This window comes from Herpailurus yagouaroundi, unplaced genomic scaffold, assembly GCF_014898765.1.
Source record: "Herpailurus yagouaroundi ecotype Mexico unplaced genomic scaffold, PumYag 213, whole genome shotgun sequence".
NCBI classification, from domain to species: Eukaryota; Metazoa; Chordata; class Mammalia; order Carnivora; family Felidae; genus Herpailurus; species Herpailurus yagouaroundi.
In genome coordinates this window covers 9,643,041-9,715,129 of record NW_024412444.1, presented here as the reverse complement: position 1 = coordinate 9,715,129, position 72,089 = coordinate 9,643,041, and the positions used below count along the sequence as shown (strand labels likewise).

Below are 72,089 nucleotides of genomic sequence, written 5' to 3'. Positions count from 1 at the left end.
CATTAGTTATTCATAATAAACATTTGACAAAGAGAAGACCTGTTCCCTTTATGCAGAAGACTCAAAGGAGACAGTCAAATAAAAAAGATACACATGAAAGAAATGTGTGTATAAATAAATAGATCATGAAATAAGAGAAGTTGTTTATGCAGCATTCTGGAACATGGAAGTGTTGGGTACCACGGAAAAGACTGAAAGATATAAAATCATCACTGTTATGGAGTTGACATGTTAGTGGTGATGGTAGTGGCATAACAAACAAGAAATAAGTGAAACGCATAGTATATTTAAAGTGAAAATTTGTATGGAGTAAAGTCAAATAAGGAAGGGGGAGAAGGAGGAATAGTGGTTGCTATATTGCAAGGGATGGTCAATGAAGTTGAAAATGACATTTGGGCAAATACTTGAAGGAATTGAAAGACCTGTATAGATATGTGGGGGAATAGTGTTCTAGTTAGAGGGAACAAGAAGAGCAAAAGCCCTGAAACAGCAGTGTATTTATCCTATTGGGGGAAAAGCAAGGTGGTCAGAGTTGGAACAGAGTGAGAGAGGAGGGGAAAGATAAAGATAACAAAGCCACAGAAACAAGGAGACTTTGGTTTCTACTGTGAGTGAGATGGGGTGCCATTGGACGATTTTGAGCAGAGGACTTAAATTTAGAAGTAGTTCTTATTTTCAATTTTAATATAGAAAATCTGAACTATATTTTGAATTTGGAAATAGTCCTGTGATTTTTGTTGTTGTTGTTGTTAATGTACAGGTTCAATGAATGTCCTTTATATATGCAGTGAGATGGAAATAATTGTTATTTAAAACCAAATGTAACTATAGTTGATTCTCTTCTTTCTTTAAAATTTTTTAATAAAAAAAGTTTATTTATTTATTTTGAGAGAGGGAGGGAGCATGCACATGGGAGAGTGGGGGAGGGGCAGATAGCGAGGGAGAGAGAGAGAGTCTCAAGCAGGCTCCACACTCAGCGTGGAACCCTATGTAGAACTTGCTGTCACAACTGTGAGATTGTGACCTACACCTGACCTGAAATCAAGAGTTGGTCGCTTAACCAACTGAGCCACCCAGGCACCTGGATTCTGTCTGGGTGGCATAGTTCATCTGTTGGGAAATAATTGCTCTTCCATTTTCAGAGGGCATATAGGAAGATAATTGTACTCATGGAATATTGAATTGGAGCTTGTCAGACATTTTATTCAAAAACATGTTATTTTTAAAAAATTGCAGAGAAATACTCTTTCACTCTTTGTGTAATATTTCAGCCATTATTTGTTAAATGGACTTTAATAGGCTATCCTGGAAGCAATTGTTGTAGTATTTCTATGAAAAAAAATGTAATCTGATTTCTAAATCACTGGCTTACATATAAACTTTAAGAACACAGTTCACTAACAACGTGAAAATTGCCTATATAAATATGTAGGTACAAACAGGTAGATAATGGGTTATGACTTTTGGAATTAAAATTGTAGCAGTAAACAGAAGTGATGAGCAGCTAAGGGCAGATGCTCTGGAGTCAGTAAAGCTCGAATCCCACCTCTGCAACAGATTAGCTGTGGGACTTTGGTCACGTTACTCAACATCTTCTCTGGGACTCAGTTTCTTCATCTTCAAAATTAGGATTCTACTTACTTGATTTGAATTCTAAGAAGGATCAAAGGAGGTAATATTTGTAATGCCTAGTCTCTAGCAATGCCAGCTACTTACTAAGGGTGGTAGATTAGTTGCAAACTGACTCTGATTCTACATGCTTTCCTTTTTCCACACCCTTTGAAATACATCATGTTGATGTTCCTCCCATCAAGACATAGAGTCTATTTTTCACCTCTTATATCTATGATGGCCTTTTGACTTATCTTAGCCAATGTAATAGAGTGATTGCAAGCCTAGACTTTAAGAGTCATTGTGTTCTTTTCCTCTTGGACACTTATGACTGCCGTGGAAATAAGCTTGGCCCAGACTGCTAGCGGATTAAGGAGCACATGAAAATGATCTGAGTTGTCTCATTGCAGTTCATCCTAGATCAACGAGACCACTGTCACTTATCAATACAAATACTTGTCAAAAAAATAATGCTGGTTGTTGTTATTGTTTGGAGCATGACTGACATATAGTAATCTTCACATATTTAAAATATACAATTTGAAGGGCGCCTGGGTGGCTCAGTCGGTTAAGCGTCCGACTTCAGCTCAGGTCATGATCTTATGGTTTGTGAATTTGAGCTCTGTATCGGGCTCTGTGCTGACAGCTCAGAGCCTGGAGACTGCTTCGGATTCTGTGTCTCCCTCTCTCTCTTCATCTCCCACTCATGCTCTCTCTCTCTCAAAAATAAAAATTAAAAAAAAAAATTAAAAACCAATATATCTCCGTTAAAAAATAAGATATACAATTTGATAAGTTTATATATGTAGCTATATGAAAACAATATGTATACAGCAATGAAACCATGACGACCACAATCAAGATAATGAATATATCTATCACTCCCCAAAGTTTTCTTGTGCTCCTTTGTTGTCCCCATCCCCAGGCAATCACTGATCAATTTCTGTCACTTTAGATACATAAGAATTTTCTAGAATTATATATAAATGGAATCATAGAGTATATAGTCTTATTTTTTGTTTGGCCTCTTTTACTCAACATAATTATTTTGAGCTTCATTTGAATTGCCCTATGCATATTGCTGAGTAGTACTCCATTTTATGGACATACCATAATTGTTTATCTATTCACCTATTGATGAATATTTGGGTCGTTTTCAGCTTTTAGCTATTGAAATTAAAAATTTGATTGTCTTTTTATGGATGTATGCTTTCATTTCTTTTGGAAAATACCTATGACTAAAATGGCTAGATCATATGGAAGGTGTGAATGCTTAACTTTTTAAGAAACTGAGGAATTATTTTCCAATGTGTTTGTACCATTTACATTCCGCCAGCAATGGTGTTTGTTTCATGTTTTTGCCAACTCCTGATATAGTTAAGCCTTATATTTTTAGCCATTCCAAAAGGTATGTTATTTTAATTTATATTTCGCTAATGCCTAATGCTGTTATAAATTTCTTATGTGCTTATTTACCATTTAAATACTTTGCCTATTTAAAAATTTTGATTGCTTATTTTCTTATTTAGTTTTGAGAGTTCTTTATATATTCTGTGTATAAGTTTTTTCACCAGGCATATGACTTACAAAAATTTATTCCCAATCTGAGTCTTATCTTTCATCCTCTAAACAATGTCTTTTGAAGAGAAGAATTTAAAAATTTTCATGAGGTGCAGTTTATTAAATTTTATAGGTCATACTTTTTGGTGTCATATCTAAGAATTCTTTGTTTAATCCAGAGTCATGAAGATTTGCTCCTATGTTTTCTTTTAGAATTTGTCTAGTTTTATTTTACGTTTTGAGTTAATTTTTATATATGCTTCAAGATGTGGGACAGCTTCAAAAGGATAGGTATTAAGTCTTCTTAAAATGTTTGGTTGAATTCCCTTGGGAAGCCATCTGGCCCTGGACTCTTCTTTGTTGGGATATTTTTGATTACTTATTCAATTTCTTTACTGGTTAGGAGTCAGTTCAAATTCTTTATTTCTTCCTGATTCAGTTTTGGTAGTTTATATGTTTCTAGGCATTTATGCATTTCTTCCAGTTAACCCAATTTGTTGGCGTATAATTGCTTATGATAGTCTCTTATTATTGTTTGTATTTCTGAGGTGTTGGTTGTGATCTCTCCTTTTTCATTAGTGATTGTATTTATTTGGATCATTTCCTTTTTATTTTTAATAAATCTGGCTAGGGGGGTTATTGATTTTGTTAATTGTTTCAAAGAATCTGCTCCTGGTTTCATTGATCTGTTCTTTTTTTTTTTTTTTTTTAATTCTATATCATTGATTTCTGCTCTAATCTTTATTATTTCCATTCTTCCACTGGTTTTGGGCTTTATGTGCTCCTCTTTTTCCAGCTCCTTTAGGTGTAAGGTTAGGTTGTGTATTTGAGATCTTTCTTCCTTCTTTAGGAAGGCCTGGATCGCTATATACTCTTATGGCCACCTTTGTTACATCCCAGAGATTTTGGACTGCCGTGCTTTCATTTTCATTGGCTTCCATGTACTTTTAAAATTTCCTCTTTAATTTCTTGGTTAATCCATTCATTCTTTAGTAGGATGTTCTTTAATCTCCAAGTATTTGTAGTCTTTCCAGATTTTTTCTTGTGGCTGATTTTAAGTTTCATACTGTTGTGGCCTGAAAATATGCGTGGTATGATCTCAATCTTTTTGTAGTTGTTGAGGACTCGGTTATGAGCCAGTATGTGATCTATTCTGGAGAATGTTCCATGTGCATTCAAGAAAAATGTATATTCTGCTTCTTTAGGATGAAAAGTTCTGAATATATCTGTTAAGTCCATCTGATCCAGTGTGTTATTCAAAGCCATTATTTCCTTGTTGATTTTCTGTTTAGATGACCTGTCCATTGCTGTAAGTGGGATGTTGAAGTCCCCTAATATTATGGTATTATTATCAGTGAATTTATTTATGTTTGTGATTGATTAAAATATATATACACACACACACGCACACACACACACATATATATGTATATATATATATATATATATATATATATATATATACACACACACACATATATACACACACACATATATACACACACATAGTGTACCAAGTTGGGGGCATAGATTATTACAATTGTTAGATCTTCTTGGTGGATAAACCCCTTAACTATGATATAATATCCTTTTTCATCTTTTGTTACAGTCTTTGTTTTAAAATCTAGTTTTTCTGATATAAGTATGGCCACTCCAGCCCTCTTTTGATGTCCATTAGCATGACAGATTGTTCTCCATCCTCTTACTTTCAATCTGCAGGTGTCTTTAGATTTAAAATGAGTCTCTTGTAGGCATACAGATGGGTCTTGTTTTTTTTATCCATTCTGATACCCTATGTCTTTTGATTGGAGCATTTAGTCCATTTACATTTCAGAGTGATTACTGAAAGATATGAATTTGGTGCCATTGTGTTGCCTACAGATTGGTGTTTCTGGTGATGTTCTCTGGTCTTTTCTAGTCTTTGCTGCTTTTGATCTTTTTTGTTATGTTTTGGTTTTTTCTCCCAAGAGCCCCCCTTAAAATCTCTTGCAGGGCTGGTTTAGTGGTCACAAACTCCTTTAGATTTTGTTTGTCTGGGAAACTCTTTATCTCTCCTATTATGAATGAAGATGTGAGACAAAGTTCTTCTTCTTCTCCTCCGTCTTTATTCCCATGGATATCCAATTCTAGTGCCATGTGTTGAAAAAACTATCCTTTATATATTGAATTGTCAACGTTTATTTATTTTTGGGACAGAGAGAGACAGAGCATGAACGGGCGAGGGGCAGAGAGAGAGGGAGACACAGAATCGGAAACAGGCTCCAGGCTCTGAGCCATCAGCCCAGAGCCCGACGCGGGGCTCGAACTCACGGACCGTGAGATCGTGACCTGGTTGAAGTCGGACGCTTAACCGACTGCGCCACCCAGGCGCCCCTATATATTGAATTGTCAATGCATCTTCATTGAAAATCAGGTTTTATATATTTGTGAATCTATTTCTGGACTTTGTATTCTGTCCCATTGACTGTCTTTATACCAACACTATACTGTTTTGATCACAGTAGCTTTAGAATAAATCTTAAGATCAGGCAATACTAATTCTCCCACTTTTTTCTTTTTAAAAGTTGTTTAGGTTATTCAAGAACCTTTGAATTCTACATAAATTTTAGACTAAATTTGTCAAATTCTACTGAAAAAGCCTGCTGGGGTTTTTATTGGAATTGCATTGAACCTATAGACTAATTTGGGGAGATTGATGTCTTATCAGTATTGACTCTTCTGGCTTATAGACATGGAATGTATTTCCGTCTATTTAGGCATTCTTTAGTTTCCCTCACAAGTGTTTTGTAGTTTTCAGTGTATAGGTCTTACATAACTTTTCTCAGATTTATTTCTAATATTTTGCCTTTTAAATAACATAAATTGTATTTTTAATGTTTCAATTTCTGACTGTGTATTCCTACTATATAGGAATAGAATTAAGTTTTGTATATTGATCTTGTATCCTGTAAGCTTGCTAATGTCAGTTATTTGTTCCTGTAGCATTTTGTGTATTTCATCACATTTTATGCATAGATGACCAGGTCATCTGTGAATAAAGACTTTTTGTACTTTTTTCTTTCCAATATTACATGCCTTATTTCTTTTTATGGTTTTGTTTTATAACTGGTATCTTCAGTGTATTGTTGAATATAAGTGTTAAAGTGTACATCCTTGCCATGTTCCTGATTTTACAGGGAATGCATTCAGTCTCTTACCATTAAGTATTTGGATGTTATAGGTTCTTCACAGGCATCTTTTATTAGGTTGAGAAAGTTACATTCTATGTTTAGTTTGCTGAGAGTGTTTAACAAATGATGCTGTAAATATAAAGACAAATTAAAAGAAAAAGGATGAACAAAGACATAGCATTCTGTCACTAATGGAAAGAAAGCTGGGGTGGATATATTAATATTGAAGTAGATTTCAAAGCAAAGAATATTAATAAAGATAAAGAAAATCATGGCATAATAATAAAAGAGTCAAGTCATCAAAAGGACATAACAATTGTAAACATTTATAAACATGATGACAGCACTTTAAAATATAGGAAACAAAATTGATTGAGCTGCAAGGAGAAATAGACAAATCCACAATTAATAGAGTTTGTGTACACCTTTGTGAATAGTTGAGAGAGTAACTGTACAGAAAGTCCACAAGAAATAAGAGACTTAAAAATACTATGAGCAACAAACAGTTAAAAAATTTAGTAAGCAATAAGATACTGTTCACAAGAAAGTAGAATGGTGGTTTCCAGAAGCTGGGGCAGGGGCAAGTCGGGAGTTATTTAATGGGTATAGAATTTCAGTTTGCAAGATGAAAAAGCTATGGAGATTACACAACAATGTAAATGTACTTATACTACTGAGCTATATACTCCAAAATGGTTAAGATGGTAAATTTTATGTTATATGACTAAAAAAATTGGCATCTGCTAATTAGGATAATAAACAATTTCCTGTAAAACAGGTAATACATACTATATGATAAAAACCAAAAGAGGTAATGTTTATAATAATACCTAGAAATAGGCATATTTCTGCAAATATATGCAGATCCTTTATGAGGAGCAGTATAAAAGTTTATTGTGAGATGTTAAAAAAGACTTAAATTAAGGATGGCATATGTCATGTTTATGAACTAGGGATTTAAATATTTTTAAAAGATCAGTTATCTCCAAATAGATGTATCAATTCAATGCAATTCAAATCAAAATTACAAAAATTGGTTTCTGAGGAATTTGATAAGTTGATTCTAATATTTATTTGCTAAGAGTCATGAGGGGTGCCTAGTTGTCTCAGTTGGTTACATGTCCGATTATTGATTTTGGCTCAGGGCATGATCTCATGGTTTCATGAGTTTCATCCCCACGTTGGGTTCTGCACTGGAAGTGTGGAGCCTGCTTGGGATTTTCTCCCCACCTGTCTCTGGCCCTCCCCTACTCATGCTGTCTCTGTCTCTTTCAAAAGAAATAAATAAACTAAAAATAAAGAAAAAGAAAAGAGCCATGAATAACCAAAACACTCTTTTAAAAAAGGTGATAGACTTGCTCTAGGAGAGCTTAAGAATTATTAAAAAACTAGAGTAATTAAGCCAGTGTGGCATTAGTGTAGAAAAGACAAATCAACCAATGGAAAATGGTCATTTGATATATGACAAAATGTTCATTGTAAAAAAGTTGGTAAAGAATGATCTTTTCAATAAAGGTTGCTATGACAATTAAGTATCCATACAAAAAAACCCCACCAAAGTTATATTCTTAAAAAAAATTATTTTAGGTGGAATAAGATCTATCATGACAGGCAAAACAAGAAAATCTTCTAGTGGACAAACAGATGAATATCTTCATGATCATAGAGTACATAAAAGTTCCATTTAAGAGGACACAAAGCTTGTTAAATATAAAGGAACATGTTTTTAAAATTACCTACATTAAAATTATGAACTTGTATTCATCAAAAGATACTACATAGTGACTGAAGAGATAAGCCACAGAACAGGAGATATTTCTAGCACATATGATCAACAAAATATTCATATGCAGAATATATAAAGAACTTCTACTAATTAGCAAGAAAAAGAAAAGAAAAGAAAATTGGAAGTGAAAACTTAAAAAAATGGGAATTTCAAAAAAGAAGAAATCCAAATGGCTAATGAACATGTGGAAAGGTGCCCATTCTTATTAGTAGTAGGGGAATACAATCAATGCCAGTATGAAATATAATTACCACTTAATGGTTTGGCTTAAATTAAAAAGTTTGACAATAAATAGTGTTGGCAATTATGTGGTCCAGTTGGCACTATCATACATTATTTCATGGGGGTGTAAATTAATATAACCATTGTAAAGCCATTTGGCGTATGAAGCACAGTTGCAAATATGTACATACATATGTATAAGATACTTCATAGACACAGTAATGTTTTCTATAATCCAAAGCTAGAAAGCATCCAAATGTTCATCAATAATAGAATGGGTATATAAATTATGGTACATTTATAGAGTGAAATATTATACATCAGTGAAAACAAAAATCATCCACAACTACATGCAGTAACATACATCAATCTTACTAAGATAAAGATTAGACAAAACATAATACATATTATGATTCCACTCATCTAAAGTTGAGAAAACTTGGGGCACCTGGCTAGCTCAGTTGATTGACCTAGGTGGCTCATTTCATGATCCTCATGGTTTGTGGGTTTGAGCCCTGTGTTGGTCTTTGTGCTGATAGCTCAGATCCTGCTTCGAATTCTGTCTCCCTCTCTCTGCCCCTCCCCCACTCATGCTCAATCTCTCTCTACCTCAAATAAACATTAAAAAATAAAATTGAGAAAACATTACTAAATTTATAAAGAAATTATTGTCAGAAAAATCAGGAATGTGGTTACTTCCAAAGGGAAAGGAGAGAGTTTGTTACTGGGAAGGGAAACATGGAGGCTTCTGTAATACTAGCAAATGTTTTGACTCTTGACCTGCATAGTGGTTAATGGTTATTGCCTGTTGAAGTACACATAGATGCCTTCACTTTTCTGTATGTATGCTATGTTTCACACATACAAAAAAAAAATACAAGAATATATCCTGATGAAATCATTCCCTTTTCTTGCAGAAATGCCAGGATGGCTCATTATTAGGAGATCTGTGAATATAAACAATCATTAGACCTGAGAAAAGTCCTCTCATCACTTTATAGCTACTGAAAAATAATTCATGAAAATTCAGCAGTTGTTTGCAATAACAAAATGTGTGCAAATAAAACCAAGTGAATCTCTTTCTTAACATGTAGTAATTATCCATTTCAACCTAAATGGCAGCATTTTGCTTTGAGGAAAAGTTCTAGAGATATTCCTACAGAGATTAGAGAGAGTAATTATGCCCATTACCATCACTAATATAGTACTGTAGTGGCTAAACCAAAGCAATTTTTAAAAGCTAATTAATTACTAATATAAAATCAGAGGAAGAGGAGGAAAAATGATCAATGTTTGCAAAAGATAGAATTCTATATCTGGACAACCCAGGAAATTAACTAGAAAACTACCACAAACAAAAAGGAAATTTCAAAAAGTTGTGAGGATGAAATGATTATTCAGAAATCAGTAGCTTTCCTGTATGCAAACAATTAGCAAACAAGACATATAATGGACAAAAGATAGCATTTATAGGGATATCAAAAAGGATTACATATAAGAATAATATTTTTTTTATTTTTATTTTAGAGAGAGAGTGTGTGAGTAGGGAAGAGGGGCAGAGGGAGATTTAGAGAGAGAGAGAGAGAGATTGAGAGAGAATCTTAAGCAGTCTCCATGCTCAGTATGGAGCCCGATGTGGGGCTTGATCCCACGACTCTGGAATCATGACCTGGGCCAAAATAAAGAGTTGGATGCTCAACCAACTGAGCCACCCAGGCATCCCTAGTAATAATCGTAACAAGAAATGTTGGGATGAATGTAAAAGATATGGAATATCCTTGAAAGATAGAAAATAAGTCTCAATCATAGGAAGACTCAATAGTATCATAAGGATTTATATTCTCCCTGAATTTAATTTTCAACTTCTAAATGTAAAATGTGCTATAGAGTCATACATTTAATAACATTACAATAACAACAGTTTTTAATTGTAAGTAGTTAAGCTAATTGTAAATTTATATGGGAAAATAAACCAAGATGAATAATAAGGACAATTTTGGATGATGAAGGAAGACTAGCCTATCAGATAGTGTATTAGTCAGCATTCTCCAAAGTAACAAAACCAACAGGTTACACATATGCCTAGTCACTCTCAGTGGTAAACTAAAATGGGGAACCCAAAACTTGACCTATTTTGCCCTACATTCCTCACTTTCCTTCCAAAGGAAGATACTGCTTTTGAGTCCAAAAAAAAAAAAAAAAATTAAATATTTGGAGATAATTCTTAGGACTGTGAACCAGAATGAGCCCTCAGATCTTGTTAATTTAAGTGAAAACTGCTTGTCAGTGGTGTCTTTGGCAAGAAAGATTTAGTTTACTTTTTGAGAATTTTAAAATCTTCTCCTGATTTCAGTGCTATCCCAAAAGCTGAGGAAAATTACACTAATGGAGGTCTCATGCTCCCCAATTCAAAGCATGCAAACTTATGTAACCAAAAAGAAAGAAGAAGAGAAAGAGGAGGACAAGGAGAGGGAAGTGGGGGAGCAGGGGGAGGAGAAGAGGAGGAGAAGAAAAAGTAGAAGGAGAAGGAGAAAAACTGCCTAGTATTGCCCCAGCCAGCATATCTGGCATTCCATTCCATGTACAAATGTCCACTCATCTGTCACTTGAAACTCCAAACCCCAGAGTTACTACTGGTAAGTACCCATTCTCTTGGACAGTTTTTTTCAGAAATATCCCATACATGTATTTGTATATAAAAAACAATTCTTCTGAGTTTTTCATTCTTACTCAATAATATATCTCAGAGAATTTTCTTTTTTTAAATGTTTATTTATTTATTTTGGGAGAGAAAATGAGAGCATGCACATGAGCATGGGAGGGGCAGAGAAAGAGGGAGAGAGAGAATCCCAAGTAGGCTCTGTGTTCAGCGTGGAGCCCAACACAGGGCTGTATCTCACCAGCCATGAGATCATGACCTGAGCTGAAATCAAGAGCCAGACACTTAACCAAGTGAGCCACCTAGACACCCCAGATGATTTTCCTTTTTAAGGGCTCCATGCATTGCAGGTTGTGAGCAAATTGTGTCTGGGGGCTGAAATCCAGCCTGTATACCACCTGCATTGGGCTGTGAGAGCTGGGGGTGTCCGGTGGGGAGAAGGGACACCTTTGTCTCATTGTTTTACCTGGGTGTCGGTGGTGTGGAAGAGGTTCTGCCTTTTTGCAATTGGTTCACCAAAAGAGGGCACACTTTTCCTAACTCACACAAGGGCACTTTATGATGAACTATAGAAATGATCCCTGAAAGTATAGTCTTAAGGGCACTTTGTTAGCAGTAACCTATTTTGGATGTTTCATGATACATTTAATGGCTCTCTCATTGATTGACATGCTTTTTTGGTCACACTTTCTCCCCATCCCTCCCACCAGTACAGCCAGTGCTGCAGTGAACAGCCTTGTGATATTTTAATGCTGGGTGACAGATTAACTTGTGTCTTTGCCAACATGGCCTGTGTTATTTCCTAGTTTTAACAGACTACAGTTTGCTCACATGCCGTTTCTTAGCATTTCAGACTTTCTTCTACCCTCTTAATCAGTTTTACAGGTCTCAGATCAATTCCCGAAGTTTCAGAGCTGCCCCTAACTTTGGCAGTGGCACAGGAAACTGTGTCGGCACCGACACATGTTTCCCCGTATGTCTCAAACAGAAAAATTAATAAAAGGAGAGAGGAACGGAAAAAGCATGACATGTGCAACAGGGACTCTTTGGAAAGGAAGCTGTACTTATTGGCAAGGTGATGAAGCCAAGGAAAAAAGAAAGGCTACCATCTGTGTTTCTTTTCTGAAGTGAAGCTGGAAGGAACTCACTCACAAGCTCTACCGGACAGAACAGTCAAGGCAATGGAATCCGTCTATTCTCCCTGAAGGAAGTAAGCATCCAATGCTTGGGAAATTGCAGTTAAATTAAATGTCAAAATACTTTCAGCTGAATTGTCAGGCTCCTCTGCTTTAACTGGTGTCATCCACATCCTCATCCTTTCCTCATGACTGCCATCCCCCATATATCAGAGCAAAGAGCACAGACCTCCCACACGCGGGTCCTTCCTGGACATCTCAGTGTGCATTGCCTGTTGCATGTGGGACTTTTTCTTTTAAAAATTTTGGCAAAATACATATAATGCAAAATTTATCATTTTAACCATCTTGAAGTGTAAGCTTAGTGGCATTAAGTAGATTCACAATGTTGTGCAACCATCACCACCATCCATCTTCAGAACTTTGTTCATCTTACAGAAGTGGAACTCTCCATTCATTCTTCCCACTAGCCCCTGGCAACTTATTACTCTCATGCAAATAAGTCATACAATATTTGTCTTTGTGACTGGCTTGTTTTTTTCACTTGGGGTGATGTCCTCAAGATTCATCCACGTGGTAACATATACTAAATTTTCTTCCTTTCTAGGACTGAATAATGTGTATGTACCATATTTTGTTTACCTACTCATATTTAATGGGCATTTAAATTTTTTCCATTTTTTGGCTGTTGTGAATAATGCTGTTATAAACATTGGAGTACAAGCATCTGTTTGAGTCCTTGCTTTCCATTATTTTAGTATACATCCAAAGTAGAACTGATGGATCATGTGGTGATAACCATTTAATTTTGGGGGAGAACTGCTATACTGTTTTCCACAGTGGGTACAACATTTTACATAGCCCCCAGCAATGCACAAGGGTTTTAATTTCTCCACAGCCTTGTGTGGCACATGTAACTTTTGACACCATTGACAAATGGCTCTTTCCCATGTCTTTCCATTAATTGCATAAAACTTAGAGAGTTAGCCAGCTGTTCTGGAAAACTGTCTAAAGTTGACCCTCAAAGTCCTCTATTCAGAAATAGATAAAGAGTATACAATGCCTGTCAAAGGGACTAATAAATATTCAAATTGTTATTTTCCTTCTGTATATTTAATTCATTCTTCTTTTCTTCTCTCTTTTTTGACATCATTACCACTTTCCTTATAGTGAGGATCCATACTCTGTATGATAGTGGGTATAAAATAGTTAAATTAAAACTTCTGGACTCCTGCAAGAAATGTCAAGAAATGGAATTCTGCTTTTGCACCTACTGGACACTTTTTTTTTTAAGTTTATTCATTTATTTTGAGAGAGAGAGGGGGAGAGAGAGAGCGAGAGAGAGAGCACACGTCAGCGGGGGAGGGAGAGCAGTGAGGGAGGGAGAGAGAGAATCCCAAGCAGGTTCCACGCTGTCAGTGCAGAGTCCGATGGGGGGTCCGAACCCAGGAACTGCAAGATCATGACCTGAGCCAAAATGAAAAGTCGGATGCTTAACTTACTGAGCCACCCTGGTGCCCCTTCTGATCACTTTTCAATTTAGACTCTACTTGGCCGTTACTTTTTGTCAAGAAGTAAGCAAGGAAACATAGATTATCACAAAGCAAAGAACAAGGGTGCAAAACCCAGAGGCAGATGGAATGGCAAGAGACATATAGCAAGGGCACAGAGAGAGAGAGGACCTGTCCTGGCTCATAAATAGAGGCTGATGGTCCCAAATGGCAATTGGCAGGCTACATTGGAACAAAGCCACACTTAACTTCAATATGCCAATTGACACATTCCATACCTAAGAGATTGCAACATTTCTGCAGTAGTAATAAGTTCCCTGACAGTGGAAATCAGAGTGTCAAGAGCAGCCTGTGACATGGGAGGAGGAGCAGCAGGACTGTAGCAAAAACAATAACAGTAATAAAAGTGACCACTTATTAAACTCTTAACTATGTGCAAAGTACTTTATTATTCTTTTGCACCATATTATTAGGCACCACCTGATGATGATGATAATGCAAATGCTTTTAATATAATCTTTTTGAATCTTCACTACGTCCCTATTTTATCAACTAGGTTCAGACAGTAATATATCCCCAAATCCCAGTGCTTTAGTATGTCCTTTTAACACTATTTAAATGCATTGTAATGTAATTTAAAGGCTAATTCTGCAACTTTTAACAAAATGCACTGTTTTATTTTATAATGAGACCCTTGGGTAGACTGTATTTTTCTGATTATTCTCTGAATTAGGATACTTTGCAATATCTTTTTCACCCCAGTCATTTATTTTTCTTCCAAACTTTTGGTCATTTTTAAATTTGGGAATATTTCTTTTAGTTTTTTGTTATAGACTTTAATTTTGACATATCTTTCCTCTTCTCCAAAATGCACAGAGGTGTTTTAATGGAATTAAAATCTGGATTAGGAAAAATAAATATGGTTTATTAGGAAATGAAGGTTTTAGGGTATTCAAGTCAAACTATCTAGATGACCCTTTGCTTTTTTATTTTATTTTATTTTTTTAGAAAGAGAGTGTGTGAGTGGAAGAGAGGGGCAGAGGTAAAGAGAGAGAGAATCTTAAGCAGATGTGGGGTTTGATTCCATGGTCCTGGGTCATGACCCGAGCTGAAATCAAGACCTAGAGGCTTAACCAGCTGAGTCACTCAGGCACCCTGGTGACCCTTTGCTTTTGTGTGGTGCCTGACCAGTGTAGGTTGGATTGTCTTTAACAAGGAAAACCAAAATGAAAGAAAGAAAAGAAGGAAACAAGCAAGGAAGAAGAAACCATTTTGATGAGACAAAAATTTGAAAAGACAAATTTATTTCCCAATAAAATCAAGTTAAAAAGCCAATTTATTTTACTAGATAACCTCTCTCTTTGCTAAGAAATTTCTAGAGAAAGGATATTATTAAATAGTATTAGCTATTCTGATTTGCATTAAATTTTGGTTTGCTTATTAAGTAAAATTTTGTGCAGTTTCATCTTGCCACATTCTGGTATGGTAAATCTAAGTGTTTAAAGATTTTTCTTTTCACTGGGTATTTTAAAGAATTGAAAATTTCTTGTATTAGAGAGAGACAGAGACAGAGAGTGGGGGAGAATAGAGAGCAGGAACCGTGGCGATTGACAAACTGGCAGAGAAGCAGATGGGAAGATAAGTCTTTGGTCTATACATTCCCAGCTGGCTTTGGGGGATAAATTCTCTGAGATGGAGTGGGTGGCCCTATTGTTCTTTCTGCTGAAATGTTTTCTTCAAGCTGAGAGATCATGAGAAAAAGGCAGCTTTATCTTTTCTGATGGTGTGTTTAGATGGTCCCCTTAGTTAATTTTAGCTCAATTTTAAAAAAGCCTATTTTTTTAATGAGTTTTTAATGCCTTTCCTATACTCAGGTGGTCTTTTGCAATGACCCGGACAGTAGCAGAAAGAAAGGGTGCAAATGCTTGAGGCCCGACCACTTCCCTAAGGCCAAATATATTATCCTTTTGGATAGGTCTTGTGAACTTCTGTAAGAAGAAGAAAAGAAGGAAAATCTGTTCACCTTTTATCTTAATAATGTATCAAACCAGAAAGAAAGAAACCTCCAGGGAGAAAGAGAAAGATCACAGTGCTTTGTTTCAACCACCAAAACTCAGGCTCAAACAAAGAATAAAAATATTTCTGGAGGCATATTGTGCCCACCAGGCATTTTGTTGTAATTAGGGAAGAGTCATACAAGGCCACTGGAGTGACTAAAACTACAGCTATATTGGCTTTCCTCTTTGATGACTTTTATTTATTTTGTTTTTTGAAATTAATTTGAGGTATGTATGTGTTTGTGTGTGTGATCATAGCAGTGATCTGACAGTAAATGATCTGTTTATACAAATTACAAGAGTTGAAGAGATAGCAAACTTGCCTCAAAAGATTAAAAAAAAAAGTTCATATAAAGGAACAAGTAAGAGCTTATTTCTTAGAATATCTACTCTTATGTTATGGGTATGTTTGTTCAGAACAACCAAAAGGATTTTTCAAGCTACATTTGCAGCAAAAAGAAAGGCTTCACCTGCTTGGGGCAGGTAATGTAATGTTTAACTAATAAGAGAGAAAAGGCAGTACCTCCCAACTTTGATTTTGCTTTCTGTTTTTCTTGAAGGAGAATGATCTTCAAGCCAGAAGGATGGACTAAAAATCAGTAAAAAAAAAGATTTAAAATCCAAGAGAGATTTGAAGAGGAGCACTTGGCCATTTACTAGAGCTCAGATCAAAAGTTATAGGCAACTCCCATTTCACAGCCCTGATCAAAGAACTGCAGTTGTAGTTGGTAATCTTTGAGAAGTCATGGAGTGTGGGAGAGTTTCCAGAATCCTGGGTAGGGGCTAGTGTCCTAATTTTCAAAAGGAGAGGGTAAACAAACAAAACAAAACAAAACAACAATTGGATGTGGGGCGCGTGGATGACTCAGTCAATTAAGTGTCTGACTTTGGCTCCGGTCATGATCTCGAAGTTCGTGAGTTCGAGCCCCACATTGGGTTTTGTGCTGACAGCTCAGATCCTGGAGCCTGCTTGGGATTCTGTGTCTCCATCTCTCTCTGCCCCTCCCCTGCTCTCTCTCTCTCTCTCTCTCTCTCTCTCACACACACACACACACACACACACACAAATAAACGTTAAAAAATTTAAAAAAAACATTTTGTGAATAATTGGAGAAAGAATGTGGTGAGACTCATTCTGAACATGGGCTTTTCAAGTCAAGTCAAAATGGTATTGCCTTTTCTTCTGATTATTCATTAGACCAGGGACTGAGAAAATGTCAAAGGCAGCATAGAGTCTCATCATTTGGGGCTCTGTGTGGACTGTCACCTTTTCAGAAAGGCAATTCCTAAGCGGTTGGTCTAAAGCAGCTATCCAAGTTAATAGCCATAAAATGTTACCTTACTGTTTTTATTTAAGACATTTATTGATATATAAAATTATATTGCAGTGACTTTATTTGTGTATTGCTTGGCTCCTTTCCCACTGGAATGCAAATTCCATGGGGTTGACAGTCTCATGTGTCTTAACCTTTACTGTATTCCTGCCATCTTAAACAGTACCCTAGCAGTAAGCACTCAATAAATGAATGTTGCTTAAATGCACTTTTTTTGATATAAATGATTTCCAAAATATAAATGTGAGGTATAATGATTATTTTGGCAAGCCATTTGACCAAGTGGTCCATTATTTCCTTGATAATGAGATAGAGAAATTTATGGGATGGCTTTATAGCTGCCAATTTGTGGCTTGGCTGCCAATTATTATAGATATTTCAGATCAAGTAGGGGTAGGGTTAGTTGCAAGACAGATCAGGGACAGAGGCTGGCTTCTGATTCCCTTACTTCTTCATTTGTAATTCTATCTATAAACACATGAACATATCTAAATGATGGTACAAGTGAGGGGCTTACACTGATCGCAGAAGGATGCTTCATCCTGTCAAATTAACCTTCATTTTCTTATGCTTGCGTATCATGTTGCTCATTCTTTTATTTAACATTTATTTCATTCTGCTTTGTTTCATTCTTATTTATTTTATATAGTTTATAGTTTTGAATACATTTGAAATTCAAAAGGTAAGGTATGCATTGAAAAGCTTTCCTTTCACTCCATTGTCTGCCAACCCATCCACCTCCCCAGCCCATAAGAAACCAATGTTATTAGTTTCTTTGTATTCTTCCAAAGATATTTTAGTCTATTTAAGAATACATACACATGTATTTTTTATATATTAATATTTATTTTGTCTATCTATCTATCTATCTATCTATCTATCTATCTATCTATCTTCTCTCCTCTTTTTATTTTTTTTTCCCACAAGCAGGGGAGGGGCAAAGGTGGAGAGAGAGAGCATCTTAAGCAGGCTCCATGCCCCACATGGGGCTTGATCTCACCACCATGAGATCATGACCCGAGCTGAAATCCAGAGTCTGACACTCAACTAACTGAGACACCCAGGCACCCCTCCCCTCTTGTTATGCAAATAGCATACTATGTATACTGTTCTGTACTTTTATTGTCCACACATGTTTTAGAGAAAACTTCCATACATGTCCCTCAAGAATGTCCTCATTCCTCTTTTAGTGATGCATAATATTCCATTTTTTGGCTGTTTCATAATTTCTTTAACCTATCCCTTAATGATGGACTGAAGTTTTTCCGCATCGTTTACTATTATAAATAAAGCTGTAGTGGATAAGCTTGTATGTTATGTCATTTCACATCTGAGCAAGAGTATGTTTGTCTTCAGGGAAAAAAATTATAGGGGTAAAATTGCTGAGACATGTATTTGTAATTTTGGTAGATGTTGCTAAATTTCTCTCCAAAAGGGAGGGTACCAGTGCATATTCCCTGTTCCCCCACATTCTTGCTAATAGAGCTGTTTTAGTTCTGAATTATGTCTTTCTATTATGAATAAGGCTGGTCATCTTTTCTGTGTTTGAGATCCTTCTTCATTTTTTGACTTGTTTATGTATGTGCTTTGCCCATTTTACATTTGGATTACTGTATTTATTCATGTTCAGAATTTGTTACAGTTTCAGGAAATTAGCTTTTTGAGGGAGATATGGATCACATATATGTTGTAGTAGAAAATTCTTCTCCATATGGTTTCTCTCCATCTCTTTCCTAAGTTTATTCTTTTTTTTTTTTTTAATTTTTTTAATGTTTATTTTTGAAGGAGAGAGAGACAGAGTGTGAGTGGGGGAGGGGCGGAGAGACAGGGAGACACAGAATCCGAAGCAGGCTCCAGGCTCCAGGCTGTCAGCACAGAGCCCGACGCAGGGCTCAAACTCACAAACCACGAGATCATGACCTGAGCCGAAGTCAGACACTCAACTGACTGAGCCACCCAGGCACCCCTTTCCTAAGTTTATTCTTTATTATTTAAGTTTTTGACTACTGTAAATGGGGTCATAATTAGGTTTTATGTATCTGAGTTGCTTACTATCTTGTATACACTAGAGGTTGGCAAACTACAGCTTCCTGGCAAAATATGGCCTACCATGTGTTTTTGTAACACATGTAGGAAAACAGTCATGTCTGTTTGTTTATATATTTGTTTATATATATGGCTGCTTTTGCACTCCAGTGGCAAAGTTGAGTGTAGTTAAAATAGAGACTTATGTGGCCCACAAAACCTAAAGTATTTACTGTCTGGACCATTATGGAAAAAATTTGCTAACTCCTGTTATAAGCTTCTTCTTTGAGGGTTTATTCAATTCTTTAACTGTACAACTTAGTAAGTTGCATACAGTCAGTGCTCTGAATAGTACATAGTATGTTTAACTAAGGAAAACCTAAAGCTGTTATTAAGCATTTGATAGAAATATGGCTTTCTCCAAATGAGAATGGTGTTAATTTTACAAATATTCATTGGCTATCTACTATATGTTTGGCACTATTTTACCTTCTGTGGATATAGCAATTAACAAAATACATAAAAAATCCTATCTTTAAAAAAAAAAACACTGGACATAACTAGGCAATTCCGGTTTTATTTGGCAACAAGAATTACTGTTCAGCCTAGTACTGTTGTCTAAATAATAATTGTTAATATGTAATTACCTTCTATATAATTTGTTGATTGTCATTATAATCATTTTGTAAAATATTCTGACATTTTAAACACTTAAATTCATAACACCATCAAACACCACTTTGATATGTGCAGTGTCCAGTAAGTTAGCCACTAGTCATATTTAGCTTTTGAGCACTTGAAGCATGGTTAGATTGAATTAAGATGTTGTAAAATACACAGTGAATTTTAAAGATTTATTACAAAAAAGAATATATCTTTAATAATTTTATATTATATGTTGAAAAATATTTTGGATCTATTGAGTTAAGTGAAAGGTATTAATAAAATTAATTTCAATTCTTTGTTTATATTTATGTAGCTATAAGAAAATTTAAAATTGCATATATAGCTTACATTATATTTCTATTGGACAGTCTTCTTCCGGAAACCTCCTTTATGCTTAGCTGGTGTTTCTCAAATATGGATTTTTAGTAGATGGGGACACAGGGTTAGGCAAAAGTTTAAAAGTTTTTTGCTGGGTTCACAGAGTCTTTAATGTGTTAGTTTGCAATGTTAATTTCCATGGGGATAGGCATTGTTTATAGCATTCCCTAAATACATTTTAATCAGAGTTTTCTTGAAATGCCCTTTGCTAGTCTCTGACCAAACTGGCAGCACTGTGCTGCACATCTGCTCAGCTTGGAATCTGGTACAAAGGTACTGATAGGACAAGGCTTTAATTCACAAGGGCAGTCTTCAGTTCATTTTCTAGATTTTCCCTTGCTTTTCTAAGTAAAATAAATACAAATTATTTTAAAAATTAATTCTATTGTTTGAATAAAATTCACCAAATTTTGAAAAGTTTTGTTGATTAAAAAATATCAAGGTCAACTGGACTTGTAAAAATTATTCATTTTCAAAATGTAGAACTGTAAATGGGCTTGTCCTTTTGGATGGTGATATAGAGAAATCCAGTGATGAATGGTATGGAAGTATTAGTTGAAAGTCCTATTTTTGACAGAAGAATATACCATTCACTTGACCTACACAGTGGGAAATGATAAATTCCAGAATACGACTGAGGTGGGAGTTACTTCAGTGACAAATGTTACCATTTATTATATTTGGAAGTCCTCTTTAGAAAGGCATCTAGGAGATAACTAGATGTAAGCCACCATGTCATAAGCCTTGAATGAGCTTTCTATCATTCAACCCGTTTCAGAGTATGAGAGTGTCTCCTCTGAAGACATCGATCTCACACTTTCAGATCAACAGAATTTCAGCTCCGCACTTCTAGTAACTCAGAAATGGTTCTCAAGCCTTTCTCCAAACTTTTCCCCCATCATGAAATCCCGTGAGTTATATGACACAGAGACATACTACATTGTCGATGTTTTGGTAAGGACGACATGGACTTTTTTGTTAACATGCTGAATGTGCCTTTTGACTTCTGGCAGAAACTAAATGGAGTAGAAATTGTCCATCTTAATGATACAACAATGGTAGCCATTCCCCACAGAGAGAAAAGAATCCATTGCTACGTTAACCGTCCCTTTTGGGACTCTCCTTGTGTTGTCTAGCTCTTGTAATTGAAACAAACAAAAAAAAGTGTAATTCTTTCCTTCTAGGCTTGGTTTTTCTCCTTTGTGGCAGAAAGCTTACCAAATTAGAATAAATGAAGGAAAGTATAAGAAAAGCAAGACTGTGGAGAAGCTGAGTAAGTGAACTCTTCTTGCCAAAGACTGTGTCTGGGCAGTGCATTCAAATTGGACATGGCAGAGCGGATCTGATTGTTGGTCCTGCTTAATGGTAAATTTCTGCAAAGTCAATTGACTGAGCATATCAGTGCTCTGAATTGACAGTTAAACCAGACCAAGCCCACTAAATTGGCTATCCTTTGGTTCTGTTTTTCAGTCCTACAGAGTCATAAATCAAATAAACAACCATCCAACTAACAAATAAATCAAAACAAACCAGCAAAGTATAAAATAAATAACATAATTGAAACATGCTTTTTCCATTTGGTGTTCACACAATAGATCAACATAAAGGTTTTTTTTGTTTTGCCTTTTCTTTATTCTGTTCATGGGCTGGTGATGGTGCTGGTGTGGACTTATAGACCCTGAAAACTTACTTGCAAGGTTGCATTGAAATTTTAATCTAAAATTGAAATGTGTTGGCTTGTTATGAAGACTGCCATTGCATCATATTTATATACATGTGTGCTTGTGTAAACATGTAACACTTAATGAAAATTACAAAATGCCATCTCACAAACCAGCAATTAAATTGTTGATAAATCTGATCCAAGATGACCCATTTCATTTTCTTAGAGTAAGCCACTTTTTCAGTGTGTTTAATATAAAATAAGACATTTCACTGTAAAAAATTAGAATTATAAGTAGGCAAATTAGGAAAAATTAGCTGTAATTTCACCACCCAGAGATAGTCCTACTAAGGTGTTACAGCTTTCTTGACTTTACTCTCACATTAAAACATGAGCAAATACCATACACAGTGGTCTTCTAAGCTGTCCTTTTTGGAGCTCCTGAGTGGCTCAGCTGGTTAAGCATCCGCCTCTTGATTTGGGCTCAGGTCATGATCTCATGGTGATGAGATTGAGTCTTCCATTGGCCTCCATGTCGGGGTGGCTCATTCGGTTGAGGTTTGACTCTTGATCTGGAGTCAGGTCATAATCCCAGGGTCATGGGATCAAGTCCTGTGTTGGGCTCCATGATGAGAGTGAAGCCTGCTTAAGATTCTTTGTCTTTCCCTTTCTGCCCCTTTCCCCTGCTTGCATGCTTTCTCTCTCCAGAATAAATTTTTAAAAAGGAACAAGTACATTTAAAATATTTTTGGTTACATGTTCTGAAATAGCCTTTTAGAAATGATATGTGTACCTATGCATAATTATCCAATATGCAGTATAATAGTGAAGGAGGCAGGTAATCTCTGACTGTAGGAACCTGACAACCTAGGAAGATGATGCTTAGCTATATTTTGTATAGTTAATTACTGTGATTTAACAACAGTGTCATCACTTTACTTAAACAATAAAAAACCACATCTAACATTTATTAATTTAAATGTTTTGAAAATAAGCATTTAAAAACAAATATTTTATTTAAGTGAGCCTGAATTTTGGTTTTACTTAATGGCTAATACCTACAGTTAATTGACTTAACACAGCAGGGGTCTAAACTGATCATTAAATCCACCAAACCCACTAAATTCGCTATCCCTTCATTCTGTTTTCCAGTCATATTTCCAGTACAAAAAAGGTAGCAATCAGAAAAATAATTTATAAACTATAAATTAATAAAACACTAGTAGCACCTCAGAAGCTCCTCTCAAGCTCTCATTTTCTAATTCCTCTCTCATCATCAATGATGATGACTCTTCACAGACAACAAAAGAAAAACTAAATAGGACTCTATCAAAATTAAAACTCTTTTGTGCATCGAAGGACACTATCAGAATAAGAAAACGACACATAGACTGGGAGAAAGTATTTGCAAATCATACATAAGGGATTAATACTTAGAATATATGAAGAGCTCCCAAATCCAAAAACAACAATGTAGAGACACAAACAACTTGATTAAAAAATGGACAAAGGGCTTGAATAGACATTTCTCTAAAGAAGATATACAAATAGCCAATAAATACATGTATGAAAAGACACTCAACATAACTGGTCATTAGAGAAATGCAAGTCAAAACCATAATGAGATACCACTTCACACCCATTCGGATAGCTCTTAACAAAACAAAACAAAACAAAACAAAACAGAACAAAACAAAACAAAACACAAACTCAGGAAAATAACAAGTTGGTGAGGATGTGGAGAAAGTGGAATCTTTGTGCATTGCTGATGGGCATGTAAAATGGTCTAGCCAGTATGGAAGAGACTATAACATTTCTCCCAAATAATTAAATATTGAATTACCATATAATCCAGCAATTCTACTTTGGGGTGTACACTAAAATAATTGAAAGCAGGGATTCAAACAGATACTTGTATAATAATGTTTATAGCAGCCTTATTCACAATAGCCAAAAGGTAAAAACAACTCAAATACCCCCTGGCAGATGAATAGATAAAAAAAATGTGGTACATATTTATTATTCAGCCCTAAAAGTGAAGGAAATTCTGATATATGCTATAACATGGATTAATTTTGAAGACATTATCTTAGTGAAATAAGCCAGATACAGAAGGACACATATTGTGTGACACCATTTCTATGAGGTACCCACAGTAGTCAAATTCATAGAGAGAGAAGGTTGCAGAGGCTGGGGTAAGGGAGAATGAGGAGTTCTTGTTTAATGGGTACAGAGTTTCAGTTTGGGATGATGAGAAGAGTTCCAGAGATGGATAGTGGTATTGGCTGCATAATAATATAAATTTACTTGATGTCACTAAACAGTACACTTCAAAACGGTACATTTTAAGTGCACCTGGGTGGCTCAGTCGGTTGAGTGTCTGACTCTTGGTTTCAGCTCAGGTCATGATCCCAGGGTCGTGGGCTCTGTGCTAAGCTTGGAGACTGCTCAGTTTCTCTGTCTCTCCCTCTGCCCTTATCCCCCCACTTGTGCTCTCTCTTTCTCTAAATTAACAACAAAAAAAGGTACATTTTATATTACATATGTTTTACTATATGCACAGAGATGATGACTCTCCTTTATTAGTTCTGTATGTTTTTGCACTTTAAGTTGAATTATGCAGTGTACCTTTTTGTGTTGTGTGTGTCTGAGTTTTTTTACCTCAACATTACTCTTCACATTCATGTTGCAGGTGATAGTCCCCTGTTTATTTTAATAGCTTTAAAGTATTTGTTAATAGGAATAAACCACATTCTCCTGTTGATGGGTACTGATTCTAGTTTTTGCTTCTTTTTTCGTTTGTATGTTCTTTGCTATTTTGCCTAAGACTGTTATTCTTTAACATGTCTGTCTGTGACACATAAATATATCTCTACTGAGTATATACTTAGGAGAAGGATTGCTGGGTCATCAGGTATGCATTCCACAGTCTCATGGAGTTCCAGTTGGTTCCATATTCTCATCAACACTTGGTATTCTAGTTTTCTTAGCTATTGCAGTGGGTTTGTGGTGCTGTCTCATTGTGACTTTAATTTACATTTTCCTGAAGACTAATGATGTTTACTATGGTTTAATAAGTCCTTTGGCAATTTGGATATCCTGTTTTATGAAGTAACTCTTATCAGTTTTTCTATTCGGTTGTCTTTTTGTTTGTCTTATTGATTTATAGGAATTCTTTATTGTAGAGCCTTTGTGGGATACATGTATTCCAAAAAAAAAAAAATGCCCACTGTCTTGCTTTTTAAAACTGTCTTAATGGTACCTCTTGATAAGCAGAAATCTTCAATTTTAATATAGGAAAATTCAACATTCTGTGCTTCTATGGCTAGTGGTTTTGTGTTCTGTTTCAGAAATCTTTTGCTTAACCCAAACTTCTAAAGATACTATCCTATGTTATCTTCTAGTACATTTATGCTTTCTTTTTTTTGCGTTTAGATCTATAAGTTACTTGGAATTGATTTTTGTGTATGGCATGGGTTTGGTGGTGGGTGGGGGGGTAAGCTGATAACTCATTTTTTCCATATGGATAATTGACACAGCATCATGTATTTAAAGGACCAATTTTACCCACTACCGTTCAATGTCACCTTTGTAATAGCCAAGAGAAATGAAAGCAAGCATAAGTCTATCCAAAGACCTGCATACTAACATCCACAGCAGTGTTGTTTATAATAGTAAAAAACTAAAAACAACCCAGGGGCACCTGGCTGGCTCAGTTGGTAGAGCATGTGACTCTTGATCTCAGGGTTGTGAGTTCAAGCCTCATGTTCAGTGTGGAAATTACTTAAAAATAAAATCTTTAAAATAAAATAAAATAACCCACGTGGTTACCCACAGATCAGTGTGTAAACAAAATGTGATACATCCATACAATAGGAAACTTATCAGCAATACAAAAGTAATGAACTGCTGATACCCTCAGTAATATGGGTTGAAATAAAAAAATAATTATACTGAGTGAAAAAATTCAGATAAAATAGTATAACTCATATGATTCCATTTCTACAAAATTCTAGAAAATACAAACTAATCTATAATGATAAAAAGCAGATCAGTAGTTTTCTGGGGGAATAGAGGATAAGGAGTAGCAAGAGAGTAGGATTATGAAGGGGCATGAGAAAACTTTTGGGGGTATTGAATATTTTATATTGATTGTGGTGATAATGTTACAGGTGTGTAACATGTTGAATCTCATTAGGGTTAAACATTTTAAATATGAATGGTTTTTATACATATAAAACTGTCAAAGATCAACCAGAAAGAGAAAATTTCCATTGTGATTTCTTCTCTGTTTCATGGATTATCCAGAACATTGATAATCTTCTAAACATTTGTGGATTTTTTAGTTATTTTTTGTTGTTCTTGTTGCCATTGACTTGTAGCTTAATTTTATTATGGCTACTACCTGCTTTTAACACATTAATCATTGAAAAACTTGCTTTATGGACCAGAATGTGGTCAGTATTGGTAAACATTCCATATGTACTTGGAAAGAATGTGTATTTGCAGTTGTTAGTTGTAGTTTTCTATAAACATCAATTAGATGAATTTTGTAATATAGGTAATTCAAATAATTTCATTATTTTATCGTCTTTTGTCTGCTTGTTCTATCAGTTACATAGGCAGATATTTTGATCTGCAGTATCATGTGGATTTTTCTGTATTTCCTTTTAGTTCCATCAACTGTTACTACATTTGCAGATGTAAAGCAATGATGTTAGGTGCATATTTATTTAAAATCGCTATATTTTCCTGGTATATTGACCCTTTTGTCATTATGAAGTTTCCTTCTCATTTCTAGTAATGCTGTTTCCCTTAAATTTGATTTTGTCTGTTATTAGTAAAGCTAAGCCAGTTTATTTTGATTAGTGTCTGCTTTGTGTGGTGTATTCTTTTCTGTCTTTCTACTTTGAGGCTTTCTAGGTCTTTATACTTTAGATGTGTTTCATGTAAGCAAAGACAAAGACTCTCTTTTATTTGGATTACATAGCTGTTTACCATAAGGGAATTACTGGTATATTTTAATTTAAATCAACCATCTCACTTTTCTTTCTCTTTGTCCCACTTATCTTCTCTTTTTCTTTCCTTTCTCCTTTTGTATTGTTTCTTTTAACCCCTTAATTTCTCCACCATTAGATCTCTCTTGCTAGTCTTGTAGTAGTTACCCTAGAAATTGCCACATGTATCTTTAAATCATTAAATAACATCATTTAGTATATTTCCCCCTCCTGGACAATGTAGTAACTTTAGAACATGTTAATTCCACTTCCTCTATCAGCCTTTTATGGTATTATTGCTAATGTATTTGTTTCTTGCATTTATATTAGATATTTATGTAGATATTTTAAGCCTTATAGGTATTTTTGTTATTACTTTATACAACTATGCATTTAAATACATCTTCATACTACTCCTTTTCATTGCTTTTTATCTCTTTCTTTATCTTCTTCTAAATGTGATCTTTTTCCTTCTACTGAAGAGCACTCTTTGGTGCAGATCTGCTGCTTATAAATTCTCTGAGTTTTCAGACTTTAACTTCATTTTTTAAATGTTATTTATTTTTGAGAGAGAGAGAGAGAGCAAGCAGTGGAAGGGCAGTGAGAGAGAGAGAGAGAGAGAGAGAGAGAGAGAGCGAGAATCCCAAGTAGGCTCCATGCTGTTAGCATGGAGCCCGATGTTGGGCTTGAATTCATGAACTGTGAGATCATGACCTGAGCCGAAATCAAGAGTTGGAGGCTTAACTGACAGAGCCACCTAGGAACCCCTCAGCTTCATTTTTGAAAGTCAATTTGGCTGGGATTAGAATTATAGGTTTGGTAATTTTTTCTCTTTTCCCCCCTCTGGCACTTTGAAGATATAATCCCACTGTCTTTGGTTTCTATTGTTAATAAGCTCTTAGTCTTACTGTAGATCCTCCAGAAATAATGTGACATTCTTTCTAGTTGTTAAACTTTTCTCTTTGTCTTTGTTTTTTAGCAATTTTATTATGTTGTGCCCAGTCATGATTTTTCTTTGTATTTATTTTATTTGGGATTTGTAGTAGCACTTTTCAGATTTTGCTTTTGCTCCCATTCTGTCTCTCTTCTTTGGGGACTCCAATTATACATATTAGACCTTTTGCCCATATTCCACATGTCTCTTACACTCTTTTTAATATATTCTCCTCTCTCTGTCTCCTTTGGTTGGATATTTTCTTCTGATTTATCTTCCAGTCTATTGATTCTCTGTTTAGCTGGATTTATTCTGCTTTTTAACTTATTCATTGAATCCTTTATTTCATTTATTGGATTTTTTTAGTTCTACAATTTCATTTGACTTTTTCTTTATAATTTTCAGGTCTTTGCTTGAAATTCATTTTATCATGTACTTTTAAAAACATAACACTTAGTTATGCTTTAAAGTCCCTATATGATAATTCTAATATCGTAAGAAGATACCCACAGAAGAGTGGGTCTATTTCTATTGTCTTTTCTTATTTTTATTTTTAGCTATTTTTTTTTGTCATGCCATGCATGTGGGTCATTGTTTATAAAAATTATAGAGACAGTTTGAGTTTCTGGATCATATCTTACTTCAGGCAGGATTCACATTTGTTTTTGGCAGCGGATAGCCTAGCCTGCATATCAGTTTGATCCATTTGTGGGTAGAGCAGATACAAAGCTGGGCTTCAGTTCTGTGAGGGTTATTTTATTTAGAGTTTATACCCTTAAGTTATAGCACTTCAAGAGTACCAACTCGAAGCCCAAAGTGTTTACTTAGGCCCTTCCTACTGGGTGAACTCAGAACCACAAATTTTGTGAGACTACAGTAAACTCTGTTCAGTTCTATAGCCTTTCAGACACTATTTTCTGTTCAGTTTTCCTTACTTTTCAGCTGCTTGTTGAGAATTCACAAATAGTTCAAAAGCGGTGCCAAATGGCAGTTCACTTCTCTGGGTTTCTTTTCTTTTTAAGATCTTGGTCCTTCAAATCCTCACTGTCTTTGTAGCTCTCTGACTGCCTTCCAATTGATGTTTGTTTTAATTTTTTCCAGCTTTTATAGCAATTGAGAGTAGTAAGGTTCATTTCAAATAAAATGGTCTGCCATCTTAAGGAAGGGAAAAAATCAGCATGATTTGTATTTATATGTTGTTATCATTTCTGTTATTTTCTCATATTTTTATCTCTCTGATAGTAAAGAAAACTGAAGCATATACAGATTTTGCTTCAGGCAAAATTCATAGTTAATGACTCAGCTAAGAATTCCTTTTACATCTCTGAGCAGCTAAGAATTTTCTCACTATTCATACTAGATCTAGTGCTTTTACCTAGGATAGATAATAGAAATACTGGAAATGACAATTTTCTGATATTGCATATTCTGCTTAGAAAAATGATTATTTTCCATTTATAGATATTTAAATCCTGTTTGTGATTAGTTGTGTCCTAACTTTTGTTTGGGTTTAAACATGTGGATTCCAATAATCCACATGTATTGGGTACTTAGACATAATGCCAAGGCTTTTATGTGCATCGGCTCATTCAGTCCTCACAGCAAACCTCTGAGGTAAGACGTATTTTCATCTTAATCTTGAGACAAGATAGCTGCATTTCAGAGGGTTTCATTAACTTGCTCAAGGCACACTATTAGTAGGTGATGGAGCAAGTGCTTGAACCTGTGTGATGTAGTGGAATGAACAGTGGTGTTTGAAATGAGACAGACCAGGCTTGATACTCTAGAATTATCACTGGGTGGCTGTGTGGGCAAGGTCTGAGTCATAGAATCCTCATGTGGTAATGATATGACTTGCTTAACAATGTGGTGTCCAGAAAGTCAAATAAGTTATGTGAGTGTACCTGGTATACACAAGGCACTATCTGAATGCTAGAGCCCTTCCTTCCTTCTTGTGTAAACATAAATATTTGAAAAAAACCTTAAAGTTTACAAAAGACTTTCAAGAACAGGGTATTTACCCCATTCATCAATTCTGAGTGATAATCTGGATAGGTAGAGATGTGGAAATGACGTATCAGAGATGTAAAGTGACTTGCCTCCAATTACTCATTTTACATGTAGAAGAATTAAACTCTGTTGATTGCAGCGCACCTACATTAACACCATAAATATGTCCTGAAAAGGGAATTTTATGTAAATTACTTAATATTTCAATTGTACAAGAGGAATCTGCTATTTAAAGGATCCCTGCAGTGAATGCTTTTGTGAAGTCAGGAATAATTCTGGAAATGAAAATTATATTCCACTAATTTATCTGTTTTACAAATTTGGCTTTTAATGTTTCTTAAAGTTGGTGGTGTCTGATATTGACTTTTCCATCCTCAAAATGTCTTTCTGTTGATAAGATATTGTTACTTCATTTCTAGAATCTAATTAAAGTAGATAGTTTTCTAAGGGACAGCAAATGTCAAAATCCACTAGGGTTAATTGCTTGCAGTGTATTTTAAAAGTAAAGGAACATGCAAAATCAATAAAACCGTGGTAGCAGAATTAAATTATCTTGCAACTGTTTTCTTCAAATGTATGATTCATTTGAACATTTTAACGTTTTGTTCAAGAAAGGCATTTAGGTTACAGCTGTGTCTTCAACTGGGTGCTACAATGACTCAGCTGGCCTTGGTGTACAGGTAAGGTGGTCTTCTTTCTGGCAAGTGCTCTGGATGGTTTGTTTTATAAGAAGAGGCCAAATTTACCCTCAAGGCATCCAGTTGACTAGGAGATTCATCTTCCAGACTCTTGGCAGAAGACATACTTCAAATTCCCCTTTGTTCTGGTCTTACCAAGATCAGCTACTTAACTATATTTACACTTAAGAATGCCTAAAGGATCTTTGCTCCATCCATTTATCAAGATCAAAGGATTCCAGTCTTTCTCCTCAGACGTGAGCAGAGGAAAGCATTCATGGTGCAACACACTTGTGTCCTTGAGCAGCTCACCGTGTGGTATATGACCCAGGTCTGAGGTATCAGTCTTGAAGTGCTGCTGAAACTCCTCTCCTTTCTCTGCCACTTACCTGCAGCCTTCTAGTGTGTGGAAGACACCAGCATTAAAATCATTGCTCCTAAACTGTTGTTGAAAATGTGGTATAACGGGCATTAGGAGAATCTGTGGGAGATTCTTACATCTCTGAGCAAGTAAAGGTATGCTTTTCTTAAGGTACAGAGTTATTTTTAGAATTCTGTGATGATTGTTAGAAATCATACTTCTTCTTTGCTTTGACTGCTAAGTAGCTCAGAACCAAATTTCTAGTACCTATCCAGAAAAGAAATGTATTACAGGATTTATCTTGTTTTCCTGCTGTTGTTTTTATTTACTTTCCTTCCTTCCATTCTCCCTTCCTTCTTACCCTAGCCCCTTCCTCCCTAACACCCACTTCCTCCCTCCCTCTCCATCTCTCTCTTTTCTTATGTCTTTTGTATTGTTCAATATATGGATTTATTTTAGCTATCTATAAACATTTTTAGAATGATGTTGGGGTATAAAAATAAGTAGCATACTTCTCTGTATATATATATTCTTGAGAGTAATTGATTATTAAATCTTCCTGCCTTATTTATAGATTTTATCTTGATATAATATTTCTTAAATCTTCTTCTTGCTTTAATATGAAAAAACTTATGATGTTAAAATGTAATTTAGATCTGCGTATTTATTAAGCACCCATGAAAAAAAATCTTGGGGAAGACAATTATTCACTTACTTTATTTAATATATATATATATATATATATATAGAGAGAGAGAGAGAGAGAGAGAGAGAGAGCAAGCTTTATTTAATATATATATACTTTATTAATTTCTTTTATATATATATATATATATATAGAGAGAGAGAGAGAGAGAGAGAGAGACAGAGAGACAGAGAGCAAGCAGGGGAGGGGCAGAGAGAGAGAGAGAGAGACACACACAGAATCCGAAGCAGGCTCCAGGCTCTGAGCTGTCAGCACAGAGCCTGACGTGGGGTTTGAACTCATAAACCGTGAGATCATGACCTAAGGCAAAATTGGACACTTAATAGACTGAGCCACCTGGGTGCCCCTCTACATACACATATATTAATTATATTTATTAGTCTCCCCCTTGTAGAATATAAGTTCTAAGAGGGCAGAATATATCTCATGTGTTTAGCATATAATATATATTGACATATAAAAGGAAATTCAATGAATACTTTTGAGTGAATGAATAAACAAATTAATACTTCACAAATTTTCTAATGCTCGATCATTATGAATACAGCATTTGATTTTTAGTGATGATGTTATACATACACATATATTTAAGAACTTTAATTTTGTACTTATCACTTACATTTAAATTCTGCTTCTCTAGATTGTAATTTTTCAATTAAATATCCGTTGCTAATGACATCTTTTCATTAGTTCTCTATAGAAATATGGTCACACATCATAAAGAGGAGCAGTATGGCATTTTCTACCCATGTGGAAAGAGCAATTATCCTGAACTAAGCCTAACATTTAATATCTCTGCATCTCTCTGTTAGTTCTTGGGAGTTATCACTATAATTCAGTTGCTTTATTTTTCCTTATATTGGGAAAGAATAGGGAAGTAACATTTACTGAGTGCCTACTAGGTGATAAGTGGTTGCCATGTATTTAATTATATTTATTTCATTAATTCCGACAGTAGTTCAGCGAGGAAAATACTGTTAGCATCCCCATTTCATAGACCAGGCAACAGAGCTCGAAGAGGTTGTATAAATTTCCCACATCACAGCTCCCGGGGATGGACTCTGGCTGTGCGGCTACAATGTGTCCCTATGCCATACTGACCTTGACTCCAGGCCATGCTTACCGTTTCTCAAGCATCAGCTCCTTGCCTCTGCCTGGCCCTCACCTTTCTCAGGTCTTCCTTACACAGTGCTTTTATTCTTTTATTTGGTTGGTCAATAGTGTTCCTAGTCATGTGACAGGAATGCCAAACTAAGCCTTTTGGTGTTCAGTGAGTAGCTTTTGCCATTGAGGTTTTTGAGCAGAGGACTGTTTATCCAGGGAGCAGAAGGGAGGTTGTGTGACAGCCACAGCGGCTAGAGATGCATGAGTGGGCAGGTGATAGTCTGGAGGCTGGTTGGCAAAATAATGGCCCCCAAAATGTCTGTGTCCTAATCTCTGGAACCTGTAAATATATTATATTACCTAGTGAAAGGGTCTTTGCAGATGTGAGAGGGTATACTGGTTTATCCAGGTGGCCCTATTCTAATCACATGAATCCTTAAAAGCAGACAACTTTTATGGATGTGGTCAGAAGGAGATGTGGCTCAGAAGAATGGTCTGAGAAATGCACTTTGAAGACAAAGCAAGGGGGCCAGGTGCCAAAGTATGTAGGCAGCCTTTAAAAGTTGGGAAAGGCAAGGTAAGAGATTCTTTCCTAGAGGCTCTGCAAAGGAACGCAGCCCTGCTGACACCTTGGTTTTAGTCCAGTGAGACCCCTGTTGCACAGAATTGTACAACAGTAATAGTTGCTGTAATTCACTAAGCTTGTGGTAACTGGTTATGGCAGCAGTATAAAACTAATATAAAGAGACATTTAGCCTACAATGGGGCAGTAGGAATTTCACTCTTCTGCTCAGAACTCTAGCTTTCCCTCCTTCCCACAGCTTGAAATCTCAACCTTCTTGCCCAGTTCTCCAGGTTCTGTGTGACCTGCCCATGCTGCATTTCTCAATGGTGGCTCCTCTGAGCTCCATTGGTTAGGCCACTTTCCTTTCTGCCCCATGAACCCATGGTGCTCACTTTGCTGTCTGTACATGATGTTCCTTCCAAGAAAGTTACCTGTTCTTCCATTTCTTTTCTTGATTGCATCTGCCCTTTTTGAGCCCTGTCCTTTCTGATCAGCTCCAGTGTCAATGTCCAGGAGATACAGTCAGCACTCCACTATATTCATACATTTCATCTGTGCTGTATGTTACCAAGTTTTCTTAGCTGTTTGACATCTTATATCCTATTTTGTATTGGTTGCTACTTTTAAAAAATGCCACATATTATTCTATAGTGTATTAGAAAATGTGATTTAGTGGAAAGATCATGTGCCTAGAGTTCTGAATAAACACTTTTCTAGCTGTGCACCCTTGGTGAGATATTTAACCTGTCTGAACCTTGGTTTCCTTATCTGTAAAATGGGAGTGGTCGTATCTACTTCACAGGATTTTTCTAAGGATTAAAACATTCCAGAATGCTTCATTCCTCTGCTCCTGGAGGGCAGAGACAATGCCTTATTATTCCTCCACATGCTGTCAACATCCATTACCATGCTTAGGCACAAGGTAGGCTTACAGATTGACCTCTGTTTATTGGCAAACTTGCACATCTTGTTGCATATTTTTCCATCATTTCTGTACTTTCACACCCCACCACTAACCTTTCATACAGCATTATGTAATGGCTGGTTTAAAAGTTTTAGCTTTTATATCGTCTATTTAATTTCTGGAAGACCTCTAATTTTACAAAATGTTTATGGAGACTGACCTCCAGATAAAACTCCCGTGATTACCCAGGGTTACTCCCCATGGATTCTCTGCAAGTGCCCCATTTTATATTATTTCCTGATCTCAACATACCTAACTCCACAAAGCTGGTCTCCTATTTCTTGATGTCTTTCATCTTTCATTTGATACGGACACCGTTTCAGGTTTATTGCCCATGGATCCAGGTGTTTCTGTGATAGGCCAGGTGTTTTATAATATATGAGTACTTTCACTGCCTGCATTCTCAAGATTTGAGGGATGCAGGTTATCTGCTTTGGAAACATTCTTTGCTTTTCATGGTTCTCAATTTCATCTCTATTTCAAGAAACATTAACCCTTGGTTGCTCTCTTTGGCTACCTTTTTGCGAATTTTAGATGTGTTCCTTCCATGGCCCTGACTAGCCAGAAGAGCAAAGTCTTTCATTTCTTCAGGAAGTCTCTGTTCTTCCCTCTTCTCTGATTACATCCTGATGATAACCCTGTCAGGTCTGGATCTTTTGTCAGTGAACTTTGCTTCTTACCATTGTATTTTTATGCTAGTATTACAGTGTCTGACATCTGCTTGGCTTGAACTTGCTGGAAGAAATCTTTATAGGCAAGATGATTTATTGCTAAAAATTGAGTCCCAAGTGTGTCTTAGGAAACCTTGTGTGTGTGTGTGTGTGTGTGTGTGTGTGTGTGTGTGTGTAGATTTTAGAAGAGGAGTTCTTTCTTCCTTACATTGATTTTCTTTGACTGGGGTAATTTTTGCAAAGAGTTTCAGACTAACACCTGTTTTTGGAAAGAAGCATTCATAATTCTTTGAGACTATTTTTGTCTCTAGAATGTCTAACAATTCTTTCTCTCTGTATGTGGTCAATATAGTTGGTTCTTAACCTGGTATGCCTGGGAAGTAGTATATAGCAGGCCACTACAGGAACGTCCCCAAACTTTGATCAATGTATAAAATTTGTTTTTGCTAACACTGAGTCATACTGTTATGCTTTTAGGGTGTTGTCTGTCAGATGAATCACTGACTTGAGCAGACTATGTAATGTACTATATAGTGGGATACAGCTGGTGGCATTTAAAAGTATGGCATAATGTCAACCTAGTGCCAAAGAAAGAGTTTCCATTTACTGAAACATTAATTCTTAGCCTCATTAATTCTAAGAGATTGTGGTCAAGGCAGAAAACAGATCTCATAGAGATAGATTGCTGCAAGGTGACCAAGGGTAGTAAGATAAGATACTTTTACAGAGATGCAAAACATGGTTACACTGTGATAATGATGTTTTGTAAATATTGTTGACATTTTATAATGTTGTTTTGTCTTTTTATACTTTCAAATATAAAACCAAAAAAGGCTAATATGTGAGGAATATGTGAATACCTGAATATTCCAAGCTTTAATATGAGCATTCTAAAAGGAAGGAAGGCTTTCTGTGCTGTGTATTTCAATTGGGTGAAGGAGAAATAGAATTTTGCATTATCAATTACTTTTCAGGAACCTGTGTCCTGATTGCTGTAAACTTTTTGAAAATAGGTGACGGTATACTTATAATTATTTCCAAGAAAATGGGACTAAGCGTTTCTGAAACATTTTTGTTTCTTAGAAGATGTTCAACTATTTTCCTTGGTGCCCTTCTCTACCGACAGCTTACAGAAGTGGACAGGTGGGCTGGAAACAGCCTTTCTTATGCAAAGCTGTTTATGAACTACCTTTTATACTCATTGCTCCATCAAAGCAAATGTGCACTAGTAATTTATGATAGCCTCCACTTAATAATAGGGATAGCAACTGCTTTTACATAGATCAGATTTTCTTGCTCATAAATTCTATGCTGATGTTAACGCATTTGTACAAATTTGTAGCAAGAAGGGCTTGCTAGGCATTTTCATACTTGCTTTTCCATTGCACAATACTTTGGGCTTCCCTTTATTGAAACTTCCAGAGCTTTGCACATAGGATGAATTACAATTGGTTTTTAGATTTTCCTGAGGGCTAGAGTTTCAGAAATTTGCTTGATTAATTTATTCAACAAATATTAGGTAAATATTTAACATATTTAGGGAAAGCTCCCAGAAAGTCAAGGTCAAAGGAATGAAGTACCATATAAATATTAAGTAAATAGAGCATCAGAGGTCCTCATGGTTTTCTTTGCCACAGTGTTCACCTCATTCAAAGTGATAAAACTCCCTTATGGAAATAAGTTCCATGTTTGAAAATCTCTTGCTTTTATCATTTGAAAAAAAAGTCTACAAATGAGGTCATTGTGATGAACCCCCTCACCAGATGAGGAAACCAGAAACTCTGAGATTATCCCCAAGGAAGTAGAAGAGACTGGTGATTAGACTTTTATCTGAATGTTAGTTTTGCATTTTGACCAGAAGGGTGCACTGTTGTATTTTATTTATTGCTTGGGGGGCGGGGGGGGGGGGGCAGAAAAAGAAAACAACAGTGTTCTTTCCAATGAATTTAATTCATACATCCTTGTAATTTGTGCTTTCTTTTGAATTTTATTAGCATTTTAGTTTCAATTCTTAACTTCCTAGGTTCTTTTGAGTCCTTTCTTGAAGGCTCACAGAGAATGGTACCAGCATGCCAAAAACCTGACACAGCAACACTGTTTTACCTGTTCTGGTTTTCTCTCCTCTGAGGGAGGAATTTATCATCTTTGTTACAGATGAAACAGGTTTGGCGGTAGATGCTTCCAGATGTAACGCTCTGGAATGTTCCCAACCTTGACATCTGGGGTTCAGCTAGCTCATGCTCAACTTTCTTTTCTGCTTTCCCGGGCTGAGGTTAATGGGGGTTACATAGTCATCCTCTAGGTGTCATTTAGGCCCCCCGAATCGTTACTGTTGGGATTTTCAATTTTCATAGGAAAACATGTATGTGCACTGTCCCTCCTAACTAGCTCTTTTAAAAACCAAAAATAACATCACAACAACAAAAATCCTTTATTCTGAAAGTTTATTGCTAATGAATCATTGTAGGTATATTGTACAAGAAAGTAACAGGACACACATGAATACTTTTTTCTGAGACTTCTTTGGAGATAAAATTTTGGTCATAGTTACATATGGAGTGAAATGCATGCCTGATCTCAGATTTCTGAAGCATGGAATTGGCACAATAGACTTCTAGTCCTTTGTTAACAACATTATTTATAGTTCTTCCAAGAATTTTTCCAAACATACACTATCATGATTTTTAATTAATAACATCTACAAATATGAAGGGATTGCCTTTTAAATAAGTAAACACAAAGAAAATGGTGGTATCAAGTCAGAGGGATAATGTATAAATGGCCCATCATAATCTTACCTGTGTTTAAAATGTAAAGAAAAAGATTAGAAGAAAATATATCTAAATGAACAATGTGGTTTTCTTTGGGTGGTAGGATTATCGAAGATTTCTTTCTGCCTTTTGACACTTCTGTAATGTTAAAGTTATCTATGTGAGAATAATATGCTACATTTATAATTAGAAAAGAGAAAGAAAAATATCTTGTCCTATACAAACTAAAATAGTCAAAGCAATTTAATAGGAAGCTTCCTAACATCATCTTGTTACAAATACCAGATTTTAACATTTAAAGGCAGAAGTTTTAAAATGTAAGCGGTCATATATATTTATGGATTCAACATTTAAAAATCAGCTTAAACTAAAAAAAATGTCCAATTTCTATGGGATGCTTTGCTATGTACATGTGCATATTGATTTAATACATGAAGTTACCATTTTCATAGTAGCCTCCATTCCTAGTCCGTATTCCACAACCACAGCTAAGCACTGACACCTATCTGAGTACAATTCAATAAAATAGCTGGCATCACTCTTTTTTTTGTTTCTCTTTTTCTTTTTGGATTTGGCCAGCTCTTGGACTAAATTAACCCAATCAACTGATGACCTTATGTCATGTATGCACAACTCAATTAACTGCAAATATTTGAACCTATTAATGATCAACCAGTCTCTTTAACACTTTTGCTTCTGTTTCAGTTTTCTGTTATTTTGGTTTTGTAGGTCAAGTGCAAGAGGTTGAGTCTGCAGCTAGACAAGAGCAGTAACCCTTATTATTGGGATGGTCACCACCCGGTGGATGGTAAAAGTTTGATTTTCACCTACATGGGTCCGCTAACCAGGCTTTTCTCATCTGGGACTAGGGTGAAGTGAAGGAGGCATTTTTGGATAACATACTTGTGGATAACTCTGGGAAGAGTTAATCCATGAATATTTTTCTGAAGACTTTCTTAAGACTTTTATATGTGTTGGTGGGTCAGTCATTGGTGTTCATACTCTGTTGAAGATGTAATGATGGAATTTGAATCAAAGGAATAAAAATTCAAAATTATGGAATGCACAGTTAACACATCAGAGTTTTTCCTATATTATTCCCATGCAACTCCAATATACCATTAATACATATGTGTTTAACTAGAACATAATTACTTATAGCTGAAGTTTGACCATATTTTACCTGTAACAAATATGAGGGATATGAAAATATTTCAGCAAAGGCAGTAAACCACTATGGCAGTATTTCTCATCTCTTGGTAGGAGGTTGGGAGTGGAGTGGGCACATCCTTCCAGTAGGATGTGTTTGGGTTAAAAAAAAAAGCATACCCTTCTTCACCCTCCAGTTGAAAATCCTGTGTATTGAGCATTATGGTGTCTCATCTATAGTACATAATTTTTATAATTTGTGTGTACTTAGCTTTATCCTTACTTGGTAACAAGCAAAGAAGAGCTGTACTTGTTCATTTATTTCCTACTTCATTTCACAAAGGCTATGAGACAGTATCTTAGTCATCTTTCTAGCTCTATAGCCTTAGCACCAACCCTTGCACACAATTGATGCTTGATGAATATTTTAGAAATGATATTTGAGATATGTTAATGAGTTAGAAGTTTACCAGAATAAAGAAAAGTCTTTTGAATTTCAAAGACATTTGAGGCATGAATTCAAGTGTCAACAAACAGATGTGGGGTTGAGTGATTACATGAGTTCAGGCTAGTGGTACAGGGCAGACTGTATGTAAGAACTGTCCTGGCTGACCTCACATACCAACCACTAAAGACAGGAACACCATCATTCTTTGTGATCACATTTTATTTCACTTCATTTAGACTGATTATAGTAACCATTTAAAAATCCTCATCTACTAGTTCCAAAATCTGGTTCGGCTTGGAGGAAGAATTGGTTGATTTTCTTTTCTTTTGAGACAGTGTTCCATTTTCTTCATTCTTCACATGGTTGGTAATTTTGAATTGTGTCCTAGACGTTATTTGTTAAGCTGTGGAGGTTCTGTATTATGTTATTTACTCTCATGAATATTGCTTCTTTTGTTTTAGTAGGCAATTATGTTGACTGGACTTGCAAATCCTATTTCTTGCAGTGGTAATGTAGACCTCAGTTCAGATGTTTTGTCACTAGCTGAGCTGCTTTGAGCCTGTTCCATGGTTGTGTGGTTCAAGGATCAGTTAGAAATGTATGTGAGGAATTTGACAATTCTTTCTCTAGGTCTTTCCCTTCCAGGATCAACCCACTACCTTCTGCAGTGATGGTTTCCCCGGCTTTATTTTTCTGGTTCTCAAGCCAGAAATACTGCAATGTTCCTAATTGCACCCTCTTAACTTGCCCCCTTGCCTGCTGGTGTCAACTACACTTAGCTCCAGGCTAAAGGCTGTGCAGATAGGGTGTTTGTACTCTTTTCTGCTCATTCTCCATGCTGTAAAGGTTGTCACTCTTTGTAGTATATCCTGGTGTTATTTTGTTTGTGTGTGCAGGGATATTGTTGCATAGTCTCTTAGTCTTCATTCCCAGAACCACAGTCTTTTTACTTGACTTTAAAAGAATTATTATGGGAATACATATTCACTTTAGAAGATTAAACTTTAATATTTTCACCTGTAGATAATCACTGTTAATATTTTGAGGTACATACTTCCATTCTTTGTATATGCTTCAGAATTATGTATATACACACGTAAATACATATATATAAATATATACAGACACAGAAGGACATAAATAAACAAATATTCAATGGGATCACACTGTTTGGTAACCTGATTTTCTTACTTAAAGTACCATATGTCTTTCCATGCCTGTAAATACACATTTATATTATTATTTTATGGTTGTTTTGTTTTTTATTGTATGGATACGTAATTTATAACCCAATCACGTATTGTTAGGTGTTTAGGCTGTCTCCATTTTTCATTGTTATAAATAATTCTTTCAGGCAAACATCCATGTTCACATGATTATATACTTTATAACTATTAATTGAATTGTTTTATTAGAATACATTTCTAGTAATGGTATTTTGCATCAAAGATATATACATTTTTAAGGATTTAAATGCATTTTAACAAAGATTTGTCATAATTTATTCTTACATAAAATTGTAATAATTTATTCTACTGTAGTATTTGTAGTAGGCTGAATAATAGTCCCCTCAAGTATCAAGTCTTAATCTTTGGAACCTGTAGTGTTACTTTATTTGGAAAAAGTCTTTGCAGATGTGACTAAATAAAAAACCCAAGATGGAGAGATTTTCTTGGATTCTCTAGGTGGATCCTAAAAGCAGTCACAAGTGTCTTTATACGAGAGAGGCAGTGGAAAATCACAGACAGAAGAGGACAAGACAGTATGACCACAGATGCGGAGATTGGAGTGATGTGGTCACAAACCAAGGAATACTGGCAACCACCAGAAGCTGGAAGAGGAAAGAAATGGGTTCTCTCTAGAGCCTACACAGGAACTACATGCCCGCCAACATGTTGATTTTGGCTCAGTGATGCTGATTTGGTACATCTGGTCTCTAGAACTGTGAGAGAATAAATTTCTGTTGTGGTAAACCACCAAGTTTTGGTTATTTGTTGCAGCAGCCACAGGAAACTAATGTAGTGTATGAGAATGAATAGTTTCTTCTACTCTGTGGAAATCCTTTATGGTCTTTAAGATGAAATTGAACCTTATTTCATGATTCTTTGAATTGTGACAAATTTATTTTTCTTGCCTATTTTAAATCCTTGGTTTTGCAGTTTTTTGATGCAACAGCCAACTTGAACTTATTTCTTTTTGAAATGCAATACCTCCTGTTTTCACAATTCTGTCTCTGATATAAGAATCTAATAAGGATAGCCTAAAAGTAAAGAGATTAAACTTAAGCTGTTACAGTTCTATGTACATTGTTCTGTAATTTTTATCAGTCTTTATAAAGTTTGTACCATTTCAGTCATAAGGACATTTCTAGAAACAAGTATTTCCTCTTTTCAGAAGTACAAATTTAAGCTTCTGAAAGATAAAATATGTACTTAAATAATTTGTATCTATTTTCATTCTCTAAACATTTTGAAAGATTCATCTAAGCAGAAAAGAACAAAATAACTTTAAGATAGTTTAAAAAACTATTTTCCACTGGAGACTACCAAATTATTTCTTTCTCACATATTCTCTCTTTTTCTCTCTTCTTGACACAAACATATACACCACACACACACACACACACACACACACACACACGCCCACCACCACCACCACCACCACCACCATAAATACACAAATGGGATCACATGCTTTATACTTTCAAAATGTAGTATTTTATGCTTTGCTTTAAAAATGTAGCATTTTCTTTTTTTCTTGGCTTCCTTTTCCTTCTTACCTTTCTCCCATTCCCTTGTCCCACATCACCAAACTTTCCTATCTGGAAAACCCATGTTAACAATCTGGTATATATCTTCTTGTATTAGCCTTAGTGGTCATATAGTCATGAACAAACATGACTATATCATTGTTTGACAAAATGACTAGATCATTGTTTGACAAAAATGGGATTATGATATTATACAATACTTTGTGTAACTTTAAAAATTATTTAATAATACTCATGGATATTCTTCTAAGTCTATTGGTTTAGCTCTAATTCATTTTTTTTTTGATAGAGGCATAATAGTCACTAATGTGACTTGACCAGTTAACTTCCTCTTATTGAAGGGCACCACTTACTTTGTAATATTTTGCTACCTTGAATAGTGCTGTTATGAATATTCTTGTAAATACATTTTTGCATATGAGCACTTTTATAGGGGAGATTCTGAGGTAATTTAGTTTTAATAAGTACTGCCAGACTGTTTCCAAAAAGGCTATACCAATTCATATTTTCATCAGCAGTGTAGAGATATGTCCATTTTCCTCTCATCCCTGCAAGGAATGGACATTATTACTCTTTCATTTTTGCCTTTACACTAGGTAGAAAATATTGTATTGATTATTGTTCTTTTCCTTACTTTTAATGAGGTTGAGTATCTTTTTATATGTTTGCAGTCATTTGGATTTCTCTTTCCATATTCTTTGACCATTTTTCCATTGGGATATTTAATTTTCCTGTTGATTCAAAAAAGACACTTGTGTATTATAGATTTTACCCCACAAGCTCTCATTTCCATTGGAAATATATCCTCAAATCTATATATGTTTTTGTGGACTTTGTTTATTATATCTTTCTCCATACAAATGTTTAACAATTATCTATTGTGTGGGTTCATCTATTCTTTTGTTATCTCTGAGTTTTCTGTCTTTATTATAAAGGTCTTCTATACCTTCTAGATTATACATGTAGTCTTCTAGATTTATTATGTTTTATTTTTTTATGGTTTAGTCTTTATCTGAGATTTATTTTTGTTTAAGTTGCAAGAGAGAGGTCCACCTATGTTTTCTTCCAGATGAATAACCAACTTGGTCTATGTTGTTTAAAACTGTTCATTCCTTTTTTAGCTGAACTAAAATAAAATTTCTGATATATATTTAATCCTCAAATTTAGAGAAATCTGGTTGTGGATTTTCTGTTTATTACATGGACTACCCAGTGAATACGTTGGTGCCATTATGATATTATTTTGATTACAATAGAGTATTAAAGTTCTAATATTTGTTAAGACATGCAATCCTTTATTCTTCTTCTTCATCTTTTTCCTAGTTGCTTCAGGGCTTTCCCCCCCCTCTCTTAGATCTAAACTTTAAGGTAAGTGGATCTAATTCTTAAAAGTCTCTCAGTTCTGTTTTAATTGTATTAAATCTATATATTAATTTTTGGATTCTTTTGGTGGTTTTGAAATCTTCCCATTCAGGAATGTCATACTTCTTTGCATTTATTCAAAGAGATATTGACTTCTGTATATTTATATTATTCAGGTCTTTGATAACTTCATTAAATTTAGTGATAGTTTACTAGAGTCACTTTGGTTTATAAGGCACAGAATCCTATAATCAGCAAATAAAGGGGGGCCTGTGTGGCTCAGTTGGTTAAGCGTCCAACTCTTGATTTCGTCTCAGGTCATGGTCTCATGGTTTGTGAGTTCAAGCTGTGCATTGGGCTCTGCACTGACAGTGGGAAGCCTGCTTTGGATTCTCTCTCCCCCCCCACCCCCCCCCCCCCTGCTCCTCCCATACTCATGCTCTCTCTCTCTCTTTCTCTCTTTCTCTGTCTCTGTCTCTCTCTCTCAAAAAACAAAACAAAACAAAACACAAAAGGCTATTATCTCTTTTTTCCCCAATATTTATACCTGTTATTTTATCTTCTTGCTGTATTTCATTTTTTTGAACTGCCAAGTTACTATTAAACTAAAGATGATAAAAGTCACCTCAGTATAGCTCCCAACTTAAAATGGGCTTAGTGTTTCATAATTTAGGTAATTATTTTTCAGTCATTGGTAAATAAACTTTATCATATTTGATTCATTGGTGTGTATTCTATTTTTATTTAGCTTTTATGTCAGAGATAGCTACTTAGTTTTATCTAAGGCCCTTTCAGCAAACATTGATATTATCATGTGCTTTTTCTTCTTTAATTTAATGATATGATGAATTTATAATTTTAGATTTCCTGATATTAAGTCACTCTTGAATTCCTATAATATACTTTAGTTGATCATGTGGTATTATTATTCTTTGCTGCATTGTTGGATTACATTGCTAAGATGTTTTTTCATCATTTCATCCTTACTCATGAATCATACTGGTCTACAGTTTTCTCCTATGTGGTTTGCACAAGCTGTACTTTAAAAATATCTGTTAAAAATATTTCACTAATGGTTTTGTTAATCAAGTACAGAGTCAAATTTTATGAATGCAAGTATTCATCCAACAAATATTGATCAAGCTCAGTTCCAAACCAGCTTTTTTTCTAGGTGCTGGTGACATAGCAGTCAACAGCACAGATATATACCTTGCTTTGTGGGGTTTATATTTTAATGAAATGACAATATTCCATTGAGACATAAAGATATCATTAAGTTTAATTATTTCATTTAATTCCTCTCTGTCCATATTTATTTTTTTGTGTACCAGGGTGTTCAACTCTGAAAAGGTTCACTACTATTTTAATTTACCAAGCTCTGCTTCATTTGTAATATATTTGTTTCTTATTTTAGGTGCGGTGTTTTTTGATGCCTATAGATTTATAACTGTTAGATTATGTAATTGTACTACATGATATTCTCTCTATATTAGATTAGTCTTTATTAATGTTAACATTGCTGCTGCCTTTTCTTTTGTTTGCTTGTATTAATCTCTTATAAAGTGATTTTCAGGCTTGGTTTCTTTTATTTGGGTAAATGTAGTTGGGTTTTGTTTTATCCCCTGATATGACCATCTCTCTTTTTTAATGTGAGAATTTGGTTTTGCCATATTTAGTATTATGACTATGTAGTTGATGTTATTTCTTTTATGCATTTATTTATTCACTTATTCAGCACACATATGTTAAGTGCCTCCTATGTATCAATGTATTCAGCAATGAATACAACAGATAAAATCCCAAACTTGTGATATTTACATTGTAGTTGGGAGCCTAAAAATAATAAATATAATAAAAATCAGAAAAATATTGAGTATATTAGAAGGTGAAAGAAGTTATGCAGAAAAAAAACACAGTAAGATTATGGGCAACATTAAGAAGGTTATAATTTTAAATAGAGTGGGCAGAGTGGGTCCCCCTGAGAAAAAGACACTTGAGAACAGAATTGAAGAAGATGAGGAGGTGAATCAAGTGGGATCTGAGAGTATAGTTTTCTAGGCAGAAGAAATGGCATTCCGTCAGATTTTAGTGTGTCTGGCATGTTCAAGTTACACATCAGGATAGCTAATGTGGTGGGTTTGGTAGAGAAGGAGATGAAAGGAAGACTGTGAGGCTCAGAGAAGCTTGATAATTATTGAAAATTATTTTTTTTAATGTTTATTTATTTATTTTTGAGAGAGAGCCCAATTTGGGAAGGGACAGAGAGAGAGGGAGACAGAATCCCAAGCAGGCCCCTGGCTCTGAGCTGTCAGCACAGAGCCTGATGTGGGGCTCGAAACCATGAATTATGAGATCATGACCTGAGCCGAAGTCGGCTGCCTAACTGACTGAGCCACCAAGGCAACTGATAATCATTTAAAAAGGAATAAATTAGGAAGCCATTGACAATTAAAGAAATGTATTTAACACATTTATAGAGGTATATATTTGCATACAATGAAATGTACTCTGATGAGTTTTAAAACATTTATATATTTGTATAAATACCACCATTATAAATATATAAGGAATTTTTATTACCCAGAAAGTTCCTTTGTGCCCATCTTAGTCAATAACCAGATCCCATCTCTGGCTTCAGGCAACCACTAATCTTTTTTTTTTTTTTTTTTTTTTTTTTTTTTCTGTCACTAAAGATTAGATTTGTCTTTTCAGATCTTTATACAAATGCAATCATATAGTACCCTCTGGCTTCTTTTGCTGAGCATAATGTTCTTGGAATTCACCCATGTTGTATGTATTAGAAGTTACTTTTTTATTGCTGAATAATATTCTATTGTTTGAGTATACCTTAGTTTAATTAGCTATTTGGTGTGTGAAGGACATTTGAGTTATTTCCAATTTTTGACTATTATGAATAAAGCTGTCAAAAATATGCATATACAAGTCTTTGTATAGACATATGTTTTCAATTTTCTTGAATAAATATCTGGGAGTGGAATGGCTGGGTCACATAGTAAGAGCATATTCCACTCTATATGTGCTATTTTCCAAAGAAATCAAACCATTTTGTATAAGCAATGCTGTAGAGTTCCTGTTGCTCCATATCCTCATCAACACTTGATAGTGTCAGGCTTTTAAATTTTATTTACTCTAATGCATGTGGAGTGGTATCTCATTATTTTAATTTGCAATGCCCTGATAATTCATGATATTGAGCTCCAACTCATGTGCTTCTTATTTATTAATGTATCTTCTTTTGTGGAAATTCTGATCAAATCTTTGCCTATTATTTTTATTGGTTTGTTTGTCTTCCTTTTATTGAATTATAAAAATCAATAAAAGTCATAGCATATGATTTGTATATATAGTCCTTTGTTGTGTGTGTGTGTGTGTGTGCGCGCATGTGTATACATGTATATACTAATGGATAACTATAGCCAATGTCAAAATAAATGAAATAATATGTAACATTAACATATCAATTAAAAATGCTAACTCCTATTTGGAATTAAGTTTTTAAGAATAACTTCTGGGTCAGAACAATTTCTTATTACAGTGCTGTGATTTTTATTTTTTATTTTTATTTTTATTTTTTATTTAAAAAAAAGTTTTTTTTTCAACGTTTATTTATTTTTGGGACAGAGAGAGACAGAGCATGAACGGGGGAGGGGCAGAGAGAGAGGGAGACACAGAATCGGAAACAGGCTCCAGGCTCTGAGCCACCAGCCCAGAGCCCGACGCGGGGCTCGAACTCACGGACCGCGAGATCGTGACCTGGCTGAAGTCGGACGCTTAACCGACTGCGCCCCTACAGTGCTGTGATTTTTAAAAGCTAGACAGCCAGTTACTGTGCAACACTCATTTATGTCTACATATTTTGTAACTCACAGTGCAGAAGTATTACTGCAAATTCTTTCACTTCAAATTTTATCATTAACTCTCCACTGGTTACAAACTAAAGAGTTTAATTTTACTTGGCATATATCCTTCCATTCCCTTTGGTTGGCTGAAAATGCATAGCGTGGCCATGTTATACCTATAGGTGTTATATATTACAACTCACACTGTTCCCTCTTTCAGCTCTTCAGCTCAATTGATCTAGAATTACTCTGATTATCTAGCATGACCTTCTGAATTTTCACAAGGATGAAGTTCTATGTCAGAGCCTTAAAAAGATGCATTTACCATTTTAGCTACCTGTGGTCAATAGGAAGATTTATTTTCCCAAAAGTCACTTAATTCCACCATAATATCTTATTTACCTTAGGAAGAACAACAGTGTATTTCTTTGTGCTCAGCTCAGCCTGCCAGCTGAGTCCTTCTCCTATGCTCTTTCTCTTCCACATCCTCCTTCCTGTGTTTGCTTAGTGTACAAATACCAGAAACCAACCTTTCCATCTCCTGTGAATTAGAAAATATTATCACAGCCAGGGTATTGTTGAAAATTAAATTTAACAAATAAAAGTGTAGTGAAGTTTTAAATATAAATCAGACACATCCCTAGGATTTGCTTTTAACTGCACACCTTCTAAGAAATTATATTTTTACTCCCAGCAAATTACCTAGGAGAAAAAAATGACAAGAGTAATCTATTTTTTTCACAGCTGGTTGGTTGGCCAGAGTTTCTCATCAAGGAGTACATGCTGTTTGCTCCCCAGATGGACAGCCTGGATGAGCTACAAATCCACAGAGCCTGGGACACAAGGTGGAAATTATACTGCCAGTGCTTTTAATCTTGCACAGCTCTGCACACTCGAAATTGCAAGTGGCCCATTTCCAAATGAACATCTATTGGGACAATATCCTATATCTTGTCAGAATGAGTCCCATTAAATCCTCAGCTGGAATTAGACCAAAAACTTGTAATAATTATGGGAAACTTATTAAAAAGTTGAAGCCCTAGACTGTGACAGTGAAAACACTTAGGCCACATTAACAGTAATTGAAATCTCTGTATTTCTTTTCAATCAGTTCTTGTTGATGGCCAAGCAAAGAATGCCCAAATGAGAAGATGTGAAACCCAAACACCCAACTTCTAAGGGGGTAATTATCTTTTGTTTCATTACAAAATGTAGTATTGGAATGCTAGTGAACTGATCTCTTGGGAGCCAAGGCACCTGCCAGAAGGCTGTCCCTGGCTCCCATCATGAGCTTGGGTCTTGCCACTGTGTCCACCAACAGGATGCAGTCTCCTTGGGCCTGTGCTTCACATCATGGGTCTCCTTTCCTCTCTCTTCTGCCACTCTACCTTAAAAACGCACTGTTTCCCCAAGCAAGTCCTGAGTGTTAAGAACAAGAGTATTAAATAAATAGCTTTAAAACCTGGCCTAGTGAACATTTGGCTAGTAAGTTTAGGGCTTTTTTTGAAAGCAGAAAATATTAAAGTAATCTTTTCTGCATTTCAGTCACAAGGGTGAATCTACTTTCAATGTGATTCAATCTACTTTCCTCAGATGGGAAAGTTTGTAAAAGGAAAAATTTCAAGTTAGGAGACTTTTTCAACTTGTGTTTTGAGTCTCTTTTTTCAGCTTGTTTTTCAGTAATTTTTACAATGAGGAAGCAGTACACCTGATCATGTTTGGCTTCTCATTTCTGTATTGCTAGGGGTGATTTTTGGGCAACCTTAATTTTGGTTTGTTTTGACTTTTATAGCTCAGGATGACTTAAAGAGATAATTTGGACTCTTGAGAGAGGAACTATAGAGAAAAAGACCCTCAAATTTTGGGCTCATGGAGGGTATAGACCATTCTTAACAGCAAGTCTGATTTATAGAGTGTATCTAGTGAATGCAATTGTATCTACTTTTTACAGAAATTCCAATGCTCAACAAATGCTGCAAGTAGGTCAAACCTTCACTGGAAAACCAGGTTGGGTTGCAGACACCAGATGACAGGAGGGGCAGTGACAGATTGGAGTGACCCAGAGTACTGGAACAATGATGGTGAGAGACTTAAAACTAGATTTTGTGTGCAGGGGTCAAAGAGGGGAACTCTGGGGAGTCCCACTGGGGAAGACTCACTATGCATGGCTATAGAGGGCAGAGGTGTGACATGAGGGTCAAAGGAAGGACACCCAGATAGGCTGTTGTCCCAGAACAAGGAGAATAAGCTGCCAAAGATGAGAATGCATCCTATTTCTGTCGGTGTTCAGGGAAGGTCTGGGCAATCAGTTGGAATTATGGTGGAGGTGACCTATTCAAGTCTGAATGACTGAAGGAAATAGATAACTCTAGGTCCCTTCCAACTCAAATGTGCCATGGTTTTATAAGAATCCATTTATTTGTTTCAAGAGGATGAGACATATTTTGTAATTAGTATCATCCAAATGAATGCCAACACTCTATAGGAAAACCATTTTTCCTAAATACATTACAGGTTCTACTGTTATGATCTTCATAATGTTTTTTTCTTAGATCTTATGATATCAACCCTACTTTAGTTAAATTTAAATTTATCATGAATTCTAAGGTAGCTAAAATTTAAGGAATTTACTTCTGAAATGATGGATCATAATGAAGAGGATAATACTCCCCAACCACTTTAAACATTTAAAAACATAAGATATTGTATTTTGAAGGGTGGAAAGCATCTTTAGAATGGATTCAGAATTCCCTATGCAACATTTGTGATCTTTATATTTTATGTTGTGAGAGGGTAGTGACAATATTAGTACATTTTCTGTTACTTAAAATAGGCTCCTGATAGAAGACTTAAGCTCTAGAACAGAATTGGAATCTCTGTCTTTTTAGCTAATACATTATTCTTAGACTGTTAAATGATAGCTATAATAAAATGATACTTCAGGGCCCCAAAATGAGTTCTTGTGCAAAGCTACAATAGGAGAGTATTGAGTGACAACACAGAAGATCATTAACTCTATTTTCATTGAAACCAATAGCTGTAATGTATTTCCCTGTACAGTGAGCTACTGTGCCCTGGCCTGATTGTGTTCAGAGGATTGATTAATGATAACATCTTAATCTTGCCTCCCTAAGTATGGGGTGTGAAGAAGGGAGGAGGCCTGGGAAGCAGTGAAAATGGCAGAAGTGTGGACAAGAGAATTAAGGGACAGAAGATATACCATTACTTCTTACTAGACAATGTTTAGCTTATACTTTTTTTATTTAAACATTTATTTTTTTATTTTTATTTTTTAATGTAATTTATTGTCAAATTGGCTAACATACAGTGTGTAAAGTGTGCTCTTAGTTTTGGGGGTAGATTCCCGTGGTTCATCGCTTACATAAACACCCAGGGCTCATCCCAACAAGTGCCCTCCTCAATGCCCATCACCAATTTTCCCCTGTCCCCCACTCCCCCCATCTACCCTCAGTTTATTCTCTGTATTTAAGAGTCTCTTATGGTTCGCTTCCCTCCCTCTCTGTTTGTAACTATTTTTTCCCCTTCCCTTCCCCATAGTCTTCTGTTACATTTCTCAAGATCCACATGAGTGAAAACATATGATATCTTTCTCTGACTGACTTATTTCACTCAGCATAATATATTCCAGTTCCATCCACGTTGCTGCAAATGGCATGATTTCATTCTTTCTCATTGCCACGTAGTATTCCATTGTATATAAACCACATCTTTGTCCATTCATCAGTTGATGGACATTTAGGCTCTTGCCATAATTTGGCGATTGTTGAAAGCACTGCTCTAAACATTGGGGATACTTGTGCCCATATGAATCAGCACCCCTGTATCCTTTGGATAAATTCCTAGTAGTAGGATAAATTCCTAGTAGTGCTATTGCTGGGTCATAGGGTAGATCTATTTTTAATTTTTTGAGGAACCTCCACACTGTTTTCCAGAGCGGCTGCACCAGTTTGCATTCCCACCGACAGTGCAAGAGGGTTCCTGTTTATCCACATCCTCTCCAGCATCTGTAGTTTCCTGAGTTGTACATTATAGCCACTCTGACTGGCATGAAGTGATATCTGAGTGTGGTTTTGATTTGTATTTGCCTGATAATGACTGACATTGAGCTTTCATGTGTCTTTTGGCCATCTGGATGTCTTCTTGGTTCAATTGTAAATAGGATTCGTTTCCTGATTTCTCCATTTGTTCCTTCATTATTGGTGTATAGAAATGCAACTGATTTCTGTACATTAATTTTGTACCCTGTGACTTTGCTGGATTCGTGTATCGGTTTTAGCAGTCTTTTGGCAGAGTCTTTCAGGTTTTCCATGTAGAGTATCATGTCATCTGTGAAAAGTGAAAGTTTGACTTCTTTGCCAATTTTGATGCCTTTTATTTCATTTTGTTGCCTGACCGCTGATGCTAGGACTTGTAACACTATGTTAAACAACAGTGGTGAGAATGGACATCCCTGTCGTGTTCCTGATCTTAGGGGGAAAGCTCTCACTTATTCCCCATTGAGGATGATATTAGTTGTGGGCTTTTTATATATGGCTTTTATGATGTTTAAGTATATTCCTTGTATCCCAAATTTCTCGAGGGTTTTTATTAAGAAAGGATGCTGTATTTTGTCAAATGCTTTTTCTGCACCTATTGACAGGATCATGTGGTTCTTATCCTTTCTTTTATTAATGTGATGAATCACATTGATTGATTTGCAAATATTGAACCAACCCTGCAGCCCAGGAATGAATCCCACTTGATCATGGTGAATAATACTTTTTATATGCTCTTGAATTCAATTTGCTAGTATCTTGTTGAGAATTTTTGCATCCATGATCACCAGGGATATTGGCCTGTAATTCTCCTTTTTTGTGGGTCTCTGTCTGCTTTGGGAATCAAGGTAGTGTTAGCTTCATAGAATGAGCCCAGAAGTTTTCCTTCCGCTTCTATTTTTTGGAACAGCTTGAGAAGGATAGGTATTAACTCTGCTTTAAATGTCTGGTAGAATTCCCCAGGGAAGCCATCTGGCCTAAGACTCTTATTTGTTGGGAGATTTTTGATAACTGATTCAATTTCTTCAGTAGTTTTGGGTCTGCTCAAATTTTCTATTTCTTCCCATTTAAGTTTTGGTAATGTGTGGGTATCTAGGAATTTCTCCATTTCTTCCAGGTTGTCCAGTTTGTTGGCCTATAATTTTTCATAGTATTCCCTGATAATTGCTTGTATTTCTGAGGGATTAGTTGTGATAAATCCATTTTCATTCATGATTTTATCTATTTGGGTCCTCTCTGTTTTCTTTTTGAGAAGTCTGGCTAGGGGGTTGTCAATTTTATTTATTTTTTCAAAAAACCAACTCTTAGTTTCATTTATCTGGTCTACTGGTTTTTTTTTTTTTTTTTGGATTCTATGTTGTTTATTTCTGCTCTGATCATCTTTATTATTTCTCTTCTTCTGCTGGCATTGGGGTTTCTTTTGTTGTTCTGCTTCTAGTTCCTTTAGGTGTGCTGCTAAATTTTGTATTTGCCATTTTTCTAGATTCTTGAGATAGGCCTGGATTGCAACATATTTTCCTCTTAGGACTGCCTTTGCTGCATCCCAAGAGTTTGGACTGTTGTGTTTTCATTTTCATTTGTTTCCATATATTTTTAAATTTCTTCTTTAATTGCCTGGTTGACCCATTTGTTCTTTAGTAGGATGTCCTTTAACTTCCATGCATTTGGAGGTTTTCCAAACTTTTTCCAGTGGTTGATTTCAAGTTTCATAGCATTGTGATCTGAAAGTGTGCATGGTATGATATCAATTATTTTATATTTATTGAGAGCTGTTTTGTGACCTGTTTGTGATCTATCTTGGAGAATGTTCCATGTACATTCGAAAAGAATGTGTATTATGCTGCTTTAGGATGACAAATTCTGAATGTATCTGTCAAGTCCATCTGGTTCAGTGTATCATTCAGGGCCATTGTTTCTTTATTGATTTTCTGTCTAGATGATCTTTCCATTGTTGTAAGTGGAGTATTAAAGTCCCCTGCAATTATCACATCCTTACCAATAAGATTGCTTATGTTTTATATATTTGGGTGTTCCGAATTCGGTGCATAAACACTTATAATTGTTAGCTCTTCTTGATGGATAGACCCCATAATTATGATATAATGTCCTTCTTCATCTTTTGTTATAGCCTTTAGTTTAAAATCTAGTTTGTCTGATATAAGTATGGCTACTCCAGCTTTCTTTTGACTTCCAGTAGCATGATAGATGGTTCTCCATCCCCTCACTTTCAATCTGAAGGTGTCCGCAGGCCTAAAATGGGTCTCTTGTAGACAGCAAATAGATGGGTCTTGTTTTTTTTTATCCATTCTGATACCTTATGTCTTTTGATTGGAGCATTTAGTCCATTTACATTCAGTGTTATTATTGAAAGATATGGATTTAGAGTCATTGTGTTATCTGTAGGTTTCATGCTTGTAGTGATGTCTCTGGTTCTTTGTGGTCTTTGCAACATTTCACTCACAGAGTCCCTCTTAGACTCTCTTATAGGGCTGGTTTAGTGGTGATGAATTCCTTCAGTTTTTGTTTGGGAAAACTTTTATCTCTCCTTCTATTCTGAATGACAGGCTTGCTGGATAAAGGCTTGCATATTTGCTTGGCTGCATATTTTTCCTATTCAGCACGTTGAAAATTCCCTGCCACTATGTTTAGCTTATACTTAAGTTTTCTTTTCTCTATTGCTGTTATCCTCCCTGTCAGCCACCATGATGTCTTGTTTGGTTTTTGCTTGCATCATTGAAGATGCATAGGGAATAATCGCTTCTCCTAGTTCCTTCAGAGGGTAAAATTAAAAAAAAAATAGTGGTGTTTTATATTCATTTTCTATTGCTTTCTGCACAATTATCACAGGCTGTGTTTGGTTCTTGACTCAATTTCTTTTCCTAGTCTCTCAGTTATGACCAGGAAGAGAAGAGCTTCCTCTGTTGGTCTCTCCGGTGCTCTGGCCTTACTTATAACCTGGGTGAGCTCTGATTTGCCTTGACTCTTTTTTTTTTCCTTTAAAGTTTATTTATGAGAGAGAAGTGGGACAGAGGGGAGGATAGAAAGAGAAGGAATCCCAAGCAGGCTCTGCATTGTCCACACTGAGCCCATCGTGGAGCTTGAGTCATGATCTGTGAGATCATGACCTGAGTCAAACCAAGGGTCAGATGCTTAACCAACTGAGCCACCAGGTGCCCCTTATTTGCCTTGACTCTTAAGTTCAGTCAGAATCCACTTTCTTTTTTTCTTTTTTAAAAATCTTTATTTATTTTTGAGAGAGAGGGAGGGAGAGAGACAGAGCATGAGCAGGGGAGGGGCAAGAGAGAGGGAGACAGAGAATCTGAAGCAGGCTCCAGCTCTGAGCTGACAGCACAGAGCCCGACATGGGGCTTGAACGCACAGACAGTGAGAGCGTGACCTGAGCCGAAGTCTGAGGCTCAACCTACTGAGCCACCCATGCTCCCCTTTTTTTTTTAATGTTTATTTATTTTTGAGAGGGGGTAGGAAGGGGCAGAGAGAGAGGGAGACACAGAATCTGAAGCAGGCCCCAGGCTCTGAGCTGTCAGCATAGAGCCCAATGTGGGGCTCAAACTCACCAACTGTGAGATTGTGACCTGAGCTGAAGTTGGATGCTTAACTAACTGAGCCACCCAGGCGCCCCAGAGCCCGCTTTCTTCTCTAGAGCTGATCCTTGGGGGGGCCTCACTTACACTGGGAACCTAAATGCTGGGAAGAGTTTGAGGCCAGATTTAACAATTCAGAGGCAAGGGTCAGGTTTCAGTGAAACTACTCAGGTGGCTGTGCAGTCAGAACTTCCAGTACTGTTCTTGCCTGTCCAGTTACGTTCTCCTTTGGGTGGCTGTTCTGACTCCCAACTTCCTTTACTTTTCTGCCAACCCCCACTCACTAATGAGAAACCCAGTACTTGCACACGGTTCCTTTTCCAACAAAGAGTCTTCCAGTGGGGTGACCTGTGCAGACTTACCCACACTTCCACATGTCCTACTGTCTTCCTTCCACTGAAGTCTGACTTTGCTCTCTCATAATCTGAGAGCCTCTTTGGTGATTGCAGAGAGTGGTGGATTTGCTTTCTGGGTAACACAGTGGCATGTGCTCATCTGAAGGTCATTCTATACAAATGGATTAAGTAGTGTATTTGTTTCCATTGGCGCTGCAGCAAATTGCCACATAGTTAGTGGTTAAAACAATACAGATGTATTCTCAGAGTTCTGGAAATCAGAAGTCCCAAGTCAAGGTGTTGGCAAGGTTGTGCTCCTTCTGGAGGCTTGAGGAGAGACTATTTCCTTCCCTTTTTAACTTCTAGAAGCTACCCGCATTTCTTGGCTTTTTTTTTTCTTTAATTACTCCAACCTCTTGCTCTGTCCTCACATCTACTGCTTACTCTGATCTCCAGTCTTCTCTTGTAAGGACCTTAATGGTTATATCAGGCCCACCTGAATAATCCTGGATAATCTCCTTGTCACAAGATCCTTAACTTAATCATACCTGCAAAGTCCTTTTTCCTGTTCCAGGGATTAGAAGGGGGACATCTTTGAGTGGCATTTATTCTGCCTGTCGCAAGTAGTATTCAGTGTAGACGCTCTTTAACTCAGTATTTCTCAAAATGAAACAATATACAGACCCCGTTTTAAGAAATAAAATTTTATAGACTCTGCCCTGTATTGACTTATGTTTATTAGTTTGTTACATGAATGCATAAAAACATTAAACTGCTTATAAAAACCTCGCATTTGTAGCTCTTCTACAAAGATAAAACTAAAACAAATTTACAAATTAAATACAATACATAAAGTGCATAAAATTCAAATTAAGTACACTAATTTAATACGATAGATGATATGGTTTCACTGAAAGTGGAATTGCTGAGAAAATTTGAGCATGGTGCTGACCATGGGCATTGGGTTTCTCCTGAGTATAACATGCCTGTCCTACCTGTTGTGTGATGACTCAGTTCTTCCTTGTTTTCCCTCACAGTTGTTGTTCATAGAGGATTCTCTCACATAATTTGGCTTTTACCTATCTTGAACACTTGCTCATTTCCTCACTTGCCCGAGACAATGAAAATATTACTGTGGATCCCAGTAAAAATACTGGCTCTGAATTTGCACAGCAGTACTTGACTAGGTAATGGTCATCCAGGAGATCCAGAGTATGCTTTCTTAAAAAAGAGGATTATTTTTTAATTGAAAAACCAATCATAATTTCTTACAGAGAATTCACCAGAGGGACTCTGCCTTAACTCTGACGTTAATGGTAGAAATCGTAAGCAGTGGAGGAAGCATTTTTTCATTGAGAATATTCTTTTATGTAAATCTTACATCACTTAACTTTTAACTTTTTTAATTAGCAATAATTGCACCTCGGATAAACCTCATTGGCTACAATACTGCCACTGCACAAAGCTTAACTTTTAACTTTTTAATCTTTGTACAATACACTAAAGCTCTTGAGGGAGTATTTACAAGACTGCTTTTTCAATAGTCTGTGACTATATATTTGATGGGGGAAAAAAGTAGTTTAGAAAGGAGAGAGTAGGGGATAGACAGAGTGAGAGGGATGTAAGGGGTGATGAGTGGATGAGAAACTGATTATATGAGAGCCCTGGTTTCCATTGTGCTGAACAGTTTGGCTATTGGGTTACATAGTCACCCAGGAAAGAATTTAAGTGTCCTCATAGTCTGGAGAAGGTATGGGCTCCCTGTCCTGGCTGTAGTTCTTTCTATAATCTGACCCTCACAAAGCTATTATTTCCTTGGTGTTCTCCTCCATTAGTGAAGGTTGGTAGGATGTGATTTCACAAGCTGCTTCTGGACCAGAATTCTCCTGTTTGCTGAGCTCCATGCTGTTCTGAGAACATCAGTTACAATGCTATCTGCTTTCTTCTGGGAAAATTCTAGTCTGCAGTCAGGTCAGTGAAGGTGATTAGAGATCCTGGGGCTAGTAGGATTGCACACTGCCATATCAGTCCTTATGAAATTCATTGGCTCCTAATTTTTAATTTGTTTTGAAAAAAAAAAAAAAAGACAAATTTACATTTCCTTTCCCTACTGCTGTCATTCACACTAGAAGGAATTTTATGCTTTCTTTGTGAAACAAAACAATTCTGTAATGGAAGAAAGGAATCTTGGAAAAACATCAGCAAGGTATACACATTTTTTGTTCTTGCATTTGGGTTTAGCAGCTAAGATATACCCCAAATTATTATCTACCTAAGATTTATCACAAGGTCATAATCTCATCAAAATCCTATCCGCTACACAGAATTGCCCGAATTCACTTCCTGTTGGTAAATTTACTCACCAATTTTATGTTTTCAACTCTCAACTTCTTAATAGAATGTGGCATTTGGTTTTTAAGACCTGATCATTGCGATGTAATTACAATAGAAACATCTTGTTGGTGTGCAATGGGTGCACAATATTTAATGAATAAATAAACAAGTGAATGATGCTAAAAAGCTGATTTTTAAATCTTAATTTCATGGATTGCTTTGATGCCATTGTATGATTTTATTATAAGTAGATTCTACCAGAAACCAAGGGAGAGTTGGAAAGAGATGGAATGGGATAAGGGTGTGGTGAAGGAGGAGCAGGTATGATGCTTTGGTGTTATGTGCTGAGATTTTTTTTTTTTTTTTTTTTTAGAGCACAGAAAATAATAACATGACAAACATTATATTCACCACCAGAAATTATTATTTTGAACATTTCTTTTTTCACATTTTCTTTAAGTCTTTGATTTTTAACGAAAAATAAATAGAAATAAAACTGAAGTGTCTTTTTGCTCCACACCTTGGCCCATACCCCTTTACCCATCATCCAACCATTGCCACAACTGTGGATTTGGTGAAAATCCTTCCAGTTTATTCTTTTACATTTGTGTGTGTGTGTGCACACATGCATATGTGGGTATAGTGTTATTTTCTAGCTTGCATTTTTAATTTTCTGAAATGCGGTGTGGATAGGATTTGCAGGAGGGCTATGCTTTTTCTTCCTTTTCCCTCTCTTTTTCTGCTTTTGGTCCTGAGCTAGTTTTCTTTTTTGTATACTTTATCTCCTATAAGTTAGGAAGACATGTTTTTCAGGACCTAGTATTTTCTTTATTTATTTACTTTTTAAATTTTAAGTAGGTCCCATGCCCAACGTGGGGCTTGAACTCAAGACCCAGAGATCAAGACACACATGCTGTACTGTGAGCTAGCCAGTTGCCCCCAGGACCTAGTATTTTCTTAAAACAAACAAACAAACAAACAAACAAACAAACAAACAAACAAAACTTTATTTTTCTACTTATGAAGAGAAGACAGGATTATTTGGAAAACTGAGAAAACATCAACAGGTCTGTGTTAACTGGGAGGCTTGCTTACCTGCAGAGGAGCTCCTGCCCTGGCAATCCCTACTCCCTCTCTTCTGTTTTATTTTTCTCCATAGCACGTACTAGTATCTGAGGTACTATATATTTACATGCTCATTTGTTTATTTCCTGCATCCTGTCCCTAGAATCTAAGTTCCATCAAACTGGGGCTTTTGTTTTTCTACCATTATTTCTCCCATGTCTAGAATTGTGGAAGGCACCCAGTAAATATTTGTGGTATGAATAAATGAATGAACAGCTTCACTATTTTTCGTATTATATACATGTCATTTTATATGAAAAGGCATCATATAAAACAGCTTTTTTTATTTTTATTTTTTAAATGTTTATTTATTTATTTGGAGAGAGAGAGAGCAAGTGGGGAAGAAGCAGAGAGAGATGGGGAGAGAGAATCCCAAGCAGGCTCCACTCTGTCAGTGCAGAGCCAGACATGGGGCTCAATCCCATGAACTGAGATCATGACCTGAGCTGAGAAGAAATCAAGAGTTGGACGCTTAATCAACGGAGCCACCCAGGCACCCCAAAACAGCTTGCTTTTTAAAACCATATATATTGTCAACACTTTCCATATCAAGAACATTTTTCTCTAACACTTTTCATAATGGCTCCTTAATATGTCACTTTAGAAGCGTGACAGTTTACTTAATCATTATCTAGTAATGCACATCTTGATGGTGTGCAAAATTTTATAATAAACGACAGCTCAGGGAAAGATGGGCACTTGAATACACATCCCTTCCTTGCACTCTCTCTCCCATCCTGTGGAATAGCACTGCAACTAGAGCCGGCAAGGGGGCAGGACTCCAGTTCCCTCACTTTATAAACTTCACATAGCTCCCTAGCTATTTGTTATCACTGTCCTTTTTCCACCTGGTGCATTTGAGTCAGAAGGGAACAAGTGTTGTATTTCTCTTCTTATTCAAAGCCATCATCCAATGTTGTTGAGTATTGCATTTCAATACTTCTAATAGGACATGCATCATGGGCCGAACCTGTGATTTTTCCCCCTTAGGAGATTTTGGCTGATCATTCAGGAATACAGCTTATTTTGTTTTGCTAATTTCATGCAACTCCCTGCCTGTCACTTAATCTTCAGCACCTCTCAAATCAATTGATCAGAGGTAATTTAGGTAAAGCATTTGCTTTCTCTTCCTACCCTGTGATCAATAAGTGACTCTTTAGGAATAATTAAGTGTCCTTACCTCCTAGCATGCACCACCTAAGGGCCCCTTAGTTACTGGTACACAAACTTGCTGCTGTGACCCAAGGAGAAATGTTCTCCTTAGAAGGATAAGCTCCTTAGTAATATGGGTATGAGGATAAATCAGTGACTCATTAGTTCCAAGGAATGTCCCTTTTCATCTTCCAGAGAAATATCCTTTGTACTTTCTTGCCTCTAAAAGTTTAAGGAGATCCCAATTATTTTTATTTATTCACCTATATTGGCCAGCCTAAGATGGCCTTACTCAAAGTCTCAGAATAATAAAGTCTTACAGGAGTTAAAGGGGTTTTACATTATATTTATCTGCAAAACACACTTGATTTAATTAAGATATGTGATAGACATAATGGTAATACTTCCTATTTATAGTGTTTTTATAGTTTTTAAAAGATTTCTGCAGACTCCATCATTTGTCCCTTGCAGTGTGAATATCTTTATTTTATTGGAGAAGAAGCTGACTTTTAGAAAGGTCCGTGTTTTGCCCATTGTTACAGTTAGTGAGAAGGGAAGTCAGAATTCAAATCCCAAACCACTGATCCAGTTCTTCTGACAAAGCTTAGATGCCCAGCACTATCCAGATGTTCTTTACCCTCCTGCATGTTAGAATCATCTGAGGAGCTTATTAAAAAAACACTACTTCCTGGGCTCACCCCTCTCAAGGATTCTACACCAAGGATTCTGTTCCAGGGCCAGGAATCACTATTTTTTTTAAAAAAAGTTCTCCAGGCGATTCTAATGTGCAGTCTTAGGGTTCTCCAGCACAGTCTCCCTAGGTAGTGATGAAACAATAGGCAGTTCGCCTCTAATCAAGAAAAGCAGTTTAGCACAAAAAAATAGAAAAGAATGATGACTTCATTTTGCTCTCCCTCTATGTCATTAGAGAAAATCATGGGAGTTTAAAAGTCATTGCAGAGAGATTAAGCTTTTTATTAAGAATTATGGAATGGCAGAAGTTTCTAGCTATGTCGTGACCCTCTCAGGGAAGAAAGCTGCCCCCTTCCCACTGGCAGGTGACTCCTCTACCAGAAATGTGAGGTCAATCGATACCTTACCATTACCGTATTTTGACCTATCTCCTTTTGACGATGCAAAAGAATGTTAATCAGGGCTGATTATTTTTTGGTTCATCAAAAGACTTGACTCCAGTCAGCGAATCTCCATTCTTTGTTTAAAGTCTTGAAGTGCAAGAATTTGGCTATTCTATTTGTCTTTTCTGTCTCATCTGGCATGGGTTTGGCACACATCCACGGCTTCACCTGTTTGGCTCCTTTTCATACACTGGTTTCAGAAAAGCAATGGAATTCTCTGCTGTAGGCACACCAGTGTCTAATCTTGAGAGGGCTTCTCCAGACTTCAGTAGTGCTTGTTCAGGAGGTCTGCTCCTGTGTATTTTTTAACCACTGCTCATGCTTGATTTATTATGCCTTACCTCTGCTTCAGGAAGGGCCTCCTCAGAATTCTAGTCCTATGTTGCTTGTGTCTATTCAGAGTTTGTGTACTCTTTTTGTATAACATCCTACATTTAAATAATTGGCTTTGAGGAGGCAAGAGGCCCCCCAGGCACAACTAAGCCCAGTCTTTACAGCCAGACCCATCTGCCTTGTTGGAATTTCAGGGTTTCCACTCATGAGCTGGGAGGTCTGAGCCAAAATACTTAATCTCTTGGAACCTCAGTTTCTTCATTTGATTTGAGAATTAAATAAAATGATTTGTTAAGTGCCTGACATAACATGGGTGCTCCATCTGTGTTAGTCTGTTTTCCTAGACTTGATATTCTGTTTTCAAAATACTATAGTTGCATAGCTAAACCTGCCTGTGTTATCTTCACCCCTCAATAAATAGGTCTAGCTGCTCAACAATTCACTGAGAAAATTGGAATTCTATCTCTGATCTGCCCAATTCCAAAGATTGTTGCTTCTTTGGTAAGCATCTTCTGGATTTTAGGTAGGGCATCTATTTAAAGAATGGAAAGAGAGATGCTTAAACAATAATGTCCAAGTCACTGCCTGCTTTTGCCAAGCCCCAACCTTTGCATGAAACATTTGGGTAGGGTAGGGTATGAGACATATAGGGGTGTTGATGGTTTTGGTGGCATAGTTGTGTGGGAGTGGGTGTGTGTCAACAGAAGGAATGTGATTGTAATAATCAGTTCACAAAACTCCTCACAGTGTCTAAGTGGCAGAGCCCTGCATGTTGAGAAGCTCCAGAGAGTCTTTAAGTGAGAAACTTCTCACAGGAGTCAAATATCAACAAAACATCTGTGTGCCTAATCAAGGAGGTACAAGGCCACACTTAGTCAACAGGAAGATTCCCTATAGAAAGACATCACTAAAAGAGTGCCGTATGATTTATTTGCTCTAGCTCAATTTCCATCTGTCTCATAAAATGGATTGTGTACACATTGCACTCCAGGCATCCAGCCAGGGCAGAAGCATACTAAGGAGCAGAAAACCTTCCCCTCCTTCGGGTTGTTGGTGACATGCTCTGCTAAGAGCCAGGCATGGCTAGGGTGGTCTACAAGGAAATGCCTTGGACCACTAACCAACATCATAGACTTTTGGGAGTTGGCTGGATCACGGGCCTTTGAATAAGGCTTCATAGCAATAATGGGGGCCAGGTGGGTTTTGAACATTGTGCTTTTTTCCAGAAATTCCTGTCACTTACATTTACAGACTCCAGATGGTAATTTTGCCAGTTCAGGCAAGATGCTATCCATAGTTGCTTATATTTCCTATATAAATGGAGAATGGGCCGAACAAATGCTTTTTTGCTATAGCATGTCAGAGCAAATCAGATGAAACAGAAACCCTTTGTTATTCTGTAAACAGGTGAAGGAACTGCTTGTGGCCAAGAAAAAACCAATGTGATCCTATAAAACCGAATCAATAGTAAGGACCCAAAAATTCCTAGAGCCTTCTAAAAATTGAACTATGTGGGGACTTCTTACCTTTTCTAGGTAACAGAAATCTCATTTCTTTTGTTCCTAAAGTTTCCTTGTTTATGTTATTGTAACATCATCAATAGATTTTAAGAAACTAGTTCTGTAGGTTTCTTCAGGTTTCCTCCTTTTCATTTGTTTTTGTTAGGCAAACCTAACAAGTCAGTTCCATAACATGTTTGCCATGGAGAGGGAGGAAAAGGAAGTCAATGTGAGGACACCCCCAGACAAGATTCCATGTCCTCTCCTCTGGAGCCACAGCATTCCTGTGAACACACCCTGCTCAGCTCTGTGTGACTTGGGACAGTTATAAAGCCACTCAGAGATTTAATTCCTTCTTTCATGAGATGGACATAATATACCTATCTTTCAAGTTTCTCTGGAGGAATGGCATAGAGTTACATAAAGTCATGGTCTTACTCCTGTATGCTCAGTGGATGGGGTTTAATAAATATTTCTTATATCTGAATCTGAATGTCAAAGCTTCATGCTGGGGTGGGTGATAGAGAGAGACAGCTCTGCTCTTTGGGGTTAGAGTATCTCCTGGTAGAGGAGATTACCTCTCCTCTGAGACAGATGACTCAGCAGCCCTCTGTGAGCCCACTGCCTGCCGGACACAGTGACTGAGTGCTGAGGAAAGCAATGAATAAAAGAACCCCCTCCCCCATGGAGCTTATGGCCTAGTTGGAGACAGGGGCATTCAAATAAACAAATTACCATCCAGATGCTAAGGGAAACAACTAAATCATGCACAGGGGAGAGGGATAACACACAGAAAAAGTAAGGCCATGGGTTAATCTGGCCTGCTGCCTGTTTCTGTAAATAAAATTCATTGGAACACATCTATGTTCATTTGTTCATGTATTGTCTTCAGCCACTTTTGCCCTAAAGTGGCAGAGATGAGTATAGCCTGTTGTGTTTTAACATGGTACATGTTCCTAAAAATTACTACCCTATGCAAGATTGTGCAATAACATCCACAGACCATATGGGGAAAATGGCATTGTGGGCAACACTCAAACAGTCAGGGACAAATATTAAAAATCGATAGGAAGCTGATAAAGATAGCATCACTATTTTACACCTGTTAAATGGTTAAGAAACATATACCACAATAAATATGGAAGTTGACCTTGAAAAAGACGTGGCATCTTCCAGCAGGGCTTCAGCCTGTGCGCTATTCAGCGGTAGAGGAGGGTCATCTGAAATCTGATGGGAAGCGGTAGCGCCCGGCAGGCGGGAGGGGGGTGGGGGACGATACGGCTCACAGCATCCCTGGTGACCTGGAGCAGATGGTGGATGTTTGAGGTACGTGTGTGTGTGCGTGTTTTGCGTATTCCTGGGTGTCTTATTTCAGCGGGATGCAGTTTTCCATCGTCACCTAGTGTTTCTCATGGAGGAAACTGTACTTAAACAAACAAGAAATTTGTGTCATGCTCCTATTGTTCCCCAATATATTAATCACTCTGGGACAAATTCATGTTTCTGAAACAAGTGTTATTGATTGTTGTTGCAACAGCGACCATATGGCCCACAAATCCTAAAGGACATACCATTTAGCCCTTTCTGGAAAATGTTTACCGACCTCTGGCACAGAGGAAGGAGGGGTTAATGCTGAGTATCAGGAAGGTTCCCAGAGGGTGTCATGCCATGTCTGAAGAGGAGAAGTATGACAGGTTGACACAGGGGAACAGGAACGTTTTGCCATTTTTATTGTTATTCCTTCTCCCATCCTATATGTGCATTTCTTCATCCCTGCCTCCTTTCCCAGGAGTGCAGCTTTTCTGAGTTTTATACAGAGGGAACTAAGTGTGGGTCAGAAAATGCTTCTTTGATTTAAGAACACTGAAAGTCATTTTTTGCCCCCAAAATACTTCTCCCAGCCCTCATCTTGGAAAGACATGGCCTTGGTAATCCCTTCCTTGTGGTAAAGCAAATAGAGTGGCTCATCAGTGTCATTATTACTAAGTTACATAGTCCTCCCATTTACCACCCCCTGTGTGGGGTCTGACTCCTTTCCTGAGGTCTGGCCCCATCAGACCTTTGCTGCTTCCTCTCCCAGAACCACATCTAACTACTCTCTATTTCCCTCTGAGAGTTATGCGTCTGATTAGAGATATACACAAGTGTTTCACAGAGATGGGCTGGTTCCCACCAGCAAGATGCTTATAATGTAATTAAATAGTTGACTTAGGGAAAAAAGAAAGGTGGGTCAATCAGAAAGAGGTAGGTCATGAAGAAAAGTCATATCATGAAGAAAAGAAAAAGTCATGAAGTAAAGAAAAAGGAAAGAAGGCATCTTGGTCCTCTGTACTTGCTAGAGGAAACTTATATGCATAAGACATCTTACCCTCATGTCAGAAAACAATCACATTACATAAATCTCCTTGGTCTGTTTTCACAATCATTAACTTTTTGATTATGATTTGCTTTCAGGGAAAATTTATGATGGCCGTTCTGATGTGATTACAGTAATCCAAGTACTGCTCAAAGGAAGCAATACATTGACCATTTGCTATTATACATCAGGCTACTGAGTGTGGTTAATGTGAATCTACCCTGAATACTAGCTCCACTCTCAGGCTCCTGAATAAATCAGTTTTCTGGGCCTTCAAAGTGGAGGACTGGGTTGGGCTCTAGCAAACACATAAAGAATGTCCATTCCCTATAAGCCTCCCCCTTGCCTACAACGCTCTTTCTTGTCACTTTTGCATCTTTGGATCAAGGCCAGTAAGTGGGACTTTTATGACTCCCTTTTCCTCCATTCTCAGCCAGTGTTGTTTTCTCTGGCCTTTGAAACTTCATAGCACTTTATTTATACAAATCTGTCTTAGAACCTTATAATATTTTATCTTGCATTACAATTATTTGCCTTGGGTCTTCTCTTTGCTTAAACTTAACACTCTGAGAAGGCAGACTCTTATTTTTCTTTGTGTGTCCCAATGTACTCAGCACAGCAAAGTGCTGAATGAACCAGAAGCATCCTGAGAGAACTGATAAGCATGCCGATGTGTGTGTATGTGTAGGTGTTGAGAGGTTGTATGTGGAGCAAAGAGATTTTGCTGAGGGAGGATATGCCCAGTCCTAATGTCATATGGCATGGGAGGGCAAAAAACTAGTTAAACACAGAAGAAGAGTCCAGGTCCCTGGAGTAAGGGCTACTATTGTAGACACTGTTTGAAGCACCTTGCACACACCATCTCCCTTTTCATCTTAACAATCCTACGATGCAGGTGAGGTTTACTCTCCCAATTTTATAGTTGAGGAAACCGAGGCTCAGAGAGATTAAGGAACTTGCTCAACATCAAGTAGGTATTAGTGCAGCTGGCTCCATGCTCCATCTTCTTGACTGTCATGCAAAAGTGTCCTGCCCTAGCTTGACCTTGGACCAGCACCACATAAAAGGAGGGCGGTTTAACAAACACCATTCAACAGGTCAGTGGCAGATGAATAAAAAGGAAAAGGACTCTGGGGTTCAGACTACCAGTGCATTTCCCATGGACTACTGTGGAGATGTGTCCTGCAGGATGAACTTTGACCCTGAGCCACACCTGTATGCCATCTTGCATCAGCCCTTACTTCTATGTAAGAGCACCTTCGTCCAGGCCCCAGGGCTCACTAGGGCTATCTTTGGAAATAAAACCTGCAGAGTAATGTCCGTGAGTGGGTTAACTTAAAGAACAGTGAGCTCCATGCCCCTGGAAATATCCATGCAGAGTGACCATGCCTGAGTCACGGGAATGTTTGGCAGGAAGAACATGTGGGTGGGGAGGGAGAACTCTATGATCTCTTTTACAAATGATTTGAAAGATCTAAGAGCCTTTGATATCATCCCCCCCACCCCTCCTTTGTTTCCCTTACAAAAAAGCTACAGAGAAAATAGGACTAAGTGTCATGCCATGGAAAGAGAAGTGGACAATGGTCTGGAGGTGGGCTGGTCCTACTGAGCTACTGGTGGCTCCTTAGGTGACTGAGGGGAGAAGGTGGCTGCAACTTAGCCAGCCTTTTCTTATTTGCAACTAGGGATAAACTGTCTTTCTTATCTGCCAAGATATCTTTGGAGAACATCAGATTATAGGTGTGAATGTGTTTTGAAAAAATCGTGGAAAAGGCAACATGGCATATTCCGAGTCTTTTTTTTAGAGAGGGCGATTTTAAAAAGCCATTCTTACAACATGACTTGAAGGTCATTTGAAATCAAAATGGCATAGAGGTCCCTAACTTTCACATTCAGTTGGAACTCCCTCCTCTTCTTTCTTTAAATGCCTGTAGCAGGCTGATTAATGCCCTCTGCCAAGAGGTCCATATCTTTACTCCCTGGAACATGACTTATGTGGCAAAACAGATTTTACAGATGCGATTAAGTTAATAATCTTGGCATGGGGCAATTCTCCTGGATTACCTGTAACCACCAGGCTTGTCATAAGAGGGAGACAAGAAGGTCAAAGGCAGAAGGAGGAGATGGGACAAATGGAGCAGAGGTTGGAGTGATGTACTTTGAAGATGGAGGAAAAGGCCATGAGCCAGGGAATGCAGGTGGCTGGTAGAGGCTGGAAAAGACAAGGAAGCAGATTCTCCCCATGAAGTCTCCAGAAGGAGCACAATCTTGCCAACACTTTGATTTAGGCTTCTGACCTCCAGATCTGTAAGAAAATAAATTTGTGTTGTTTTAAGCCACTAAATTTGTGGCAGTTTGTTACAGCAGCCTTAGGAAACCAATATGATTTCCTGCCTCTCTTTCTTTCCTTCCTCCTTCCCTCCTCCTACCCCTCCCTCTTCTTCCCCTCCCCCTGTTGGCTTCTCCCTTCTCCCTTTTCTCTCTCCCTCTGTCCCTTCTCCCCCTCTGTCTGGCTCTCCTCCCTTTCCTCCCATCCTTTTCTCCCTACCCTTCCCATCTTCTCCCCTTTTACTCTCCCCTTTTGGGAGTAAACAAACCAAGTAGTAGTTAGAAAAAGACCTGATGATTTAATAGTGATTTCTTTCTTTTCTTTTCTTTTTTTTTTTTTTTTTTGGTTTATGGGATTTTTAAGTTTTCTGCTGATTATTATGAGCTCTTGGTGAAGAGATTAATTCAGTTACCATGATTTGTTTCCTTGTCTTGACTTCATAAAATCACAGGAATACAATAATATAGTTATACATCCCCTGGGCTTGAAAATGCCCAGTAATTACAAGTGATTCACGAGAACAGCTTAACTTGTAAGGGATTGTATTGTGCTCCGTAGTAAGCAGTCATTTATTAGGTTTTAAAAATGCCTTTAGAAAGGATATAATGGGTTCATCAATTAAAAGTATGTTTGGAAAAACCTCTGGGGCTGTCAGTAGTAATTCTTCTTCCCCTCAACTCTTCTTTCCGAAGCTGCCAACTTGTGTGTGGCTCCGCCATGTGTGCCCTCCTTTCCTCGTGCTCCCTGGTGATGGCGGTTCCACCTGAGGAGAGCCGTGGGGGCCTTGCTCAGATGGCCAGGCCTTTCAGAGCCGAGACCGTGGTTCTCTTTCTCAGCCTGGCCATCCATCATTTCATTAGAGCGAGGTTGCCAAATTGACACGTCCTGGCGAAAGCCCCTGATACCGCAGTGGAGATGTGCAGCGTCTCCTCAGGCAGCCGGGTCGCTGTCCTCGTTACTAATGCTCAGCCCTGTCGCTAACAGATGGCTGAGAGTGATCTTCCAGGGGGATTCAGCACCCTTGTGGCAACTGGCACTTCTTCCAAACACACAACTTGTAAAAGTTCTTCTCTTCCCCTGCCCTAGAATGGGCCTCTGCCTTCTTAACTCGAGTGAGAGAGGTTGCTTTCCCTTCCGCTTTTTGCAGAATGAAGTGTGCAAAGCCTGTGCCCCAAGTTTCCTTTCTTGGGAACATGCCATGGCTTTCCCTTCCCCAGACAAGGCTTACGGACGAAGTCTTTGCTCCTTCCTTCCTGGGACAGACTGAGGCTACATCACAGCTGCCCCATCGTTTCCTCTTTGCTTCTCGCCACCTCTTTGTTGCTTCTTTCTGTTCCTTTTCCTTGCTAGTACTTTCCTGGGAGGCAGCCCGCCTCTCCCCACAGCTAATCTTCCTGTCGGTGATCTGCCTCCTGTGGTTTCCTGGGGAACCTTGCTACCTGCCTGCTTCCTGGCCACATAGGCTCTTTCCAGTCTTTTCACTGCTTGCCTGCCACCCTCCCCACGGACTTCTCTGTCTCCCCTCTCACACAGATCCAACTCTTCCATCTGGAAGCACTTCACATAATGCTGCAACTGGCAAATGTTGGTTGATTTCTGTCTTTCCATTCATACCAAATATTTTCGTTTCCCTACATTTCCTCTTACACCTTGCACCTTACATCTAGCACCTATCCCCAATATTCCACTGAAAACTGTAGTCTATCTGTCTCTGTTACCTCCCACTCAAATTCTCTGCTCTTTCCTGAGATATTCTTGGTTCATGCTATTTTGGACACTGCTGATTATCACCTGCCCAGCATACACACAATTTAAAACTTGATTTTCACCTAGTTTCTGGGCTTTCTGTCTCCAAAATCCTCCATACTCTCATTTCTGTTGATTTTTTCCTTCTAAATTGTTCTAATTTATCTTGTATTGTCAATGACCACTACAATTGATTCTACATTTTCTATGCCAGTCTATCTCTCACCAGGCCCCAGTACACACACTCAATGTTAGGGATTCTGGTTCCTGCATACATGATATTTATTTTTACCTTTCTAAGTTTGTTCATATGTTTATCCATTCAGAAATATTTATTGAGAACTGATTTTGTGCCGGACAGTGTTCTAGTGGGGATATAATGGCAAATAAAGTAGACGGATTACTGCCTTCATGGAGTCTGGAGTCTGATGTGGGAAACCAATGTTAAACAAATAAGCACACAAATAAGAGTTAAATTTGCAAATGTGGGAAGGGCTTTAGAGGAGAGGAATGTGGCATCCTGAGAGAATAACACGGGCAGGAAGGAAGGTAGAGAGAGGAATCTCTCTAATTAGGGAGGTCAGAGGAAGTTGAAGTCTGAAGTTAACTAGATGCAGGGTGTGAGTGAAGAGTTTTATGAGCTAGCAGAAACAGCATGTGTGAAGGCCCTGTGGTATAAGAGATTGAGGGACTTGGTGTAAGAAAAGGCTAGAGGTGAGCAGAGACCAGATCATGCAGGGTTTGCAGACCATAATGAGAGGTTTTAAGGAAAGTGGAGGAGGAGGACATGGTCAGACTTGGGTTTTGAAAAGACTCTGTTCATTTAGTCCACTGTAGCAGTGTCAATTCCTTTTCATTGGGCACACATTTTTGAGACATACCAGAAAAGAGAGCTGGCGGACTAGTTATTGTGAACTTTAAGTCTGTGGAGAGTTTTCAATGAAGATGCGTAAGGCCCCAGGGAACCGGTCTAACAGATGTTGTCAGCAAGGCAGAAGGGGTGAGAAGTGCTTTGGTTTAGCCAAATTCCTCTGGGGACCTCTCTCAGACTCAGCTTCTGTGGCTGAGTTACATTGCCCTGATCTGATATTCAAGAATAACAGCTGGGGCTGAAAGAAGGCGGTGGTGGTAGCTGTGTGCAGGTTGCTGTGGGTAATTGGAGGTAAAAAAAGGAAAAGTGGCTCACCTAATTGCATTCTAAATTACAGCTATTGTTCAATCCCTTCCTTAAAAGTACTTGGTGCATTCAGGAAGGAAAGTCCTTTCTGGAGTAGGGAAACAATGGGGGGGGGGTGTCCAGGGAGGGGCTGGATGAACATATATTCACATCCCCTTACTCAAGGTGTTATGTTTGTAAGCACAATTTTGAGTGGCTTGCTCAATTATTTTCACCCTGTGCGTGCTAACGGTAATAAACTTAGAAAACTGAAACACATGAGTCTACAGTAATTGTTTTTTAGATAGTGTAATAAGTCACGATAATTGCTTGCAAAGCATTTTCCCCCTCCTTGTCTACAGGGGTAAATACATTAAAGCCACGTTCCTGTATACTCTTTTACAATCTATTAGCATAATAACGCATTGTAAAAAAGCCCTGCTGCTGTGGGAAAGTGTGTGATATTGGTCCATTAGACACCTTTGTCTTATATACAGGAAGCTAATGGCACTCTTTATGGGCATGATGTTAGCTTGGTATATGCTTGTTACCAACTAATAGATCCAGAGCGTGAGGTGCTGGTTGATAAAAGCTATCCAACACTAACAATCCACCATGATTCTAGCTTCTTGCTTGAAAATTGCCTTTAGTCCCATGCGAATGGGGAAGTCATCTTGATAAATTTAGCTGCAAGTCAAGTTATAACCAATGTTCACAGAGTGTAATCAAATTAGATCTTAAAGCCTTTAATTTCATTATTAGCATGTATTATTTCTCAAACCTTGTAATTAAATAGCATATTAGGAATAGATAATTTTTTCCCTTTTATACATTTATTAAGTATCTGGGGTTAAATTTGGAGCTTTGTTATAGTATGCATCTGTGTATCCTTAAGTGAGGATGGCTTCTTTTTTATCAAAGTATAATTGAAAATATAATATATTAGCTTCAGGTGTACAACATAGTGATCGAACATTTATTACAGGATGGCTTTAATTATACCTGAGGCATTAGAAAAGTAACTGGTTAACTAAACTAAGGGAATTTGTGGCAAATAAGATATCATTATGTTTACCCAAGCACTGTTATAATCTGAGAGCTGTACTATTATCCAAATTATACAGAGGGAAATTAGACACTCATTATTTACTTTTCTTGGACATTTTGTGAGTTTGTACAAAAATTTTCACTGCACACACGAGATTAATTCTTCCTGAGGTTTACATCTGGTTTACCATAAATCAAGAACTTCTGAAGAAATATTCTTTTCTTATTCTCAGTTAGCAGTAAGAAATCCCCGACTTTGCAGTTATGAAACAGTGAATGTTGTGCAAAGCGGAAGGCACGTGGGGTGCACACAGAGGCAGAGCAGCGATTCAATGACTGCCAAGGGCATGGGTAGCCCCTTGTGCAGCCAAGTGGACTGGCCTGAATCTCTGAGCAAGGTCTGGTCTAGAGGCTTCCTCTCCACCCAGTTGCCTCTCTTCCAATCTCAAACAGGGCCTGTTGCCAGGATTGGCCAAATTCCCAAGAAGCAGATAGCTCAGCGCCTCTCAGCCATGGCCCCATATCAGAATCACACAGGAATATTTAAAAATTGCAGATGCCTAACCCCCACCTCCCCACCCCCCATTCCAATCCAACGTGTGACTGGAGTTGTACTCACTGTAATTGTTCCAAAGGGTGGATAATGGGAGCGGTAGGGGCCTGATGGCCCACTCTTGGCTGGCTGCAGAGCCAGGTGGCATGCTTCCAGTGAGCCTGGATCTACCCTGCCCTGGAAGTCACTGGTGCCTGATCACTC

The 72,089-nt window shown here is 37.0% G+C and overlaps 1 long non-coding RNA gene and 1 pseudogene across 1 annotated transcript; one reads left to right on the top strand and one right to left on the bottom strand.

The window, feature by feature from the left end:
* The first annotated feature begins 47,871 nt into the window (after window positions 1–47,871).
* LOC121016901 (uncharacterized) lies at window positions 47,872–63,110 on the top strand. Its single transcript, XR_005784519.1, has 3 exons — window positions 47,872–47,972; window positions 49,079–49,208; window positions 62,865–63,110. It is a non-coding gene; the product is annotated as an uncharacterized LOC121016901 (long non-coding RNA).
* LOC121016919 (uncharacterized) lies at window positions 56,484–56,586 on the bottom strand (annotated as a pseudogene).
* Window positions 63,111–72,089: the final 8,979 nt, after the last annotated feature.